General features: G+C 43.4%; 1 protein-coding gene and 1 pseudogene across 1 annotated transcript; both read right to left on the bottom strand.

Moving 5' to 3' along the window:
- Nucleotides 1-6,554: 6,554 nt before the first annotated feature.
- On the bottom strand, nucleotides 6,555-7,510 carry LOC144783293 (olfactory receptor 6B1-like; annotated as a pseudogene).
- A 34,641-nt stretch (nucleotides 7,511-42,151) lies between these two features.
- On the bottom strand, nucleotides 42,152-43,099 carry LOC144783292 (olfactory receptor 6B1-like). Its single transcript, XM_078662343.1, has one exon. It carries the CDS (start codon nucleotides 43,097-43,099, stop codon nucleotides 42,152-42,154), a length of 948 nt encoding a protein of 315 aa, XP_078518469.1.
- Between the last annotated feature and the right edge of the window lie 28,990 nt (nucleotides 43,100-72,089).

Here is a 72,089-nt window from a genome sequence, read left to right as displayed (position 1 = left end):
GAGTGCAACAGTAGGGAAAGCGTTGGATAGCGTAGGGGTAAAAATTACTATTCCCACTCCAGTGGGTGCAACAGTAGGGAAAGCGTTGGATAGCGTAGGGGTAAAAAGTACTATTCCCACTCCAGTGAGTGCAACAGTAGGGAAAGCGTTGGATAGCGTATAGGTAAAAATTACTATTCCCACTCCAGTGGGTGCAACAGTAGGGAAAGCATTGGATAGCGTAGGGGTAAAAATTACTATTCCCACTCCAGTGAGTGCAACAGTAGGGAAAGCGTTGGATAGCGTAGGGGTAAAAATTACTATTCCCACTCCAAAGAGTGCAACAGTAGGGAAAGCGTTGGATAGCGTAGGAGTTAAAATTACTATTCCCACTCCAAAGAGTGCAACAGTAGGGAAAGCATTGGATAGCGTAGGGGTTAAAATTACTATTCCCACTCCAAAGAGTGCAACAGTAGGGAAAGCGTTGAATAGCGTAGGGGTAAAAATTACTATTCCCACTCCAGAGAGTGCAACAGTAGGGAAAGTAAATACTTCATATATTATTTAAAAAAATATAAATTAATATCTATCAAACATTAATTAAAAGTAATTACCAATTTAATATAATATAATAATTACTCAATTAAAATTACAAATTAAAATTAATTATTACAATTAGTTCCCTATTAATACAAATTAATTACAAATTAACAATTAATTAATTAACGATTAAAAAATAATTAACAATTCATTCAAATTAAATACAATTAAATAAATTGAATTATTTAAATAATTATAAATAAATTACTTCCCACCCTATTCCCCTATAAACCCACAACCCGCTAAAGAAAATAAATTAGTAAAATTACCATAATTAGCAATTAATCAATTAAATAAAATTAATTGGCAATTAAAATTTAATTAATTACCCATAGAAAATTAATTAACAATTAATTCTAAATAAATACCAATAAATAATTTTACATATTTAATTAATTATAAATAAATTACTTCCCACCCAATTCCCCTATAAACCCACAACCCGCTACACAAAATAAATTAGTAAAATTAACATAATTAGAAATAATTCAATTAATTATAATTAATTGCCAATTAACCACTTGGCTGCTAAGGCTTTTCCCCTCCTGTGCTGATTATTTATGATTCCCATTATACATGACGAGTTCACCTTGTCATGAGCACAGCTCCAGTGTGCCTCATGACGAGCTCACCTTGTCATGAGCATGCAAGAGGTTACAATTTAATTAATTACCAAATATAAATTAATTAACAATTAATTAAAAATCAATACCAATAAATAAATGTACATATTTAATTAATTATAATTAAATTACTTCCCACCCTATTCCTCTATAAACCCACAACACGCTACAGAATTAAATTAAGCAAAAATTAAAAAAACAAAACTCATTAATTAAAATAAATTATAACATAAATACACACTTTTCACACATATAATAACATAAAAAACACTATAAAAAATTCGATATTACAAATTCGATAATTTTAATAACCTATATTATATGCTTCGATATTTTAACTTTCTATATTTTTTACATCCGATATTACATTACTTACCTTAAAACTATATTTTTGATATCTATATTCTGTCCATTCGATATTTTGTCCATTCTATATTTTAAACTCGATATTATTTCCATTCGATATTTTTTACTCGATATTTTGACTGTTTACCGTCAAATTGACTGCACCATATGAAGCCATTGAAAATAAATACAGTACAGAGCAGGCAATCAACAAAAAAAAAAAATTTGTGACTTAAACTACGAGAAAGTGTCTCCCCTTCATTATAATTGATGCCGATGATCACAATCTGAATAGTTGCACTGTGAAAATGCCGGCAGATTTGATGAACAAAGCCCCAAAAGTACCAAACTTTAATAGAAAAGCATAGCATTGAGCCCAAGCATCCAAAATAGCTGCCCATGTGTGGTGATGCATCGTTTTCCAAAGGAATTAGGGGTGTGGGTCGCGTGATGACATAATTGTCGCTGGTGAATACACAAAGCACTTGAGCGCAAGGAAGGGCTGCAGGCGATGGAATGCCCCGTAGGTTGAATGACGTGAGTATGTAGAATGGTGCTTGAAAGTTGAAATTAAAATCCCATCCTCGTTGCAAAAAGATTTTAGTAATGGTCCAGACACAGTAAAGGAGTTGCAGGATACTTGTAATACTGGCCCCAGCGGAGAGCAGTAACAGCATACATACAGTACGCGGGGAAAGAGCCACAAACCCAAAACACTTCATACATTCTAAACCATCACGGCATTCTACAATATAAACTCTAAGGTTCAGATTTACAATAAACTGACGCATCTGTAAAGATGCGTCAGTTTCCCTGTGCCTGCACCAAAAAACCCTTGCGCCACCATAGATGCGATGTATTTACAGTACGGCGCACTATGGCGCAAGGATTGACAGATGCGTCAGAAATTCTGACGCATCTGTTGGCGGAAAAGTCACGCACTGCTAGAGTCGTGTCGCAAGCACGACACAACTCCAGCAATGTGTGTTGCAGCCTATTCTCAATACACTGCGTAACTCCATATGCCTGCTTCAAGCAGGCGTAAGGTTTTGAAGTAGTGGCGTCCTAAAAGTCATGCAGTAAATTCTTGTAAATTTCACTGTCACTTTTACGAGACTTTCCTGTGTTGGAACGCCTACCCTACATACATTATACCTGACGCAGGTATAATGTCACGCAGGGCTTTACAATGTGACCAATCTCCCTAGATGTGTCACGTTGTAAATTTGCTGCAATTTTTACACCGCTGTTGCATCACAAAAGTGGCGTAACAGCAGTGCAAAAGTATTGCAAGGGGTTTGTAAATCTGCCCCTAAATGTCTAACTTTGGAAACCCTAACTGGACACAAACATTAAGAGTACTAATAAATATAGAGCACAACACACAGTTCTTCTTTGCTAAGAATCTCTCCTCTAAATCTGTTTCCACCAACAGACATAGTTTTCTTCTTGCAGTTATCAGACAGCACCACCAGTCTATTGTTCAATCACACCCTATGATTCATTTGGTAACAATCATGCCATTCCAAGCACCCCATCAATGTATGCACATCATCACTGCCAATTGATGTCGCCAATCTCACTCTGAACCGAAACGAGGACTTAGCGATCTTGACTGAATCCTGGCTAAATGAATCTTCATCGCCTTCCTAGACCTTCTAGTGCCGCCCAACTATCATATCGTAAGGCTGGACAGGCAATCAGAAAAAAAGGGGTTGGCAGTGCCTGCATCTACCTCTCCAACCTCCTTATCACTGAACTCCTGGCCGAACCCAGAGACTCTTGCGAATATCCTGCTCTCTCCGTCTGCAGCAACACCACCCTTCAGTGCAGACTGCACATCTTTTACCACACCCCAGGCAGGAATGACACCTTCACTGACTACTGCATGGAAATCATCACAGCCAAGGCATCCCATAACTCCAATTACATTTTCCTTGGTGACTTTAACTTGCACTGGAACGACCCCAAGGACCCGCAGGTCAACGCCATCAGAGACTTCTTGGCCGGCCAAACCCTTACCCAAGCCTGCTCTCTCCCTAACCACTCGAAAGGCGCCATTCTAGACTGGATCATGTCAAAGGAATCTGCAATCAAACTCATCTCCATAGATCCTTGCTACTGGTCTGACCATCACGCTATCACCTTCCTTATGCCTGGCACTCACAAGACATGGACACCGCAACTGGTGATCCCCGAAAGATGGATCAGAGACACCAAGAACCTTGACCACGAGAAATTGGCTGTCCATTGTGAAACTGACCTCCCCCCTCCAAATCTCACACGGTCGACAACCTCACTGAACATTATTCCGCAACTATATCCAACATTATCGATGACCTTGCTCCGCTAAAACTAAAAAGAAGATCCTCAACTCTAAAAAAGATTTCTTCAGGACAGAACTGGATAACGCCAAGAATAGACCTTGCAAATTATTCGAGTTGGTCAAACACCAATTGAACAAACTGGCCAAATCGTCCAAAGAAAACCCTATATCTACCATCCCATGCAAGCAATTCTCCTTCTTCTGTAATAAAATCTCTTCCCTAGGAAAGGAACTCATATCTGCTACCTATCTCCAAACCCTGCCGGCTCTACCTCCTCACTCCGCACCGTCCCCTTAGACTTCCCTCAAAAACCAAGTGTCCTGGAACAACTTTAAAGTCTATGATGAACAATCTGTCTCAAAAATTCTATCCTTTTTAAATCCCAACAATCACTACAATGACCCTCTCCCTGCAAACTGCTTAGCCGCTGCCTCCCAGGCTATCATCCCATCTTGGACTGCAATAATCAATGCCTCCCTCTTACAGGGATCGATACCTGACTGCCTCAAAGCCGGCCAGGTTGTCCCCATTTTAAAAAAACCTACGCTAGATCCTGCTTCTCCTGACTACTACAGACCTATCTCTAACATCCCACCCCTCCCTAAAGTGCTGGAAAAATGTGTACAACAGCAGTTGAGCCATCACATCACCATTTTCCACCTACTACATGACTTGCAATCCGGATTCAGCCCTGGGCACAGCACGGATACCACACTAATCCACATCCTGGATGATGCCCTTCAAGCCCTTGACCAAGGCAAAACCTGTCTCCTGATCCTCCTGAACCTATCCTTAGCCTTTGACACGGTTAACCACAAAATTCTCCTTAATCGCCTCAATCTTAGGATGGGCCTTGATGGCACTGTTCTTGCTTGGTTTAGGTCCTTCCTCCAGAATCGCCCACAGATTGTCCTGATCAACAGTAACCTGTTCGCTGCCTCTCTGATCATGGTCGGAGTCCCTCAAGGTTCAACCTTATTCCCTACCCTCTTCAATCTTTACCTTGAACCGCTCTCAGAGGTGCTGCGCACCGCCAATATATCCTACCATATGTATGCCGACGACACACAGCTCTACACCAAAATCTCTTCTCCAGAGGACATTCTCTCCCTGAATGAGGCTCTGAAGTTGACTGTTCACTGGCTCACTTCTACCCAGCTTAAACTCAATGCTAAAACAACGGAATTCCTCCTAATTGCACCACCTAACACCAATACAGACATTCAAGAATGGATCAAGGCTATCACAGCGCTAAACTGCTCTCCTACCATTGAGTACTCTGCTAAATCCCTTGGAATTACCTTAGACAGCAACCTGAACATGCATGGCCATAAAAACCCAATGCCCAAAACTGCCAGATTTCACTTGAAGTACCTAAGAAACCTGAAACCATTCCTCGACACCCAGGATCTAAAATTGGCAATTCAGGCTCTGGTCATCTTTAGGCTAGAATATGGGTGCTCCACCCTTGCAGGCCTACCCAAGAGCTCTCTGGCACCCTTGAAAGCCTGCCTCAACGCCGCTGCCAGACTTCTAATGGGGTCCAAGAAGTACAACCATATCTCAGTCCACCTCAAAGCTCTGAAGTGGCTCCCTCTTGAAGCCAGAATCCAATTCAAGCTGGCTTGCATCACCCACAAGGCCCTGTACTCCAAGTCCCCTGCTTTTCTCGCCCAGAAACACGTGATATCTGGAGGAGCCAGAAACTTCCGGTCCACCAGAGACCTTTTGCTCCAACCTGCACGCTTCAGGAAAAAAAGAACGTATAATTGTGCCTTCTCTGGGGCTGCCCCAAGAATATGGAACTCACTCCCACCCGCCATCAAAAGATTACCATCTCTATCTCACTTCAAAAAAGAGTCCAAAACGTTCCTAATGGGCAAATTCCTCTCCTAAAGCTCACTTTACAACAACCTCCTTAACCTGGCTTTGCCTATTGTTACGGAATTAGCCCTCCTTTGATACCCGAACAAACCCCCCGGGTATTGAGTCTGCTTCTCTAGCTTAATGTATCAATTTGATCCTACCCCAAAATGTATCTGGTTATTATGATTGTTTGTTCTACCATATGCTGCATCCATTCTGTCCCTAACCCTCCCCCCCCCCCCCCCATGTCCTTGTATCCTACTTGTTACTACTGTAAAGCGCTCTGATACCCTCACAGGTCTGGTTCGCACTCTTTAAAACAGTAAAAGAATGTAATAATAAAATAAGGGGCCGACTGAAACCAGGGACATTATGTCCCTCCATGCCAGAAGGGTTCCATTAGTGTGCCTCTTTCAGAAAAGGTCTCTAACCTATGTTTACAGAGCCAAAGAGAGTTTATCCATCCTCTTGCCAATGAAGCATGTGCCAACCGAGAATTTCTCTACTAACATCTCTCAAATGATGCAGATTCTTATGGGAGATAACCCTAGTACTAACATACTAACAATTAGGACCCATCAAATAAACATTTGGCCTTGAAGGTATCAATACATGGAACCAGAAACAGGTAAAGTGGTACCCTTGAGATGATTTTGCTTGTAGTGTGAAATTGAATGCTAAAAGCAAAACCAATTTGTTGATAAATTAATCCAAATAAAAGTAAGAGGTTCAGAACCCTTCACATTTGAAAAACATTGTATTTTGAGGAATTGCTTTTAACAAAATGAGATGAAATGTGGAGACATCCTGGTGGTTATGCGCTCCTTGCAGTCTTTGGAACCAGCTGATTACGGGACACAAGTCTGACTAGGGCCGCTTTTACTTCCTGGTTCCTTAGAGTATAAATCAACGGGTTCAGGAGAGGTGCGAGTACAGTGTATACCACAGATGCCAGTTTGTTGGAGTTGAAAGAGTTGATTCTCCGCGGCCGAGCATACATAAATATCATGGCTGAATATATATTACAACAACTGTGAAGTGAGCGGCACAGGTTGAGAAGGCCTTTTTACATCCACTGGTAGTAGGCATTCTCAATATGGTGACCACAATGCAAGTATAAGACCCAATGGTGACAAACAGTGGAACCAACAGAATAAAAAGTGTAAGGACGAAACCTACCAGTTCAGCCAGAGTCGGATCAGAGCAAGATAGATTTAACAAAGGGGAGATGTCACAGAAAAAATGGTTGATGACATTGGCGCGGCAGAAGGTGAGCTTGGAAAAGTGGTAGAACTTTGCGACAGCAATGAGAAAGCCACATATCCAGGATCCAGCTGCCAGCTGCAGGCAGAGTCTCTCACTCATGATGGTGCTATAATGAAGAGGTTTACAGATGGTCACAAACCGGTCCAAAGCCATGGATGCCAGGAGGACACATTCAGTACAAACCAGTGCAATAAAGAAATAGAGCTGGATCATGCAGCCGGTGACAGAAATGCTCTTTTGCTCCATCAGGAGCATGGCAAGCAGCTTAGGCACAGTGACAGTGACGTACCACATCTCCAGAAAAGCTAGATGGCTGAGAAAGTAGTACATTGGTTTGCGGAGCTTTCCATCTAGTCTGATCACAGTCATGATAAGAACATTTTCTATTATTGTCAGGAGGTAAGCTAAAAAGAAGATCAGAAACAAAAGTATCTGCAGCTCTCGAGCAAAGGGGAAGCCCAACAAAATGAATTATTTTATGTTGGTGTGATTGCCCCCCAGCATTTCAACGATGTTTTCCAGACTCTAAAATAAGAGATGAGAATTAGAGGAACTAAAGCAGTTTACATGTTATGGAAATGGTATAAGGCACTGAGCTCCCAAGTCATAACTTAAGTGAATGTGAGTGTGCAGATTTCATATTAAAAACAACTATTTCCAATCAACACTAGCCTTTTTCTAAGTAGTTCAAAGGAATACCTTAAATCCTGATAAGAGACATGATCCTGCTTATGTGGCAGGAACCATGCCCTCTTTCACACCCTTGAGGTTGTTCCCCAGAAGTAATACTATCCATTCGTCCTGGCCTTGAACTGGTACCTCCCATATTGGATCCTACACCAGATGTCCCATCCCTAAAGTGATGTCACCCACAGTCTCTGATAGAAATGTGACATTACCCATTGAAGCTGATTTGAAAGTGGCCTCAAGCTATCCAAGCATACTGACCAGTCAACTCAATTCACCACGCAATGCACATAAAGTGATGTCCTAGATGGCCCCAATAGCCGGGTCTTAAGGATCGAACCATTACCACAAACATCTTTGAACTCTTGACATCATTCAATGTGCATTAAGTGACACAGCAGAAATTGATTCCAACATCTGCCATCAAACCACACTTACCCATCAAAGCTTCCTATATTGCAAAACGCAGGAAGCGATGTCAAAGAATGTGACCCCGTGACCCCCTTACTTATATTTAAAAATAGATGTTTGAGGAGGAGGAGTCAAGATGGCACCGGAGTGGGAGCTAACCTATGGAGCTCGGTGGCACCGTTCGAACACTACCTCCCTGTAATGAGGATGTAAGTCTAAAACTCTGGTGCATAAAAACTTCAATCCAAAGGAGGAGGTAGGGCCAAAGAGTAGCCGGAGACAGAGCAGATGATCATTGCTGTCTTGGATCTTATTGAGAGTCAAAATTGTGAGGAACAACTGTAACAAAATGACGGCATGCACTAAGCATGAATGCAGTGGAGATGAAGGTTGACAACAGAAACTGTCCAGAAAATATTAGACTCCTGGGAGACCCTAAATTCATTAGAGTAAGATTAAGAAGCAGTGATAATTTAAGAAGATTTAAACATTTTCATTATCTGATGTCTAACTTTTTGTTCACCTCTTGTTTTTCATGCCTCCTACTCATCTGTAACTCACTTGTTCTTCCTACAATCTCTCTGCCTATTGCCGCCCCCCCCCCATTAGTCATCCATCTGGACACTTAGTTTATCCTTCTATCCTCCCTTTCTCCTTCTTGATCAATCACCTGGACACTTTTTTTATCCTTCTTAACCACCTTTCCCAATTTCATGCCCTTTTTTATTGCTGCTGATTGAAAATGTTTTCTGTAAACAAATCTTGCAATATGTAGATAGAGTTCTGTTTAAAGATTGTAAATACCTACAGGTCCTATAGAATTATATGAGATAAGCTAGCCAGGCACTTTGAGCACAGGATCTGTTGATTGCAGTCCCGATGTTAGATGTGGGTCCCAAGCCAGGAGAGGAGCGAGCCAATGAGGGAGCAATAGTGTCTGCCATTCCTCGGCTCCACAGGGAGGCAGACATTGCAGAACTTGGTAGACAAGAAAGATCCTACTGTGCATCTTTGTTCATGTTCGGCCCAGGCCGGTAGTTTTCCATTGTGGGAGTGGTTGGATGCTTCTCAGGAGGAATGATTACTCACTGTAGACTATTGGGGGCGCAAGTCCCTCGATAGACTTCTCAGGGTGCAGGTCAGTTTGGACTCCTCTGCAGAGTATTTCTAATGAATTTATGCTTGTATTCTGTACTGTCTGACCGACTCTTAATTCTTGGGCAGGCATACCAGGGGGAAACGGCCTCAACAACGAATCAATAACAATGAGTGTACTAAACAACGAATCCTCAACAACGACCTTTACCCGAACCACGACTTAATTAACCACTACTGTACATAAACTATGACTTAAAAAACCCAGAGGTAAGTGTCAAGAATTAAATAATTAATCTCAAAAGCATGTGTAATAATAACATTTTAAACAGGTTTTAGATGCATTCGTTTTTATTATAATGTAATGTATTACGCCAGTAGATGGCAGTGTCGGTTTGATACGATGCGACTGGTTGACACATTTGAAATGGTGACAAAATGGAGAATGGACATTTTTTAAATGTTTAAATTAAGTCCAATCATTTAACAAATGAAAGCATTTTAAACAATCCGTTTTGAAAAAATATATATTTTCGTAAAGAACTTGCTATTTTACTATAGTTTAAATTAGTGCATTTTGTGTTCTTTTAATTTAATTTAGTTAGCATTCTAGTCAAAATCGGAAAAAATTATGGATTTATATTTTGTTGTTAATTAGCATAGATTTGTGTCAATTTGTAAGTTCGTCCATATTTGTAAAAAAACGATTTTAAAGAATGATAATTTAAAGATTAAAAACTTTTAAAAAGTATTATTAAAAAGACAAGTTTAATAAAATTACATCTTTGTATCGTGTTTTAAACATGCATTTAGGAGAATGTAGTCTTAGATTCAGGTAATATAGAAATTGATAATTTTTCGTGGTTTAGTAATTAGTTGTAAAGAACATAGTGGTTTGGGTTAGGTAGTTGTGTAGCCTTCGTGGTTAAGGCATTCGTTGTTAAAGTGGTAGTGCTTTAGTCATATATCCATACCAGGTTATTGTAAATAACCCGGGTGGCCCTTAAGGGCCACTTCCTGCAGTTGGCGCCCAAACAGGTACCCCGCAAGGTGACCCGACTCACCCGCAAATGGGTTGCAGGGTTGGGTTGCGTCCGGTCGGTTGGGCGGATCGGGGTACCCCACACAATTGAGCTTGGTTCATTCAGCTGCCCCACCCATCTTATAAGGCGTCTCCTCATCTTAGGTCACCAGCTTAGGTCCTGAGACTGCAAAACCTTGGAGTTGACCGTTTGGTCCGGAGAGTTGGCAGTGGAGAATAACTTGACCCGACCTGTGTGCACCAGGTGAGGAATTTGATTCTCGGAAAAATTGTGCCATTCTTTGGTGGCACAAGCCTACGGGCTGTGTCTTGGTACAGTCTTTAGGCTGTCTCGGTTTGAACTTGGTGGGTCTGCGGGCCCTTTTTAGGAGACACAGAGTGTTTGCGAACAATCTGCTAGGCCAACTGGTTATTTGGACCTTCCTTGAAAAGGTCTGGGGCTAGAGCCTGTCTTCTTGAACTTGGTGCAGTCTCCCAACTGCAGAGGGCGGTTTTTGGACCATTTTGGTTTGGTTCTTGATCGTTGCATTTATTTCGTTGGTGTTATATTTGTTCTTTGGGGATAGGGTTTGTGTCTTATATTAAGATGCCTTGTTTAAGAAAGTTAGGATGTTTTGGATGTCGATGTTGTTCCATTGATGCTCGGCTGGAAGAGAGTCAGCCTGCGCATCAGGAGGCTTCCCGAAATTTCGACGTATACGTCAAGCATGGTGTTGCTCTATTATGTTTAGCACATTGTGGAATAAATATACGAGGGACAATGCTGAGCGACAATGGCAATTTACTGGTTTGTTTGAAAAACATAAATTGAATTACCTGCAGGACAAATTGCCAAAAAGAGTAGGCAGTCGATGTTTGATTCCCTAAGAGTATGGCAAAAGGAAGCACAGCAATGGCGTATGAGAGCGGAGAAAGAGGTTTGTAAGAGACAGACACAAACAATAACGCGGAAAGCAGTAGCCTATAAAAGAGAAAAGATAGAGAAGGGCATTGAATGTGTAGATAGAGATAGCAAGTTTTGGTTACAAACAGATAAATGTTATGTCACTAGAGAGGAAGGTGATGATTTTGTTGAAGACTATGGGATTCTTGCCCTCCTCCACCTTATGCCCCTGAACGGATATACCCGACAGTCCCGACATCTCAGTCCTTGGCCCCCAGTGACGCCCTCTCTAGTGTTTCTGTTTCTAGTGCTACCGCCTCAGCCCCGGCCCCACTTGCTTCTCCTCTACTCACGCCAGTCACAGGGGCGGGTGCTGTTAGCTCTCCCGCCCTGTCTATTGGTTCTGTATTGACTGCTTCTCCCCCTTTCACACCTAAAACCCTGTCTCCCTACATGATGGTACCTGTCTCTGCAGCTTCTCTTTCCCCTGTTAGTGTGACACCCCAAACACTGTTGAATGTCGAAACGCCTGCGCGTGGGATACATGAAGTGAATTGGGCAGCAGCGCGAGACCGCATGGAGAAAGTGTTAGTGCGTTCTGCTGTGGGCGATGAAGAAAAGCAAAAAGTGGCGAATCAAGCAGCTCAGTGGGCTCGGAACCCAATCTATAGTGTGGAGGATGTGTGGAGTGTGATAAAAGATTGTGAGACGCTCATACAGCAGCACGCTCTTAAGCATATGTCGGCCACGCTAATAGGACTTTGGGAACAGTGCTTTCAGGGAGTTGCCCTGCAAATTATCTATGACATACGGAACAGGTTATATGCTACATGTATGGCCCCCAATGAGGTTTTTTGCAATGTAACAACATTAGTGGGTCACCAAGGCAAATTGCTCCAGAAGGTTCCGACGATAGGGAATCAGCATCCCATGAGAGAGGTCCATCACATTTATCACCCTGAAATACCAGAACTGCGCGACTCCACAGACACTGTGATTAGACCACGAGTCAATGCTCGGTTTCAGGAACAGTGGATCTATACTCCTTGGAAGAGGAGTGAGGTCCTATCCCAAAAGAGCCAGTTGCCGGACCCCCGAAAAAACCCTACTGCATATTATAAAGAATTGACGGAGGCGGCCTCCTCTACAGTGATGACGCTAGCTGATATAGAGTTATTTTTTGGCCTGCTGGTACCAGCAAATATATGGAGGCAGGTTCATACACAGGATCATGCACTGGAGTTGGGTGGCTCATGGGATGAGATCAGGGCTTGGTATAAGTAGTGTAAGCCCAGCGACAAGACGAAAGTAGAGCTCCTAGCTTTGCCGGGGAGTATTATAACTTACATGCACTTATCCCGCAGAAGCGAGTGGACTGGAATAAGTTGACTGCGTGTCGTCAGAAGAAGGATGAAAGTGTGTTGGATTTCTTTACCAGATTTGAAGGGGTGATCTTAGATTTTAGTGGTCAGGACCTGTCACAGGAGAGTGGTGTTCGTTTGTTTGTTTGTTAACAGATTTGTCACTAACTTGCTCCTCGAGATTGAAACCAGGTTGCAGGCTTCGCAAAGCACTTGGACGACCTCATCCCTGTCAGTGATATTGATTATGGCACAGTACTATGAACAGAGAGAGAATGAGGACAATGAAAGGGTAGAGAAAAAGTCAAAGGATTCGAAGACAAGGGCATTGATGCAGCAAGTTGCGAGGTGAAGTGGAAGAGGACGAGGTTCGGCCCCACGGCTACCCTGGTCTGACAGTGGTGGTGCTTAAAGTGCGCCCCTCAGGGTCAATCAATGTGCATATTGTAAGCAGGAGGGACATTGGTAGAACAAGTGTCCAGAGTTGCTGCTGAAAGGTGAGTCCCTGGGAGGTCCAGGGTTTCGAGGACGTGGACAAGGAGGAGGAGGCCGAGTGGGGGATGCAGTCAGAGGATACATCACACAATAGGCAGAGCGGGAACTATTTTGATGACCCCAGAGGCCGACAGTACTACCACGATGACTATGACATGGATGAGGTGATAGGTTATCTCACAGCTAGGACAGCCAGGGACAGAGCTAGGGACCAGTTCCGGTGGCTATAGATCAGTGCGGACCCTACGTCACTGCTGATTTACAGGGAATGGCCAACATTTATTTAGTTGATACATGGGCTATGAATAGCTTTGTTTCCCGTTCACTGGTCCCAGAGGCAGCTCTGTCAGGCCAAAATAATGTTTTAGTGGGTTTCTCATGAGTGCCGGTTGTAGCCCCATTTCGAAACCCCTCGCCCTCACTAATGGCCCCTTCATGGTTGATTCACCATTTATACTAACGTCAAATTGTGGGGAGAATTTATAGGGATTGTATTTGTTAAAAAGATTGCATGCAACAATTTTTTGTTCTCTAGACTGTGTTTACTTGACTATTTGACTGCACTTGGCCCGCGCCAAGCAATGCCTTGCAAAGGATGCCCCCTCCCAGCTGAGTTTAAGGATGTGCCACGTACTCTGTGGGCTGCAAGAGACACGGATGTGGGGTTACTCCAGATCCCACCGGTCTCTATACAGATTAAGGACAATGCTGTGTTGCCACGAATTCCCCAGTGCAAGATATCCCAGACAGGCGAAAAGGCCCTATTGCAAATAATACAGGATTTGATTAAGTCTGGTGTGGTTGAGGAGACAGTGGCGAATGTGTGTAATAGCCCTATCCTCCCTATTCTTTAAAAGGCACCCGTGAATTCTTCTGATGCCCACCCTGATGTTTATCACTTTTTAATTGACCTTAGAGCGGTGAACAAAATAGTGGTTCCCCAATACTCTGTGGTTCCAGATATTACTGCTATTTTGACAATGATTCCATTGTCAGCAAAATTCTTTTCCTTGAACGATTTAAAGAATTCCTTTTTTAGCATCCCGATCTATACAGATAGTAGACATCTGTTTGGATTCTCAGTATCTGGCAGAAGCTTTAGATTCTGCCGTGCTCCACAAGGCTATACTGAAAGTCCTATTATCTATAGCCAAGCTTTAAAAGCTCAATTAGATTCTTTGATACTTCCCCCGGTAATGTGCTATGGCAATACGCTGATGACCTCCTTGTGGCCTCGGACACTGAAGATGGTTGTAAACAGGCCACAGTTAAATTATTGTTACGTTTGGCACACCATTGACACTCTCATAATTTCAATATTGTCAACAGGAGGCCACCTACTTAGGTCACCTACCGTTGAAGGAGGGTCGCAAACTAACCCCTGAACGCATAGCTGCTATTACTAATATGTCTGTTCCTAAGACCCAACGCAAGGTACGCGCATTTATTGGGATAACTTCATATTGTCGGAACTGGATCCCTACTTACTCCGTACTAACATTACCCCTTCTTTACCTGACCACCAAAGATGTGCATGAACCCTTGCGCTGGACACCTGCATACCAGCAAGCTTTTGAGCAATTACAGATTGCGCTTTTCTCTGCTCCTGTGCTTGGTACTCCTAATTACCAGAAGCCTTTTGTGCTCTATGTACATGAGGTGGATGGTTGCGCGTGGATGGTTGCGCGCTTTCTGTCCTAACACAGGGTTTTGGTGGTAAGCAGGGACCCAGCGCTTACTTCTCTGCTATTCTCGATAACATCGCCAGAGCTTTCCCGAGCTGCCTGAGAGCTGCCACAGCAGTTTCTATCAGACAATCGGCACGGCTCGTCCTTGTTTTATAGCGCTAGCTTGACCCGTAGGTATCAGAGCGCTTTACATACACACGGTAAAAAAAGAAGGAAATTGCATTACATAGTATGAAGGCAGTATGGAAGCAAAACAGAGATAAAAAAATACAACATGAAAAATAGGCAAAGAGTGCAGGGGAGGGAGAGAAAACAAACGAAGGTGGCTAACACAGTCCATTCACCAACTATCCTTGAATGTCAAGAGAGAGAGGAGTCAGCTCGGATAATAAAGTCTAGGTTAGTTGACGTTGGTCTGGAAAGTATTTGTTAAGGAGATGGAGTTTCAGGTCCCCTTTGAAACAGGAGAAGGAGGGGTTGCATCTGAGGACTCTATGGAAAGCGTTCCACATCCTGGAAGCGTTACCAGAAAACGAGCGATACTGGGTGATTTTCTTTTTTAGTTTTAGAGGGATAAGAAGGAGTGGGTTGGAGCTTCTCAGAGTTCTGGATTTACCTACTTTTACCAGTTTATTGTTCAGGTAGTTGGGGGCCGGAGAGTGAAGTGTTTTGTGTGTGATGCAGGGCAGCTTGTAAATACACCTCCCTTCCATGGGAAGCCAGTTGAGGGAGTTGAGAGCTGGATTGGAGTGGAGCTCCAGATATCAGTCGAGCGGCCATGTTCAGCACTGCCCTTAGTAGGGCTAGGTGAGCTTTTGGAGTCCCTGTTAGGATGGCGTTCCCGTAGTCGATTTTAGAGAGAACTAGGGATTGAACTACTTTCTTGAGGTCATCATGGGGAAGACAAGGTTTCAATTTCTTGAGGTGTTTTAGTGAGAAAAGAGCACCTTTTGCAGAGTTTTTGATGTGGGCCTCCATTGATAAGTTCTTGTCAAGGGTGATGCCTAGAGACTTAACTGAGTCTGATAGGACTAGGGACAGTTTAGGGCAACCAGATTCTTTAACCACTCTTGGATTGGTTGGTGGTTGCTTTTTGGAGAGAATAGGATTAGTTCAGTTTTATCTGGGTTGAGCTTTAAGTGATTAGCGTTGAACCAAGTTTGGATCTCGGTTAGAATAACATTGAGGTGTCGGATGTCGCTGGGAGACTTTATTTTGAAATAGATTTGGGTGTCATCAGCGTAAAAGTGGTAATTCACTGCAGCTTTTTTCAAGATGATTGTGAGGGGCTCCATGAAGAGGTTGAAGAGGGACGGGAGAGGATTGAGCCTTGCGAGACCCCAAGTGTGACTTTTGTTGGCTTCGAGAGACAGGAGTTGATTTTAATTTTTTGCGAGCGGTGTTGAAGGAGGAGGTGAACCATTTTAGTACTGTGCCATTAATGCCGGAGCGCTTCGACAAGGTCTCCAGAAGAGCTGGATGATTTACTGTGTCAAATGCCGCAGATAGGTAAATAAGGATGAGTAGGCAGGCATCACCTTCATCTAAAGCCTTGTGAATATCGTCAGAGATGTTGAGCATAGCGGTTTCAGTGCTACAGCCTTTCTTGAAACCTGATTGAAAGTTGTCGAGGAGGTTGAACTCATCAATGTGTTTGTTGAGTTCGAGGAGAACTCATTTCTCCAATGTTTTTGCAAGGAGCGGGAGGTTGGAGATAGGTCTGAGGGTGTGAAGATCATTAGGGTCGGCTCCTGGTTTCTTGAGAATTGGTGTGATTTGTCCTAGTTGAAGGGAGTCTGGGACACAGCCTGAGATGAGAGAGGCGTTTCTGATTTTTGCCCAGAAAGGGGAAATGGTGTGGTTGAGTTATTTTATAATTGTGGATGGGAGGGGGTCCATAGTGTGGGGAGAAGGTTTTAGGTTAGAAATTATACTGAAGACCTCATTTTCTGACATTAGCTCAAAGTCTGACCAGTGCACATTGTTTTTTTAGCTGGAGGCAGACTTGATTGTCCTTGGTAAGAACTCTTTCTGATTTTTCAAGGTTGGATAAAGGAGGGCAGGTTAAGAGGGAAGGAGGGTTTGCGGTTTGGATGAAGGATTGATCAGTTTTTGAGACTTTATTAGTGAAGAAGGTGGCAATTTCTTCACATCGCTCTTTGGTGGCTTTGATTTTGTGAGAGGGAGTGCTGTTTGTTTGGCTTTTGACAATGTTGAAGAGTTCTCTCGGTGTTTTTTTCACCAGACCTAGTTGGCTGCAGAAAAAAGACGCCTTTTCACTAAAAATTTGTTTATTGTATACCAGCCGAGCATATCTAAGTTGCGCTAGGTGCAAGGTCGAGGGGTTTAGTCTCCGAAACCTTTCCGTTTGTCTGAGTTAACGCCTTTCGTTATTAATATCCACTTTGAACCAGGGTTTAGATTTGGTTTGCCTCATTTGTTTGAGTTTGAGTGGGGCTACTTGGTCTAAAACCTCTGTCATTTTTGACTTAAAGTGTAGTGAGGTCATCGGCCGTCCAGGAGGAGGGTTGGAGCTGTAGATGGGCATGAATCCTTGATTCAAGTTCGGGTAAAGGGACTTCTTTGATGTTTCTGGTCCAGTGCTTAGGTTTGTCATCACGAATAGGTTGGTGGCTGACAAGTGAATCAAACTTGAACAGAAGGAGGTCGTGGTCTGACCAGTCAATGGGAGAAATCGCTCTCAGAGAGACCAGGTCATTGTTGGTACTGATTGCATCTAGTGTTGCACCTTTGATGTGAGTTGGTTTATTGCAGAGTTGTTTACGGTTGTATATTTCAAGTATGTTGGATAGGTTCTGGACAGATGAGTCTTCTAGGTCGTTCCAGTGGATATTGAGGTCACCCAGGAACACGTCTTTTGTGTCTGTCATGGAGAAACGTGTTATTAGGTCTGTTAGTTCTTCTGGGAAAAGGGTACGCTCTCCAGGAGGATGGTAGAAGGTGTGGAATTTTATGGGTGAGGTGGCCTTCGCAGTAAGTTCGACACCCAGGTATTCAAACAATAGGTATTCTGCAGAATTAAGTTTGGTAATCTGTATTCCAGCTTTGTGAATGATAGCTAGTTCCCCCCCCCCCCCCCAGTTTTGATCAGCCTGTCTTGTCTGATGATGTTGTACCCTGGAGGGGTGGAAATATCAAGAATGGGGGGGAAGTGGACATTGAGCCAGGATTCTGTGAGGAAAGCAATGTCAATTTCTTCAGAGAGTAGAACTTTAGCAATGTCTGTGGCGTGTTATACTGCTGATCTGCGGTTTAGAAGCATGCAAGAGAGAGGGCAGTGAGCCTCGATGGTGGGAGGAGCTAGTTGGATAGAGGGGCATTGAGCAGGTGGTCTAGGCGAGTGGACAGTTTGAGGGATTCTGTTAGTGCCAACAATAACAGGGATGGGGAAAGAGGCTGACTTCTGGCTCAAAGCGAGGTAAGAGTTGTTGATCTCATCAGGTTTCGGTACCGAAAAGGGGTGGCGATCCCAGTTGGGTCAAAGTGCCTGACTCGCTGACGGACTGGTGGGTCGAGGGGTGCTCTGTGGGGCCTTGGGAGAGGTATTGAGGGGGGAAGGAACAAATCTACCTTAGGAGAGGGAGCACGGTGGCTTGGTCCTGTTTCAAAGGTCTTGTTGTAGGTATAGGAAATCGGCAGCAAGGGAGTTAATTTTCTGTTCCATTCTGTTTAGTTGCTGTGTTATTGAGCTGAAAAAGTTTAAGGTTTTTGGCAGGGGCCAAGAATGACTTGGGTCTATGGAGGGAGAGTGAACAGGGGTCAGGGATTGGACAGAATCAGTGGGATTAGGAGAGGGGATAGGTTGGACGCGGGGAGCCGGATTAGTAATGCTCCCATTCAAAGAGTTCAGAGGAGGAGTAGAGGGTCTACTGTCCAAGTGAGGAGGGAGAAAAATTCTAGGAAGGAAGTCAGAGTTCCAGGGAATGTCAATGAGATTAGCGGTGCAGGCAGGTTGTGTATGTGGGTGTGCGACAGCGGAAGGGGAGTGGGCAGTGATAATAGGTGGGAAAGTGTCTGCTGGATTTGTGAAGACGTTGGACATGGGGATGTCACGGGGGTTGTCAGTAAGGTAAGTGGTCGAGACAGGTTGTGCCTGTGGATGTGAGACATCAGAAGGGGAGTGTGCAGTGGTAGTAGGGGGGAAATTGACTGCTGGATTGGAGATGACGTTGGACAAGGGGGAAGTAAGGGTCGGGGGAAAAGGGCCTGTATTGGAGGAAGGGGTAGTTTGTGAGGGAGGGTTCAGATTATCAGGGGTTGAGAGGGGAGTACCTGTGGAAATTTCAGTCGCGTGAAGGCTGAGGCTAGAGTCCGAGCTGTCAAGATCGAGATCAGCCTTATGGTGTTTGTTAATTGTGTTTGTTGTGCCTGGTGTGATCAGTTGATGTAATAATGGTCGGTGTTTGGCGGCGGAGAGTAATGACAGGGGTAGTGTGATTGCAGTGAGTGATGGTGGATGTCCATGAGTTGGAGAGAGGTTCTTCAGGGCAGGGAGATTGGATCAGTTCCACGTTATTAGTGAGGGTGAGGGTGAGGGTGGTGGGGGATAGTGGAAATAGGGTTTGATGGCTCAGTTGAGTTAATGAGGAGAGAAGTGTGGGGAAGTGGCGGTCAAAAGTGGTGAGGTGCAGGTCGGTGGCCTGTATGAGAATGGTTCCAGTTCTGTAGATGGAAATGGTGAGTTCCCCTTTGAAGGTCGGGGATATGGTAGTGGAGATTTTTTCACTATAGGGAATGATTACTGACTTGGCGACTTGAAGGTGAAGAGAGAAGGTGTTTTTCCATTTAGTCGAGCAATTAGTGTAGAAAATGAAGTTAGTTTTCGTGTTGCCATTGGTCGCTGTGTGGTAGTTATCTACAATGAGTGTTTCCGGGTGTTGTTTTAGAGTACTGTGCTCAAAGTTCTTTTTTGCATTACTGGTCATTTTGTCTGGGTAGTTAATGGACCAGGAGTTGGGTCCGTAACGCACGAGATTTGAGTTCCGGGTGGGGTTAGGCGGGCGCATGGTTGAATGGTAGAAATGCTGAATTGCAATCAGGAATCAAGCAGTAGGCTGGGGTGGTAGTTATCATACAATTATATGCAGTACATACAATAAACTCTAAAGTGCCATATTAACTGCAGTATAACACATTTATAGCAGTGGATACCCTAAACTCAAAAGAGATCAGGGCCCCACCAACCATGCTTTTACAATAAGCATCATTTGGCCCAATCCAGGAGGACATTCCAAATGCAGGGGGTGTATCAGCACTTTTCAATGCCTGCCATATTGGGAGGAGACAATGTCCACAAGCCAACTCCAGTAAAATTCCCATAAGCAGGGAGTGGAGGCAGTCAGCCTGTATCAGATTCTATGGTCTGAGCAGGTGTGAGAGAATGAACACAAACCCAATCCAAGATGGCCACCAAGGAAGAGAGTGGAGCAGTCCATTTCTATTTCTATGCCCAGCCGAGCATAGGGATCGGTAGGGGTCTTCAAGCCCAGGGGACACAAAATGGATGCCAGGGAGCAGTCCCAGGAAATGAGCGAACAGAATGGGTGCAATCAATGCAGGCCTCAGAGATCAGGCATGAAGGCCAACTAAAGAGTCCCCAGAGCAAAGTCAAATAGTCCGGCTAATGCGATCATCACTGCCCCAGGGATCTGCTCACAGCTCAAAGTTCACATTGAGCCGCTATTGTTGCAGGGAAGGTTAAGGTAAAAACACTTACCCAGTCCGGGGTGAACACCGGGTGGAGGCGACACTCCTCTGCACCCGGACAAAAGGAAACTAGTAAGGACTAATGCCTCTCTTCCTCAGTCAAGGCATCAGCTGCAGGCAATTCAGAGCAGAAAGAGCCTGCCAGGCATTCTTCTTTCTGCGAAGGGTAGCTTCCACAATGTATCAGGTCAGCGCAACAAGCCCTCCGATCACGGAAGCGTGCAAACTCTCCAGGCAGATTGAATGAAGAATGAAGCGGAAGCATGCAGGAGCATCCGGGACTCTGGGATAAAAGTCGGGGAGAGCGCATCAGCCAGCTGCCTTCACCGGCAGTATGGGCCCCACCGGACCTCGTCATGTCCCAATTCACCATACGGACCACAGTGACGCTCAGCAATTTCCGCCGCAATCTCCGGCGACAATGAGCTCCTCCATGATACCTCCGGCGGGACGGGCACTCTGGCACTCATCACTCCAGTGCAGTGTCACAAAGTCAAATAGGGGCTGCCCTTGATACTGATCTCACAGTAATGGTCCCCCATGCTGTGGACACGCTTTTGAACAAGACAAAGATGGGGCACCGTACTAGTGCTCATCTCACTGGATATGAGCTAACATTGTTTGCTCCGCACATTACCATCAAACGATGTGCCACTCTGAACTCACCCACGTTACTACCCCTCCCTTTGGAAGAAAAGGACACCAATGTCTGTGATTTTTTATTTCAGACTGAGGAAGAAACGAAGGGACAGGTAGACCTAACTGATGTTCCTTTATCTGACCCCAAAGGGAACTATATGTCGATGGCTCTTGTTTCAAGCTACCAGATGGCACTACCACTGCAGCTTATACAATAGCAACGTTACACACTGTAGTCGAGGCATCCCGAATCCCTAGTTTCCCTCTTTAGGGCTTGCGAGTTGAGTGAGGGACTACACCGACAGCCAGTATGCCTTTGGGGTGGATCATATCTTTGGGCACCTCTGTGCAGAGAGCGGGCTTTTGGCCTTGCATGGGCTGAGAATACAGCATGCCCCATTGATACTTAGACTGCTATCTGCATTGACACTTCCTGATAAGCTGGCAATAATAAAATGCAGCGCTCACAAAGCCATCACTGACAATGTTGGAGGGGAAATGCGTTTGCAGACCAAACAGCTAAGGAAACAGCTTGATCAAAGATGAAAAAGATGTTTGTGGCAGGTCCCGCTAGATGGGTTCCAGACAATGGGTTGTTTGAGAACACATTAGAGAATGTCAGGGAAATACAGAGGGAGGCGACAGTAGATGAACTGGCAATGTGGGAAGAAAGGACAGGGCGTCTGGACGAGGATGGGTGTTGGACTGACTTGTCAGGGAAACAAAGGTGGTTGCCTCCAAATGCATATGTGCTCCCTGTTGTGATCATGGCCCACGGTCCTGTACATATTGGTGCCAAAGAAATATGCAAGCAACTGGACCCAGTATGGCAGAACGATAATATCTCTAAGGGAGCCACACACCTAGTGACACACTGCATTGTTTGTTTAAAGCATAATCCTGGGTCAGGCACTCCTACACCTGCAGGTAACATTGCACCGCCTTACTTCCCTTTCGAGATTCTCCAGATGGATTTCATCAAAATGAAAAGGGTAAACAACTTAAGGTATGTACTGGAAGTGATTTGTGCATTCAGTAAATGGATTGAGGCTTACCCCAGTAAGGAGAACACGGCCATGGCGAAGGCACTCCTAAAAGAGTTCTTCCCGCGCTACGGATTGCCACATGTGATTTGGAGTGACAACGGAAGTCACTTCAATTAAATTGGTGTACAAGGGTTTGCATATTAAGCAGAAGTTTCATGCAGCGAACCACCCCCAGTCAGCAGGCCTGTCTGAGAAGTACAATGGTACTCTCCAACTGAAACTACAAAAGATCCAAGAAAGCACAGGATTACGATGGCCAGATGCATTACCTTTCGCTTCATTATCTACCAAGGAGACAGCGCATTCTAGAACAGGGTTGTCCCCGTACAAAGTAGTCTTCTGATGCCCTGCTAAAATCTGGGGCGTTCCAAGACCCAAGCGCTTTTCTGAGATGGAGTACACCCTGCTTGTAGATTATCTGTATCAATTGTCTAAAGATCTTCATTCTCTTCACCAGCAGATTCACGCCATGCTGCAACCAGTACCAGAGGGGCCCGGGATTCAGATACAGCCCGGCGACTTTGTGCTTGTCAAGAATTTCCAGTGGAAACACTGCTTGGAGCTGAGGTGGAAAGGGCCTGCCTCGTCCTCCTCACCACCCACACAGCCGTGAAGGTTGAAGGCAGAAAGCACTGGGTTCATGGATCACATGTCAAAAAGATACCTCTACCGCTTCTGTATGATCATTGTTGTCCTGGAAGGCATGGCAGATCAAGAAGGGGAGCGAGTTCCCCGCTTTGTTCCTTTCTCTGAAGCCCGATTGTGGTGGACGCACTCAGATGAGGAAAGTGACACAGCCCTCCTTGAGGCGGTCCCCCCCCCCAAGATGAAGGCCACCCCGGATGCTCCTGCTTCCCGTGCACCAACACATGAGTCTCACTGCCCTGCTGAGCCCGAATTTCTTCCCCTTTTTGTTGATGAAGAAGTGCCTGTGGTTGAAAAGGTACACTTTGCAGCCCCGACGGAAGGACAGTGCCCAGTTTGACAGTCCAGGAGTTATGGAAGGACTTGAGCTTAGGATGGAGATACGGTGCCTAAGGTGCCTGTATTAGATTAGAGTGAGCTTCACTGGTGCACTGCCCTGGACACTGGACAGGATTGTTGAGGGTATTTGCCCAGGAAGGAGTGTGCCCTATCCTGAAAGAAGAGGATTTGTTTTCCAGCAAGGACTGCGATCGCGCAGCTCCTCCGTGGGAGTGCTTCATAGCACCGTTGTTGATGAACAATAGGAGCCTACTAGCGAGGCTCTGAACTGATGCTGGGTGATTTGTGCCCCTCTGGTCGATTGTATTTTTGTAGCTCCAATTTCTAAGGTTCTTTCTATGTACCCATTTGGTTGTGCAGTCACGAGGGAGGAGCAGCCCTTAGTAGCCCCTCCATTACATCAGAATATTCCTGGGTGGTCTAGCTGGTCTACTGGGAGTAGGGTAGTGGTGGTAGTGTTCCTTCTCGTAGTAATGATAACCCTATTTGAGGTGGTCTGGTATTTAGAAGAGCAACATCCTGTGCACATCTTGATAGGGACTACCTCGGGTCCACCTGAGCATTCGTTTGTTACACTGGCCCCCCATAAAGAGAGACATAGACAGACTTATGACCAGAACACTTTTGTCCAGATGCTTCATCAGGTACACAGTACCTCTAATGCCAGGAATTTTTGGGTTGTGTTTCACTTGCCTCAGTTATGCACAAAAATTATTTGTTGGTGTCATTGCCCCTGTCATATTTGGGTAGCTGTGAAGCCGGTTTTAACTGCTTTCTTTGGTATACATGCGCTATCATGCTGACACCATGAAAAAGGCAGAAGCTGACTATGAAGCAGTATTGGAGTTTATAGTGGTACACCAGGGATATACACCTGGAGCAAATGGAAAGGAGGGTACCGTGCACCCAGATGCTTGCATAAACATTTTTTAAGCTAATGATAATGTCACTTGGTTACAAAATGAGATGCTAGATTGTCAGGGATTTAATGTTACCGAATACTTTAAATGTTTCCAGGAACAAAATATTACTGAAGACAAAGCCATGCCCGTCCCTGTAATCAATGCAACAGCTAGTTTCTGTGTTGAAGGATCAGGGAACAATTCAGTAGGACAGAGCCGTTGTAACTACACATACCGATTAAACACTACTAGTAGCCCACCTCTGCTTACACTTCGGAATGTATACTTCATCTGTTGGGAGCAGGCTTATACATGGCTTCCCAGGGGCTGGTCAGGCCAGTGTTATGTTTCCTTCCTCTTACCTCTCGTTTACATTGCTCCGCCCAATTATCACAAAGATCATAAGCTGCAGGGCAGGAATCTCCATGTGCAACGAGTGAAGAGGGTTGTCAATCCAGACGATATTGACCAGACAGATACCTCCCTAAAACAATTTACTGAAATAATGAAGGCCTTCTGCCGTTCTGGGGTCCCATGTACAATAGTCGCAATATTAGTCGACTTGCTAGTGTAGTTGAGCGGGTTATTAATACCACTGCAGGTATACTGACTAATATTACAGTCGAGCTTCAGGCTACGAGGCTCATTGCTCTTCAAAATCGGATGTTTTGTAGACGTTATTCTTATTGATAGGGGCGGAGCTTGTCGCATCATCAGCAGCAGCTGCTGCGTGTACATTCCTGATAGCACCCCTAATGTGTGCTCCGCAATACAGGAATTACACAGACTTGCTTCAGACATTTACTAGGATAATGGTTCATGGCCCCTCACAGGGTGGCTCTGGGGTCTGCTGACATCATGGGGTTGGAAGATATTACTTGTCCTGATAGTTATCACAGGTGTGATCTTTACATGTTGCTTATGCATTATTTGCCTTCCAGCCTGTTGCAACTAAGGTGTGAATAAACTCACCCCTATCCCTAAGCTGCCAAGATAGGATAACAAGGTCTTTACTATGATGATTAAGCATGGGCGGATTTTGCGAATTGGCAATCCGCGAACTTGCGTATTTACGGATTCGCAACCTGCAAAATCCGTGAACTCTCGCGAATTTGCGGATTTTTTTTTTGTGTTCGCAAGGGTTTCTGCCAGTTCGCGAGGGTTGTGTACCAGTTCGCAATTCCGAACTTACTTGTCGGCTCGGCCGCGACTATGTTGTTTCTACGTCTGGTTCATCATCACAGGTTCACAGCACACTCTGTTTCACCACTGCCACCCTCTGGTACACCCATGCCACCCTCTGGTACATCACTGCCACCCTCTGGTTGGTTTATCACTGTAGATTATGGGGGTGAAAAAAAGCAAGCACACCTGCCCTGCTTCAACTGACATGAATTAATTTGGGGTTGATTAATGTGTCACTGAATTTAAACTTCCAGTCTGGCTAGCACCTGCTTCCTTATCTGTAATTTGCTTTCTGTTGCAGTGCAATTTTTTTTCACAGGACCTTTGTGGCCTACTTGTAGCTATTCTCTGAGCCTGCTGTGAGGGTCAGAGCAGGGTCATAGAATAGTTGCAAGTAGGCAACTGAACTCTGAAGGGGCCCCGAAGGAAGCACTACAGGGAATGGTTACTAAGGATAAGATTGAACTTTTGCACCTGCTGAGTGCTTTCAGTTTTGCAAAAATCCAAATATCCAGCAGCATCCACAAAAAGTAATCCTTCCAGGTCAAGATCCAAATCAAAGTGACCAGCACATGAAGAAAGCACTGGGAGGAGCCTGCTGGACAGGAACAGGAAGTTGGAGACTGTGGGGCACTTCCTTCCTCCCACCCCCCCCCAAAATGGACTCCTTGCAAAGAAAAAGTGCAGGCAAATGTCAACCTGAGGAGTTATTCTGATAAAAATCATAATTTTCAAGGTTTATGCTGCCTGCTGGTGGATTTCTTGTGCGAAATTGCAAATTTTGCAATCTCGCAATTGCGAGATTGTCGCTGCCGCCGCATCTACGTGTTCGCAAGTGTTTACTCCCGCGAAATTGTATAGTATTCTAGTTGGCAAGTGCGACCAAGCAAAAAATCCGCTTCGCACGGATTTTACGAATTTTCGGCAAGTTTGCGAGAGTTCGCGGATTGCGAATTTGCCGAAAATCCGCGAGCGGAACGGATTTTACGCTCATGCTTAATGATGATGCAGGATATCAGGACATCATGCTTATCAATGAGGGCATCTTCGAATATTGAGTGGATAGCCGAATAAAGCAGTTAGCCACCCATGCTGAAAGAGGGTCTGTTAGGTTTGAAAATCCCATCCTTGCAAAACACTTGTTTCATGCTATATTAGGTTAGCAGTGTGTGGCTAAATGTACGCCATTAGTATTCACGTTGTGAAACCCACTGAGTTATCCCTGTAAAGTGCAGAGCTTCAGTTAGCGAATGTGACTCCATTTTGTATTTCGTAAAGGCTATTAGACTGCTAAGGCTGTGCCCAAACTAGGCCTCATTATTCAGTATTGCTTGCCTCGGAAGATAACTGTACTTCGTTATTGTTTTTTCTTCTGTTCAAGGCTGTTTCTTGACTCACTAATGAACAGACCATTCCACCCTCGCATATCTATCCTAGTGTGTAGTTTCTGCTCCCACGTTAGGAGACACTGAGACCCAGCCTTGAATCATAGACAACATGTACCCATCTGGCAGGTGGTAGCTCATCCTACTGTACAGACCGCTAGTTTTCCATGTGGGCGTTGTTGGAGGCTTCTCGGGAGGAAAGATTACTCACTGTAGACTGTTGGGGTGCTAGTCCCTTGGCAGAAATCATAGGGTGCAGGTAAGATTGGACTCCTCTGAAGAGTATTGAGAATAAATGTATGTTTGTATTCACTACTGTCTGACCGACTCTTCGTTCTTGGGAAGGCATATCAGGTGGGTGTAAGTAACCCAGGTGGCCATGAGGGACACTTCATTTAGATGTTCTTGAACAACAAGTGCTCCGAGTGTTCTCTTCCTTCCTGGAAGATCACCAGTTCTACATGTCCGGCAAGGTGGATTCAGGGATCATACCAGCACTGAGCTGGTGATGATTGCGGTGCTGGATGAGCTAAGGCTCACAGCTGATAAGAAAAACCCCTTTGCACTGATCCTTTTGGACCTCTCAGCCACATTTGACACGGTGAACCATGCACAGATGGTGACCCGTGTTCGACGGCTGGGAGTTACTGGGACACCTCTCAAATGGATTATCTCCTTCCTGGAGCATCGGTCCCAAAAAGTCCAACTGGGCGACTGTACATCCAGGTATGGCGGTTTGCCGTGTGGGGAATGGCAGGGCTTGGCATTGTCACCATTGCTTTTTAATATCTATCTTTAGCCACTGGTAGAAGCGTTGGCAACACTGGACTGTCAGGTGTTTTATTATGCCGGCGATACCCAGCTAATTCTGTGCATTGACAATTCTGCTCAGGCACACCTGAATGTACAGAACATCCTCCTGTTCCCTATGAACTGGATGACCCTCAATTCACTTAGGTTAAATCCAGACAAGACAGAGGTGCTTGCCCTTTGCACAGGGGCTAACCAATGGTCCAGCCTTTTTTGGCCGCAAGAGTTTGGCACCACTCCGATACCGGTGTCAGTTGTGAAGAGCTTGGGTATCATGTTAGATACCAAGCTAACAATGAACAATCAGGTAGCTGCGGTTGTGGGGAGCTGCGTGAGTTTGATGAAACAATTTCGGAAACTGGTACCCCTGCTGTCATTTACCACTATGCGCACCATTGTGTCTGCATTAATTTTGTCATGCCTGGATTATGGCAACGCAGTCTACATTGGACTTCCAGAGAAACTCCTGGGGAAACTTCAGGCAACACTAAACGACTCGGCAAGGCTGATTTTTAAGCTGCCAAGAAGAACTAGCGCCACACCCCTGCTACAACAGCTACATTGGCTCCCGATTAAGCAGAGGGTCAGGTTTAAGGGTCTGTGCATTCCACACAAAGCTCAGTATGGAGCTGCACCCAGCTATATAAAATACAGATTGAAGCCTTATGTGCCTAGTCGTTGTCTTCGTTCATCCGGGATAAATTTGCTGACCTGTCCGCGCTTTAACAGAGCTACTGGGGGAGGCTGACTTTCTCTGTGGTGATCCCCCAGCTCAGGAATGAGCTAACAGAAAGCTTACTTGGGGAAGCTATGCTACTTCCTTTCAGGAGGAAATTGAAGACCATCTTATTTACTGAGGAATTTGGATAAGCCTACCCACCTTAACTTAATAAGCGAAAAAATAAACACACATGCATTACACATAAAATAAATTGTGTGTAAGAGAAATTTAGAAACACACAAGTCCACAGCTAATAAATAACTAAAAAAGAAGTTGACCTTCAATTCCAGCAACAACAGACTTAATATTCTACCAAGGTCAAGTAGCAGCACCAAAGGAAGGACTTGGATAGTCGGATTCATAATGGAAACAGAAGTGGAAAACAGAAAAAGGTAAGTTTCTATCTAATATCACTCAATACTGCCAACTCAGGTTTGGAGGTTTGGAGGAAAGTGGGTTTCTGTTGAAGTAACCCCCACACTTTTTGCCAGACTACTGATGCACTTTTCCTTGGTGTGCCCTGGGTCCCTGCCAATCAGGTTCCCAGGGCCTGTGTTCTACCCCCAAAAACGAACCCTATTGGCATCTCTGGCCACAGGTCAGCCCCTGGTAAGTGGTAACACATGTACCCAGGGCACTGTGATCAGGGAATACCTCTAAGGGCTGCAGCACTTATTGTGCCACCCTTAGAGCCCTGTACCCTGACACTCACACACTGCCTTGGCAGGCAACATGTCTTGCGCAAAACAAAGTAAAGAGTCAACATGGCACACATCCCTGTGTGCCATGCCCATAAAACACTGCCCTGGCATACATCAGTCACCCCTCTAGCTGGGTTCCCTATGCCAGTGGTGAGGGTACAGGTGCATGAGCCCTGTACCCCTACAGTACCCAGGTCCATTCCTGGGCACTGTACGTGCAGTGCTGCCATTAAGAGTATATGGTGCTGGGAGTTTGGCATTACAAACTCCACAGCACCATAATGGCTACACTGAAGACTGGGAAGTTTGGTAACAAACTTCTCAGCACATTAAACCCACACTGATGCCAGTGTGGGATTTAATGTAAAATGCACAACAGAGGGCATCTTAGAGATGCCCCCTGAAATTCGACCAACTCCTAGTGACCTGACTGGGTGGCTGCCTAGGCTGCCACCATCTGACATGTTTCTGGATCCCTGGGTCGAGAGCTTGCTGGTCTCAGGGGCCTGAAACAATGTACATCCTGGGACGAGGTGCCAAGCCTCCTCCCCCAGGATGGGCAGGGTTCACGAAGGAGAAGCTTCAAAGGCATACTGCCTTTGTGAGCCTCTCCAGACCACTTGCTGTACTCAGCAACTGGTCCCCACTGGTTCTACTCCCCACTTTGGGCAGGAGAACCAACAGGAAAATAAAATGAGGAAAAGAGGTGTGCCCACCTCTGCCAACTCCACCCCTAAGGTGGCGGAGGCAAGGTGTAGCACAATCTCGAGTCCCCGCCATCTTGAGGATGGGGGACCCAGCCAACTAGGGATAGTCTCCTGCCCCCCTCCCACTGGAGAGTGGCAGAATAGGGGGTGTACCCACCCCAGGGAAGGGACCCATTGGTCCCTGCCCTTTACCTACCTGTCAACGCCCTTAATGTAGTCATTAGTTGGCCCCCGAACCTTCCTTCCTTAGATCCAGCAACCACAAGTAAAGAAGAAGGATGAGAAGCCGTGCAGTGCTAACAAGAGGACAACGCCCACTGACTTGGCCCCAGCCCTACAGGCCTGTTTCCCCTCGAACCGGCTCCTGCGAAAACCCAGCATGTCCAGCGGCCGGCAACCTCAAAAACCCCGGAGGACCTGCCTGCATTCACTTTCCAAGCTGTTTCTCCCGTGTAAGTATGGGCTGAAAATCCGTTCCGCTCGTGGATTTTGCGAATTTTTGGCAATTTCGTGGTCCGCGAATCACGAGAAATTGTCAAAAAATGTGCAATTCACAAGCTGGCGGATTTTTTTGCTTGGTCGCGCTTAAAAAATACCATCTCGCACGCGCGGTGTTGACTTACCGTGATTCTGAGTTTGCCGAGTTGTTTTTCCTCCCCGTTTGCATGCGATGCGCCATTTTGGATCTGGCTGCGTGATCGCGCGAGACTTTTCGACCGCGAATACGTCATAGTGGCCTGCCATCTTGCACTGCGAGAGTTTGAGAACGCGACTACGCGTCATAAGGGCCGCGATCATGCATTGCGGGAGTAAACAATTGCGAACACGTAGATGCGGCGCGCAGCTGACTTCCGGCGGGAGATTTGAACAGCTCACTTTCCCGAACTTGCAAAAATTGCAATTCTGCACAAGAAATCTACCGCAGGCAGCATAAACCTTCTGAAAATGATGATTTGGATCAGAATAACTCAGATTGAAATTTGGCTGCACTTTTTTGTGCAAGGAGTCCATTTTTGGGTGGGTGGGAGTGCCCCAGAGTCTACAACTTCCTGTTCCTGTCCAGCAGGCTCCTCCCAGTGCTTTGTCTATGTCGTGGTCACTTTTCATTTGGATCTGGAGATGGAACGATTACTTTTTGTGGCTGCTGCTGGATATTTGTATTTGAGGACTTTTTGTTTGGATCACTTTTGGATTACTGTTGGATTTGAGATTTTACAAGTAAGTTGGTGTTGTTTGTTTGGGGCATTGCAGTTGCTGCAACTACAATGTTTAAAATTGTAAAAAAATGTATTGTGGGTAGGCACAGTATCCAGTAGGCCCAGGGTTAGTCATGGGTGCATGATACAACTGTTTCTGTGAGTTTTATTGAACTTAAATATAATTTAGGTCATGGAATTGAATAGCTCATTGTTATATGTGGATTTTTTTTTTATTTTGGGGTGCTTGTACAGCCACACTAGCCAGTAGGCCCAGGGGTAGTCAGTGGTGCATGGACCAAGTCTTTCTGTGGGGTGTCTTGAGTTTAAACATCATTTAGGGCATGGATGGCATTGGATTGTGGTGATTTGTGTGTGTTTTTTGCTTTTTGGGGTGTTGCTGGGGCCTGGCCATGTGGGTGGGAGCCATTTTGAGGCCTGGTCCAGGCAGGGCCTGGCCATGTGGGTGGGGGTCAAGGGTCCATTTTGAAGCCAGGTAGTGTGCTTTTTGCCATAGGCCTGCACCCAGTCTGCCTTGCTCTCATCCATTATGCCCAGGGGTACTCAGTGGTGCATGGACATGATGTCAGACTTAGAAATGTCTGAAGTATTCACAAATCATGAATATTTAGACGGTTCATCACACTATGAACAAATGTATTGTTATAATCATTATGGTAATCATTTCTTGCACAAATCTGCAAATCCTAGAAATGTAATAATGTACAACCAATGGGAACATTATCCTACACCACCAAAGCGTAGCTCTAGAACATTTGCTATGAAATTTCCATACTTTTCAGGATTCTATGTATCAAATGCAGAATCATTTTACTTTAGAAATGTTAACAAAACAGGACTGAAAAGTATGTTGGCCAATACAAAACAGATTTATTCTGCAGCCTTTTATGCCCAACTGTCTAAACTAGGTTTCGACTTTTGGAAAGACAACATTGAGACAAAAACGGTCTAGGATACAAAAGATTGGCAAGTACAAGGGTAGAAGCTTTATTTGGAGACGGCATCATCCCTGAGCAAATTATGTTTTTGAATGACACTGTCCAACGTATGTCTTGCCTTGGGTTAGCCAAGATCAAAGACATGAATAAACAGCCCATACCTACACCTACACCTGATAGTGATAACACTTCAGAGGGGGAGGTCGACGTGCATACTATTTTGCATCACAACAGAACAGATCCAGATTGGAATGAATGGTTGATCTGGCCCACAGACACAAACAACTGTCAAGATTGTTTCCTGAACAAGACACAGGGTTTCACATTCAATAGGCCAGACAGGAGACATGTTCAAAGACAGCATCCTGGAATAGTAACAACATACAGTGTAGGGAATCTCTGCCTTGATATGCATCAAAGATCTACACTTAAGGATGTAAAGCAACACTTATCTTTACTTAAAGATGGCACAGATCTTAGGGAATTCTTGCTAGGACCAAGAAAACCGCGTCAAAAACGTTTTATATATGCCGGTATTTATGCTGCTTATAATGAAGCATGGAAGATTACGCAAGCAGAGACTGCAACGAATACAAGAAATTGATCATATTAATTTAGAGAAAACTCTCTCTGTGGTTGACAATGGGTTAACGACTCTCTCGTCCAGGATATATTCATTGGACAGCATAGTGTCTTCTGCGATAGACATCATGGAACAGGACTTGGTCATGCTGCAACATGGTCAGTCGCAACTACGTTCTATCATGCTACTAGGCTGGACGATGCACAACCTTTGTTCAGGCTGTTACTTGCCGTTTAATAAATACTACGTCACTGTTTTCAGAATTCAATCTCACTGATAAACAGATCAAACTGGCACAAAGGGGAGCAGACTATAGAGTGCTGAGCATTGAAAAACTGGAAATATTGCCATTTACTGTAGCAGAGAAACCAGCTACAGAATGGATTATGCATGAAACAATCACTCTGCCTGTTACAATTTTCGATTTTCAGTATTGCCTAAAACACATACCAGCAGGCACATATGAAAGGTTGGGTAAAGAATACATCAAGACATCCCGGGAATTACCATACACACACAGATGTTGGAGTGGGGGACGTGAAGTGTTTCTTAGCGGTTCAAACTGTGAGAACGCACTAAGTGGTTCTCTCCTTTGTCAGGGTATAAACTTACACGGGCCTGCGATAGTTCCTCTAACAATTTATACTGCCACCTGCAAGGTTCACCAGCTGCGGTGATTGATCCAATTTTTGGACACCTTTCAAATGGAAGTTACCTCATGTTGGACGATCACAGCTGCTGGGGCATGTTGCCAGACATACTATATCTAGTAACTGTGTCATCCAGGGTCACTTGTTGTATGCAAGTATTGTTTCCAAAAAACAAGTTAGTCAGGGAGTCACCACTTTGGCCTTCACTGAACATCTCTTCTATACGAATTGATACTCTAAGCAGAATGAAAGCCATTCTTTTGCAAAAAACTGTGCCACTGACCTCGGCCAAAGAGACCTATGATCTACAAGTCGCAAGGACTTCTGCCGAGATACATGCCCTTTTAACTACAAACTGCCCAATACATTTCTCAGAAATGTTGTCGTATCTTAAACATGTCTGATACGAGCGGTATTGTAAGTATATTTAAGACCGTATTTTCTGGAATGTTAGCACCTTTTCAAGCAGTCCTAGGAATATGTCCAAACTTTGTGCACTCTATTTTTGGCGGACTGCTCCTCCTTTTGGGACTTGTTGCAGGGATACTATGTTTGCTCCATCTGCTACGATATGGCATGCCAAATCACCAGCGCCACTCCAAGCACCATAGAGAGAGCTCTATTGGAGATGAAGTGTCGTGAGCGCATCGTCCAAATTTTGGGATTAACTTGTCTACGAGAATTAAATACCACATGGTTTCTGTCATTCAGACCAATCTGGCAAGATTGCATCTTACCTGTTCTACGCTGCCTGCTATGCGGAGCAGAATGCGTGCTAGACATCTGTCTGACACTTCCATCATTCATGCCAATGGATGTTGATACTTTGCTGGACCCGGTAACGGCCCATGTGCAGTGTTGACGGCCCATGCGCAGTTTTGTCCCCAGATGGTTACCAATTCTGATGACGGCATTCATTGAGATTTCACAGACGCAACATGCTGATGCTGAGGTACGAGAGGAAACTACAGGCACACAGGTAACATCTGATACGAACATTCCTGATGCGACAAATGCTGAAGGCAATGCTTCACATCTATGTGCAGTTAATCTTCTAAACGAGGTAATCCAACTATCACCTACAATGATAGACGACTTTTTTTACAGACATAAAAGATTTCATGTTTTCTCCAAGCGCAAACACTGACTTTTGATTTTGGCACACAGTGTTCTGAGAGACGTTGAATTTGACCTTCATTTTTACAAAGCAAAGAAATTTTTCCTATAATTACTTTTTTTTTCCAAATTTGTATTTTTCCTTTTTGGCACAACGTAATCTGCTTAAATTAGAACTATTCATAGAGAACAAGAATTCTTTGAATACTTCCAGAGACTATATTTGACCTTGCCCACATACAAACAGTTTTATGTAATCTGACATGAAATGCTTTCAGCCTTTTCTCTTCTGTATTTACGAGCCATTTCATTTGTTTTAGAAGTAGGGGACCCCTATATAATAATAAATTTGCTATACATAGGGAAATAAACTAACTTAGGTAAAGGGCTATAGACAAGTTATAGCACACTAATGTCAATTAACTAAAGAACCACTTTATGACCCACATGTAAAAGACTAATCATTAGATGAGATCCAAGATAGTTATTGCGTTTTTATTTATTGATCAAAAAATTATTTTGCAATTGTTGCTTATATTTCATATTATTGTGTTTACAAGATCTGATTCATTATTTACAGAACGACACCATTAATCTTCATTAATCTTCATTAAAACCACATAGTAAGACATCTACATTGCATGAGACATAGAAGGCAGTAGAGACAAAAAGGTGAATGGACACATGAACGAAGATGGAGGCAAAGTGGTAGATAAGGGCACTACACGCGTTTCGGCTTGTAAGCCTTCATCAGGTGACCGTCTTATACTATAATTAAAAATAAACGATTAGTCAAAATTATACAGTGGGCATTTTGAGAGTTACAAAGATTGATATAAACAGTACATTTTTCTGATATCACTCAAAGGACAGTTAAAAAATACAGGTACATATTTACAAAACTGTACATGTAATATTTACAAAGCCACTTATTTAACAAGAATATATCTACACTAATTTATACACATATATATACTAGGTATAAGCTTCATTTAATTGACATATCATGAAGGAAAGGGAAAATCTCATTTGCTTCACTTCAAGAATTTTATAAAAAATCATCATTACTAAAGCAAGACGTTACATACGACCTATAGATACCTATTAACCCAAATGATTGAAAGAAGATTCATGAAAACCTGACATAAATGAATGGAAACACATGAATTTTGTATGGTGCTCCAGAACAAACTCCATTTAATCGAACAAATAATGAAAGTAATAAAATGATGGAAATGTAATACTTACAAAAAGGACACAAAAATAGACAATAACTTTGGAAACAGCCAATCTTCGGCAACGAATATATCTATTTAAGAAAATCGAACCAAAAACGTATAATGGAAAACAAGCGAGATTATCTAAATGTAATAGCAGGCTATATGTACCCGCCTCATGAACATACAAGTTTCATATATATAAAGACAGACTTAAAACAACCTTCAATGTTATTAACTGAATTGAATTCGTGAGTTGAGTGCACACATAAAGAAGAAGCAAAAAGAGACTGAAAGGATACCAGAAAGCCAAACGGTCATGTGATGTAGTATATACCAAGAAAAAGAAAATTAGAAGAGAATCAAAAGGATCCCGAGTGACTATAGATGTGACTCATAACCCAATTAAGACTAACAAGTACTATAGATTTATTAAACCGCACTTACCCAAAAGTAAACAGTGTGTTTTGAAACACAGAAGTATCGATGATATATATTAATGAAGACACAGTTCCTATTGATGCAATAAAAATAATTTATAGTGAAAACTACATAAGATGGTGTAGTAGTCAGATTGTTTATTAAACAATATGCTCAAATCTACAAAAAATAAGGAAATATGTACCTCACGGATACGGAAGGTCTTCTAACAATATTCCTGATATGTTTCACTTAGAGATGAGAGGCACCACATGCACGACGAAAATTGAGAGGATTTAACGATGAAAACCTACAATTTATAACAAAAGGAGGAGGACACTGATTGTAACTGAAGATAACATATTGTAGTGAAGAATAAGAGCTCACAAGGATGGTATAAATACCTGAATATCAAAAAGTAGGCACCAATCGAGGGCCGGAATTGAGTGGGACTTTATCCGTGTCAGGATATCTAAAAGAAGAACGAATATGAATAATTAAGAGTATATTGTTTTTTATACTCTATAGATATGTACTTGAAATAGCGCTAATCTGGGCATATAATTACTTATCCACGTAATGCACGCACCTACTATTAAAAGGTAACTTTGGTGATGTATCGGTAATTGCATGAAAAGAAAGGGTTTATATGCTCAAATGGTGTTTCAAGATGCCATAGCTATCTCCTAATGTTGTATTTGTCACAAGACACTCTGAATCTACCCTTGTATAGGAACTTTGTCCTCTTTTTTGTTATCAGACTTGTATTAGGAGCATGGACACTGGACCTTTATTAGCTCCTTGGTCCCCCCTCTTTTTTGTTTAATTAAACTCTAAATCCAGCCTTAAAGAGCAAAGCTCATTCTTCTGAGCACCTCTCAGGTGGACATCAAGAAAGTAAATCTCCTCTCTTAATGAATTTTCTATATATTTAAATGACATGGTGCAGGAGGTTGTCTAAAATGACGTCCCCACCTAGCTGACCATAAGATCGACCTTTTACTATTTACTGATGACACCCTTTTAATATCTAAGACCCTGAGTGGCCTTCAGTGTCTAGTGGATAAGTTTGCAGACTTCTGTAGTGAGCGAGGGCTGGTTATCAATCACTCAAAGACAAAATTCATGGCCATTAGTCCACACAAGTCTTTCAGGGGCTCGATAACTCTGACAGATAGACCACTAGATAGGGTCTGCAAGTTTATTTATTTGGGGATCCTAATAAATCTATCAATGACATGGGCACCTCAGGCTGAAAGAAGCAGTCTGGATCTAATAAAGCATTCTGCTGCTATTTTAAGACTGCCAGATTGATATCTTGTTGCATTGAAGGTGTACAGAGCCAAGGCTGAGGATAGCGTGTTGTATGGGGCTAAATAAATGGACAATTCTAATTTGACCCACTGGGGGTGGCTGAGAACACATTTATAAGAGCCTAAACTAATCTACCAAAATATACCCCATTGATCCTTCTTAGACAGGATCTGGGATGAGACCATCTGACTTACAAAGACCACTCCTATTTTGTCAAAGGGTTAAATATTCACCTGCCTTTGAGGATTATTATAGTTGTTTTCAGGATGTTTTTGCTTATGGCACCTTTCACAAAATTAAAGGGTTATTTAAGATCAAAAATCTTCTATCCAGACTTGGCATAGGTGAATTTTTGCCTGCCCTACTACTACGAATCAATTATCTGAGCGTCTCTCAATAAAGCTTTCTGGGAGTGCATGTACGTTGATGAAATTATGAATGTTCCATAGGGGTCTCTTGCTGACAAATATTTTGATTTCAAGCTCGAGATGGGTTCTGGGCTCTTTTTAGATGATATTACCCCGTCAGCTGACAGGAGTACATACCTCAAATTCTGATATGGCACCTTACCTTTACTGTTGCTATTACAGAAATGGAACCCCAGCTGCGTCTTGAGTACTATATGCCCAACCTGTCAGCATGATGAGGAATCCCAGGCACATTTTATTTTCTTTTGCCCCTCTTACAAATGCCCTAGAAAATCCTGGATCACTCCCATTAGTAAACAACGGCGCTGCAGACAATATCAGTATACCATATGACTGATGTGCACGGAATCTGAACAGTCTATTGTTTGTGCAGTCTCAAATTTCCTTTACTGGGGTTGGTGTAGCAGAGCTAAAGTGATGACTTGAGTTTTTATATTTAAAATCTGCACTGACTGATGCTCTGATCTTTATTAGATATCTGACAATATAACATTAGGCACTTTATCTAGGTTGGCCCCTTTTTTTAGCTTGGGACTAGTTACTCATGTTTATATTATATCCTATTTATATTCTTATACATTTGATTATAGATCTGAATCTGTAAAGGGCTGTTTGTTAAAAAAAAAGAATGTCTTTATTGAATTTTAAAGTATTTACTGCACGCATATCTGTTTATATTTCATGTGCTTTTAAGGTTACAAAAACACTGAATAACGTATTTGTTAAATAAAATGAAATGAATTCAGAATAGCTCTCGACATCTACTTTTCTAAGACAGCAAAGGACATGTGCCAGGAGACCATCAAGTTCCCAGCGCTTACAAATATCTTAATCAATTAGTCATTCTATTGCATTACTCTTTCCTATTGTGCTAGGAGCTTTGTGATACCTCTCCTTCAAGGTTTTACTCAGCAGTACTCAGAGACACCTGTCAGTACACATGTGACCTTTTACAGAGGGACTGACATCGCTTGACTCTGGGCACCTGCCTATGCCCATCGCACCCAGCCTACCAAGATCTACAAAGGTACATTTTTTTATTACATGGTACCTGTTCTGTGAGCACCAAGAGACTGTGCTTTCAACTACCCTGGCAGCCTCTGGCCTTACTGCTATATCTGGCCTCACAACGTGTGCACATCTCCTCCCTAGGGGGACCTAGTATGACGTACCAAGAAGATGACTGGAGATGAACTTCATAGCCTCCTGATGCTTGTCCCTTCCCAGTGCAGCTGAAATGTAGAGACAGAGTGATATTGCTCATGGTGACTGTCACTTCAATCACGGAATGCCTGTCTTATCACTAATCCAAAGCATGAGCGACATTTTCGAATGAAGCAATGGCTGTAGAGGACAGTCCTGTTGCTCCAGTCCATATATATGTTCCTATGGTCTAATTCAAATGTGAATGATACTCCAACAAAGCAAGGGTTCAAGAAGACCCAAACCCCTCTTGTGTATTCTCCCGCATAATAAACGATCCAGTAGGGAGACTCAGTCAAATTACATTTCTCTGTAAAAATAGAAAAGGGATTCCAAGTCCCTCACTGCCCTTCATTCTGAGACACATGCATAGGTTACAAATTAAACAACCTCCACATCTCAAAAACCCTGAAGACACATTTGGTGAACATTTTACTTTAAATTACATAGCTTTTGAAGATTGCCTCAAGTGTCTTTGCAAAACTTAAACAGTGGAGAAAAACCTTCCATTCCTCACATTTGCTAAACTGTCAATATCTTCTCTACAGCAACTGTTGACTTGGGTTCCTGTAATGCTTTACAGTTCATTCAGACTGAGGCAAGCAGCCAGAAAAATAAGATGGTCTTAAGGTCCATACTTTCTTCAATGAGGGAAAGGTTCCAATAGAATACTGTTTGTCTTTTTCACATTTCATTTACAGCTTCATATGGCTCACTCCAGAATTATTTGCCCTTTATACCACCAAAGTGGAATCCTACTCTTCAACCTTTCATGGAGCCATGAAGTTTACAAACATCCAGATTTGGTGCTTGCTTTCATCCGTTAATGAAACCTGTCTGAAGAACAAACTTCTAAAAGATCTTTGCTCCACAAATGTCCATCTGTTATTTTATAATCTATTCAAATCCCCCCTCCATTTCACATCCTGTTAGGTCATTTTAAACCTACCTTGTACCCCATGATTTTTACTGGTGTTCCTTTCTTTGGAAATAGCATCATTCCTTATCCCTTTACAATGGTTGGATGACGCAACAACAAGTTCCTCAACCCCACATACCTAAACAACATGGTCTGTATAATGACCGTGTCTTAACCACGCATTGCTTTATAGCGCATGCCTTTACCATAATGTTTTGTGTTGATGGCATGCATAGTAAAGGGGTATGCATGGCTAAGGTTACTACTGCCTACCCCTGGGCCCTAAAAACAACCTGCTCTCCCCTGATGCCTAAAAACTACCCCTTCCCCCACCCTGAGCCCTGAAAACAACCCCTTAAAAATACCCCAACGCCCCCTGAAAACTATCTCAAACCCCACCCCTAAAAACTAACCGGAACCCCCCTAACCCTGAAAAGTACCTCGAACCCCACCCAGCCCTGAAAACTACCCTGAGCTCCCACCACCCCTTAGAACTACACTGAACCTCCAGCCCTAAAAACAACCCTAACGCCACCCCTAAAAACTATCCTGATCCCCCACCCTGAAAACTACCCCGGACCCCACACCCCTGAAAACGAACCCAAACCCTTACCACCGCTTTAAAACGACCCCAAACCACCTCCGCCCCTGAACACTACCCCGAGCATCCACCACCCCTGAAAAGTACCCTGAATCCCCTCCACCTCCGAAAACTACCCTGAATCCCCACCATCCATTAAAACTATCCCGAACCCCCACCACCCCATAAAACTAACCTGAATCTCCCTGAAAACTACCCTGAATCCCCACCATCCATTAAAACTATCCCGAACCCCCACCACCCCATAAAACTAACCTGAATCTCCCTTAATAATACCCTGAAGTTCCACCACCCCATAAAACTATCTCGAACCCCCACCACCCCTGAAAACTACCACAACCCCCCAGACCCAGCCCCAGCCCCACTTACAAGTCTGTGTCTGCTTCCCAACGCTACTCTTTCCCCACCCATTCCGAACACTAGAGCGCATTTGCCTTAACCTTGCATGTGCGTGGTTAAGGCAAAGTCGCTGTTTGGGCAAGCGTGGTTACGCTTGCAGGTTTCCAGAATTCTTGGCTTCGGCCTTGTTGTTCCAGATGTTTCCTCTTTAGAACTAATCTGTACTGTAAACAGGAGCAGCCTTTTGGTGTCTGATGTGTGAATGTCTGCAGTGTTATGCAAGGATTTTATGTGCAGCCTCCTCCTGTCTTCCCACATGTGAAATTTTGTATCAAAAATACAGTGACACCGCTACGGATAACAAATAGGAAAAACATTGTATATGCAAAAAGCAGTAGACTTGTGCATCTTGAGGGACACATACTTTTTCATATAAGCATGTTCTGTACAAATGAAACATACGTCAACAAATCAGGGGATCACTTTCAGTGGCATAGTCCTATTTGGGGTACCTGGAAAACCCAAGTCACAGTATTTGAACTATCACACAAGAAAGAATTAATTTTACATTTAAATGATTAACTGAAAGCACTTAAATGATTTGCAAGTTTATATTTTCTGTTGACATTATTCTGTATTGCTTTTTAAAGAAACAATTATTTTGTTAATATTTATGTCTATCATATATATGTATGTATATATATTGGTATTGTTATTAATAATAATTGCATTATATGTTTTTTATTAATTGATCACATTATGTTTTCATTTTTAAAGTGTATAGTTGTATTTTTTATTTTAGTTTCTATTCATTTTTAACTAGTATATTTATTTAATTTTGCTATTAGTCTAAACATTGATATCTAAATACAAAGTGATTGTTGCTTTATAAAGTAACATTAATATACTTACCAGTTTCTGATTATATTCTGGTCCAAGATATTTTTGTCTCAACCTTTTTGTAGTTTTGTAGCATGCGAATACTGTACTTTGGTTCCAGTACTTTTTTTACCATATGTATGGATTGAAATATTTTGTTCTCACTATTATGTCATACAACCCACCAACCATTAGCCTGTAGAGTCCCCCATTACTAAAATCTCTCAGCTCATGTAGTTTGCATTGTGAATTAACTCAAGTACTACTAATTCGCTTTGTGCCATGATTAAACTGTGAATGCATATATCCAGAAAGAGTTAGAGCCATACAATTGAGCCAAATGAGTTTGAAAAGTGGATGCCCAAACCAAAATCATTTTGCAGAATATAAAACAGATCAGGAGTTGCAGTACCTATACGTTTTGAAAGCCATATTGTATTTTGGGAAATTGCTTCTTTTCTACAAAATGAAGTTTTTGATCTAAGATGTCGAAAAATAAGGATAATGAGAAAACCTCTGGAGCTAGAGGGAAACATCCATAACAACGCGGGCATTACCCCGCACTGCTATTACAACGCTGCTATTACAACGCAAGTCGTTACAACAACTTGCGCTGGAGGGCGCTGTCGGATAGGGAAATGTTTAATTTTCTATCCAACACCTTTCCTACTGTCAACGTGGGTTGTTGGAATAGAAAATTAAACTATTCCACTATCCAGCGCCCCCCAACGCAAGTCGTTGTAACGACTTGCGTTGTAAAAACTGCGTTGTAATGGCATGCGGCGTAAAAGCCCGCGTTGTAATGCCGTACAACCGAACTAGATGCAGGTGAAATGTCAAACACCCAGTTGGTTATGCAGTCTTTGGGAATAGCTGTTTATGGGATAAAAGTCTCATTAGGGCCGCTTTTACTTCCTTGTTCCTTAAAGTGTAGATTAGTGGGTTCAGCAGAGGTGTGAGTACAGTGTATACCATAGACACCAGCTTGTTGGAGTTGAAGGAGTCTATTCTCCGTGGTCGGGCATATATAAATATCGTGGTTCCATAAAATATTACAACAACTGTGAGGTGAGAGGCACAGGTTGAGAAGGCTTTGTGGCGCCCACTGGCAGTAGGCATTCGCAGTATAGTAACCAAAATGCAAGCATAAGACACAATGGTGACAAACAGTGGAACTAACAGAATAAAAAGTGCAAGGATGAAATCAACCAGTTCAGCCAGTGACATATCAGTGCAAGACAGGTTCAACAAAGGGGAGATATCACAGAAAAAATGGTTGATGACATTGGAGCGGCAAAAGGTCAGTCTAGCAATGTAGTAGACCTTCACCGCAGAGATCAAAAAGCCACTTATCCAGGATCCAGCTGCCAGCTGCAGGCAGAGTCTCTCACTCATGATGGTGTTGTAATGGAGAGGCTTACAAATGGCTACAAATCGGTCCAAAGCCATGGATGCCAGGAGGACACATTCAGTACAAACCAGTGCAATAAAGAAATAGAGCTGGGTCATGCACCCCATGATGGAAATTCTCTTGTTCTCCACAAGGAGCATGGCAAGCAGCTTAGGTACAGTGACACTGATGTACCACATCTCCAGAAAGGCAAGGTGGCTCAGGAAGTAGTACATTGGCTTACGGAGGTTTATATCCACTCTGATCATAGTTATGATGAGAACATTTTCCACAATTGTCAACGTGTAAGCAAAAAGGAAGATCATAAACAGAAATATCTCCAGTTCTCTAGCGAAGGGGAAGCCCAACAAAATGAATTCTTTTATGCTGGTTTTGTTTCCCTCCTGCATCTCAATGATGTTTTCCAGACTATAAAGCAAAACAATAGAAATAGAGAAATTAAACCAGTTCTAGAATATAGACATGGTATGATGCACTGTGCTGATAAATCATAACAAATTTAATGAATTAAGTGTGCAGATTGCATATTAAGATCAATTATCTCCAACCACCGCTTTAAACATGTTCTAAGTAGTACAAAGGGATACTTTACATTAAACGTAAAAAAAGGCGAATGGCTTGCATAATCTGGCAGGTACCACACCATTGTTCCTCACCTGGAAAGTGGTACCCCAGAATTGATATCACATGTGTCCTGGACTGAATTTATGCGTCCCATGGATTGTTTACCAGAAGGCGAAGCCCTAAAGTGATATCCCACATATCCTCTGATTCAGAAGGGCAATCAGCCACATTCCTTGATATGTAAGGCCTCCAGGGATCAAAGCATAGTGACCTATCAACTTATTCCACCATGCAATGCGCAAGGAGTGATAGCATAGGTGATCTCAACATCCATGTCCCAAAACACCTACCACACTTATCTTTCAACTCTTCCCATCATGCATTGTGCAGAAAGCGATGGAGCAAGAATTAACAACTATGTCTGGATTGATAGAGTATCAACAAACAAAAAGATGATAAGAGGAATGCTTTCAAATAGTCTAACCACTGACAATTGCTCTGAGAAGCGCTCTAACCAATTGATCCTTGCCCACTGTGCCACTCTGCAAAAAGAACTATTGATGGACAGAATGCAGAACAATGTCATACATTCACCCCAGTATCTGGGCCTAATTCCATTGGTTTTTTGCTCACCAAGCCATTCCAGTTTGAACCCAGCCATATGCAAATCAGTCTTGACCCTGTGCCTCATGGGAACAGTGTAGCCCGATCTGCAAAAGCCAGGTCCTTCCTGGACTGGAAAACAAGCATCCTAGGACCGGTTTCGGGGTTTCACCCCTCTTCAGCCAGGATAGCTTGATTCCAGTGGCATGGAGAGCACGGGACTCACGTCTGAGCATACCCATCCCATTCAGAGTGACAAATGCAAAAATAACTATGAGACAGAGGTCTGTAGTATTCAAATCGGTAAGGACCCTACTGCTCATAGAAACAGTACACCCCTTACTGCCATGTGCCCCCCCATGCAAGGAAAACTAATAACTGGTTTCAGTCTTATTAGATCTTCGGCACTTGCTAGTTCATAGTTATGAAGTAGGTTTCAATCTGTTGTATTCTGTATGCATAGACATTGATGCTGCTTTGCAGAAAGGAAAGTAGCATGCAGTGTTACAACATGTGAAACATTTATTGATCTTTTTCTTAGCAGGCTTGATTGGGGTCAAGTAGGGAACTGGACTGCTAATTTCAGGAGTGGATGAGGCCACATGCTGGATGAATGTAGGGAGGCTATAAGATAAAGAGAGGCTTTTGGGATTTCGTATTACTGAATTCAAACCTGCTGCAGCTTCCAGTCAGGCAATAACAACTGCAATGTATGACAACTGAAAAAAGTATGAGGTTATCCAGGGGAACTCTAGACCGCCGTTCGGCTAATACAAAATAAAGGGACATACATAGTAAAGAGTCCTCCGTTCAACATTTAGGGGGTCATTAGGATCGCGGTTTTTCCGCATCCTCGGGGCCGGCAGAAGGCACCGCCGGCCCAGAGGATGCGGAAAAACCTCAGCGGACTGACCAAAGACCCACCGCCACATTAGGATGGCTGGTGGGTCCTGGTTTCCGTCCGCAGCTTTTCCGCCGCGGCTGGCTTACAACCGCGGCGGAAAAGCTCTAATATGGTGATGGTGTCTGTCAGACACCGTCCACCATATTAGGATGGCCTGTAAAGTATGCTTTTCCGCGGCGGGTTTTCCGCCGTGGAAAAACATACGGAACTTCACTGCGGGGGCCCGTTGCGGGCCCCCTAGGTGAAGGGGGGGTGGGGGGTGCACATGGGGGGTACCTATGGTACCCCCCTGCATTTGCATGCAGAAAGCGGCAGGCACCGCGGTGCCTGCCTCTTACTGCATGCAAATGCAATGCGTGCATTTTTAACATTGCGGCGGGTGCAGCTTGAAGCTCCACCCGCTGCAATGTTAAAAATAGAGGATGTGACCGCAACCCTTGCGGTCACATCCTAATTGCACAGGAGGGAACTCCGCATGCCATGCGGAGGTTCCCTCCTGCTCTGGGGTCGCGGACGGACGCAAGTCCGTCCGCGATCCTAATCGACCCCTTAATCTTCTAATAATGATTCTTTACAAAAAGAGCCCAAGCACAGTAATTTTATCCTAGCATCGATCGTAGCTTTTACTTTGTCCTCAATTATTTGTTATTAAGCACGGTGAAACGTGTTCCCTGCCTATTTCTTCAACAAAATGGTCACATGAGCATGGCCTAGCACCAACAGAGATTTCTTCTGACTGTTGAAGCTCTGTTCCTTGACCACCATGATATCCATTTTACAAGCTTCTAAGGTAACTTTGGTAAAAAAGTGCGCAGCTAACTAAGCATTTCTTTTGAAGATAAACAGAGAGAATTAAGCAGCAATTTAAGACGTACATTACTCCATTCTCTGTGATTTGGTCACCTCACTCGTCACACTGCATTAACTATAATTTGCCACTCTACCATGCACTCTGTTCTCACAAAGGATGTCATTTAAATGTCATAAGTGTTCTTATGAATGCTGAGTTCAAATGCTATATGTTATGTAATAATGGAGGGGAAACAACATTTACAACGCAACTTTTATAACGCACTACCATTACAACTAAACTTTTACAACGCAACATCCATTACAACGCAACCATTACAACGCATGACACTACAACGCATACCACTACAACGCATGTCATTACAACGCATACCATTACACGCATAACATTACAACGCATAGTACCCTTACACTATCCAACACTTACCCTACTGTTGCACCCCCTGGAGTTAGAATAGTAATTTTTACCCCTACACTATCCAACACTTACCCTACTGTTGCACCCCCCTGGAGTTAGAATAGTAATTTTCACCCCTACACTATCCAATACTTACCATACATGCAATGTAATGTTATGCGTTGTAATGGTATGCGTTGTAAAGGTAGTATGCGTTGTAATGGAATGCGTTGTAAAGGTCGTTTTTAAAAATCCGTTGTAAAGGCATGCGTCGTAATGGAATGCGTTGTAATGGATGTTGCGTTGTAAAAAATGTGTTGTAAAGGTATGCGTTGTAAAAGTGTGCGTTGTAACGTCATACATCCTAATGGAGGGTCTATCTAACGAGTGCATGGGGAATAGACAGTTATAGTTAATGTAGTGTGGCGAGTGATGTGATGAGACTGTACAGAGGTGCCTGGATTATCACAATTCAAAGATGGTGCATAAATTATAAATTTAAGTTATAACTATGACTCATTGTAGTTTGAAAGTGGTGCATACATTTTTAATTTATGTTATAACTACAACTTTATTATTTCTATTGTTTTTGTAGTTTGAGTTGGGTTTCTATACAAAGAAGAACTGAAGTTTTCCTAACTATAACTTATTCTTAACCTTAGTTTTTTCATGGATTTTCACTGGTTTTTAAAAAATATATATTTTTTAAATCGTACAGTTTATTTTTGTTGAGTGTACTGTTATAAAGGGGAGTGTGGTACAGTACAGTGGAGGATAGTGTTGTAAAGAGTACTTTCATGCAGTATAGTGTTGTTAAATGGAGTAGAGTGCAATGTGGTACACTAGAGTGGCGTAGACTGGAGTGACATAGACTGGAGTGGTGTAGAGTAGAATAGCATAGAGTGAATGTGGAATAGACAGGATGTGGGATATAGTACAGAGGCATAAAGTGGAGTGACATATAGTGAAGTGGTGTACAATGAAATAGCATATAATAGCCTGGTATACAGGGGAGTGGCATAGATTGAAGTGGTATAGAGTGGGATAACATAGAGTAGTGTGGTATAGTGGATTTGCGTACAGTAGAATAGTGTAGGGGGATTGGCATACAGTGTAGTGGCACACAGTGAAGTGCTATGGACTAAAGTGTCAGTGAGATACAGCGCAATAGTGTATACTAGATCGGCATAGAGTGCAGTGGCAAAGAGTGGTGTGCGGTAGTGTGGAGTGGCATACAGTGGAATAACATTTAGTGGGGTGGCTACAGGGGTAGTGAAATAGAATGGAGTGGCGTAGAGTGGAATGGTGTACAGCAGAATAGCGTACACTGGAGTGGGTAGAGTGGAGTGGCATAGAGTGGAATAGCATAGAGTGCAGTATCGTAGAGTGGAGTAGCAAACAATGGAGTGTCGTAGAGTGGAGTAGCATACAGTGAAGTTGTTTAAAATGAAATAACATTGAGTTTAGTGGTGTTCAGTCTAGTGATGTACAGGGAGTGACGTATAGTGGAGTAGTACAGAATAAAGTGTCTAAGAGTGGAGCTGTGAGAATCTTCGAAGCATAGAGTGTACTAACATACAGTACAGAGCGTGTAGTGGTGTGGCGTAAAATGTAGTGTTGTAGAGTGTAATTGCATAGTTGGGATTTTTGTAGAGTGGAGTGTCATATACTGCAGTGGAGTACAATGGAGTGGTATAGAGTGGAGTAGTGTACGGTGGAATAGCATAGAGTGCAGTAATGTACACTGAAGTGGAGCAGGGTGGAATGACATAGAGTAGAATAGTGTAGAGTGTCGTGTCATAGAGTGGAGCTGCATACAGTGAATTATGTCCAATGGAGTAGCGTACATTTGAGGGGTGTACAGTGAAGTGATGTAAACTGGAGTGTCATAGAATAGAATAGTGGAGTGGCATAGAGTGGTTTAGCATAGAGTGGAGTGGCATAGAGTGGAGTGGCATAGAGTGGAGAGGCGTAGAGTGGAATATGCTAATTGAAACAGATGTAGTATGAATGGGTGTAAAAGTTATATGGCAATAATATACATTGTGAGGGATAAATATACATATTTTTTAAACATAGTTATATACTGTGCCTCTGTATACTGTGGTAAGTTTGTGTTATACCTCAGGCCATGGGGATGAGAAGTCAGTATGTGACTGGCTGATGGCTGTGTTTACCAAACTTTATTTAAGGGGTAATAGGTGGAGAATTGTATTTATATATATATATTGTTTATAGCAATCTAGGGAGACTTGCGTGTAGTGTGGTAATCTGTACATATGAACGCGCTACTCTGTGGAATTTTTGGTGCATACTTAAATATGTTAAAAAAAGAAACTTGAATTTAGTACACTATATTTATAAACTATAGTGTATTACAATGTATTTTTAATTCATGAACTTTTTAATTTATTTATATGTTGGTACTGCAGTACTTATGAGGTAGTACAGATGTACTCTGTGTTTCTTTTTAATATATAGAAACTTATACATATTTTACATACCTATCACCACTTTACTAAAGTTGTAATAGGTAGGGGAAAAATAAGAAACCTAATAATTACCTTGATCTGAAGGTGTAACGCAGAACATAGTCAAACTGTACCTGAAAACAAAATGGAACCTGCTAAATGTTACGTAAATCTGTTCATAGTTTTTGCGCTACTTCCCATGCAAAAGTCTATGTAACGCCACTCTGTAATACATCTATATGTAAAAATTGTAAGTTATTTATTTATTTGACCACTCTTTTACAACAAAAATTGTGAACACATTGTGGAAATACTTTCCTCTGGTGTAAAAAGCAGGAATCCTGTGGGGAAGGTTGAATCTTTCGGGTGTTGGGGATGTTTTAGTCTAAAATGTTTAATTGTCTGCTTAGCAGTTAATTTAACAACATCGGGGACTGTAGCTTTTATTTTGCTTTACCTGCAACTGTTTAGCTTTTCTTTGCATTACACACTAATGGTGGCAGTATAGTCCTACCACACCTCCTCATTTTCCCCTGCTCCAGTGCTTCGCTGGGGCTTCTTCCTCTCCGCTCAGCTCTTCCCACAGCTACTTAAAATGAGCCTGTTGCGGCTGCGAAGCGTAATGTACAGAGGCACCTGCTGCTTCCTACTTTTAAAATGTTTTACTTTATTCTTTTAAAATCAACTGTTTTACTTGGTGAATTTGCACAGGGGAATCTCTTGTGGTGGAGGGTTGAATATTTCCATTGTTGGGGGATGTTTTTAGTCTATAATCTTTAGCTGTCTGCTTAGCAGTTTATTCAACAACATTGAGGGCTGTGAAATTTATTTTGCTTTACCTGCAACTCCAGCGTTTCTTCGCATTACACACTAATGGCTGCAGTGCTGTCCTTCCGTGCCACCCCATTTTCCCCACTCCATTGATTGGTTGGGGTTGGGGCTGCTTTCTCTCTCTCAGCTCTCCCCACAGCTACTTAAGATGAGCCTGCGGTGAACATGTGCCATGGGCACATCACTGGTGTACCAAAGGCAAGCCCGGCAGCGTCCCAGAAGCAGCCAGCGCCAGCCACTATACCCGGCTCCAGCAAAACCCTAGAGTTTGCCTGGAGTATTCAAAAGCACAGTTTGTCACTCTTAATACAGCTATTAACTGCTCCAACTCACTACTCTAGTCTGAGACTGATACCTCCCCAACTTGCACACCTTGCAGTTTGGTGATTAAATCACTTGCTCTTCAAGGTGCAGGTGGCAACACCTTCCTCAACCACAATAAACTCCCTATTAAAGCCTTGTTAGTCCACGCTTGATCTCTTCAAATGCACGCAGTCAGCATTTATGATCTTCTCTGTGATGAGAGGCCTGATGTCCTTACTGAAACTTGGCTGTTTACCTCCTCTAAGCCTATCCTGGAAACTGCCATTCCTGGCGGATACAAAATTCAGAACCGTGACCACATCATTGGCAAAGGCAGGGGGATTGCCATTAATTTTGGGACACTTACTCCTGTACTATACTCACAGCCAATGTCTTGTTAGAGGTCAAATCCCTTGGTTTCTGCCTCACATTGAATGCCCAACAGTCGTTCAGAGGCCTTATGATTCAGAAGCCTCCTGGTCCAGTCAGTCCCTTCCTTGAATCCATCAATGAAGCGATGTTGCAGGTTTTACTGCACCTCTCACACTGTATTATACTTGGTGATTTTAATATCCTTTCAAACACCCCCCTACGGCAAGGATACGCTCAGCCTGAAGAACATTATGACCCCTCTTGGCCTCGCTCAATCGGTCACTAATCTTATTCACATAGGGGGGCATATTATTGGCTTGATCTTCTACAATAAGACTTTAAGTGTGTCTGTCCCCCTCTCTATTCCTTGGACTCATCACTACCTAATCCACATGGGGTGGTATAGGACTCCACAATGCAGCTAGGATACCTCCTCCACTTTAAATACAAAATTACCTTTTGCCAAGCTCTCCCTAGACAGTTGATTAAACACCTTTAAAAAACCTCTGCCTATTTTGTGAGGGTCACTTAAGTCAGACACCCTGGTTTTCCACAACTGGGTTTGGTCGGTGGTAGAACTGCTAGCCCCTCTATCTCTCTCTCGAGTCACACAACAGGTTAGGTGAAGCCCTCTTGCCCCTAGTTTAATGAATCCCTCAGGCAGGCAAAACAATTTGCAAAAAGGCAGAAAAAGCCTAGAGTATTAACTATAGCCTGGAGGAAAAAGGAAAATATAAATCTGCTCTCAAAACCTCTGCTAGGTTAATCTATTCTACTTAAAAGAACTGTTGTGTGGGAAGACTTTATAAGGCAGACAAAAACCCAACTACATTTTTAAGATCGGAAAATAATTCCTTGATCCGGCAGCATGCCACCTCATCAAAGATCCCTTGGCTAAGTGGTGTGAACAGCTGCCTTCTTGTCCAAGAATAAAAATGTTCAAATTAAAAATTGCTTTACCACAACAGGGCCTATAGTCAGTAGCCCTCTCCCCCGGACACCACTACTGGCACACTGTCTTGTTTTGATCAAATTTTTATTGAGGATTCACGCCTTGCCATTTTAAATCTCAGGTCAGCCCCCCTCAACCCCCTGCCCTCTTCTGTTTTTCAAATGAGTGGATGCTATCAATCCGTTTCTGCTCTCCCTACTAAACAAGTCTCTGTCCTCTGGGACAGCCCTTTTTAATCGGAAACAGATGAAGATTCTGCTTCTTCTGTAAAAAATGACAAATGCCCCAATATCCCTAGCAATTATATACTATCTCCTTGCTGCCAGCCACATCCTAAATTGTGGAAACGTTTGTTGATCAACAGCTATCCGACTACTTAGAATCCAACAGACTCCATCACCACAGTCAATCTGGCTTTGGACCAAAATGAAGCACATAACCTGCTCTTTTGGAAGTCTTTGAAGTGATTAAATGTACTTTAGATGCTGGTGGAAAAGCAGTCTTGGTACTGCTTGACCTGTCAGCTGCTTTCGACACGGTACTATACTATAGACTGCTTGCTCATCTCCACTACATTGGCATTGAAGACACAGCATTCAAATGGCTGAAATCCTTTCTTAAGGACAGATATTAAGAGTAAGCCTGGGCAGTGAACTCAGCTCTGCTTGCGGAGTTTGCAGAGTATTTAGCACTCCTAGTTACACGGAGCTTGCGGAGTTCTGAAAAGTTTTTTTCCTCGCTCGCCTTGTCAAGGTCAAGTTGGCAAGCAGAAGTGAGGAAAATCCACCTCCTGGTGATATTTTTTCTCATTTGCGATCGTCAACGTCAAGATGGCCAGTGCAAGCACATGATATCAACCTTTGGTGAGATTTCTCAATGCGAGCAGTCAGATTTCTCATTGTGAGTGTTTGCGTATGCTTGCGACCGCTTGCGTTGAGAAAGCTGCCCCTCGAGAAAAAAATATTCTCGACGAGTGGCAGAAAGGAAGCAGCGCCCACTTGTGCTGTGCATGGTGCTATTTGCGATGATTGCACAGTGTGAACAAACACCTGCAACTGAAAATCACAGTGAACAGCATTTATGTAAGACATTCCGCTACTTGTGGATCTCAGGAAAGCACGGTGGAGTTTTTTTTGCACTTTGCTGAGTTCCTCGTATCGCAAACTCCGCCCAGGCTTAATCAAGATGTCCGGTTGTCTCCTTTTCATCGGCTGAGACCAGTGTCTCAGTGGGAGTGTACCAGGGCTCGGCCCTTAGTCCAACCTTGTTTAACATCTATATGACCCTTCTAGCGGCACTGGTTGAGTCTTTTGGGGCAAAGGTAATCTCTTACGCCGATTATCACAGCCTCTCTATCCCTTTACAAAAGGTGACCCCATTTACAAAATACTATAAAACCCTGCCTTTCAGCTGTTTTCCAGTAGATGTATACAAATCAGCTTAAATGCAACTAGGCCTGGGCAGAGCTCACAGAGTTTCACTTGGCGGAATTCTGTGGAGTTACCAAAAAATTCCACCAAATTAGGCAGAGTTCTGTGATCAGGCAGAGTTCTGGGACTGGTTCAGATGGTGTCGCTGGCTGGCGCTGCCGGGCATGAGCCACAAAACTTTTGTACAAAGCGTTATGAGAACCATGCCTTACAGGAGCCTGAAGGGATTTAAATGCACAAGACAAGACACCATTGAACTCCTATTCGGGAAGTGCATCAGAACTTTTCTTTCAGAGCCCTAAAGTGACGTACAAGAGTTTTGTGAAACTCTGTACAAATGTTCTTGCTACCTGCCTATGTGTCACTGCCAATAACTTTTTCTCATGTGCTCCCTATTACTGATAATCAATAAAACAATGTGTTTAGTATAGTTCTTGCTGTCTTCTCACCATGAAAACAGGCCCTGCCTCCCGCCTCCCGCTTGATCGTCCTTCCCAACCCCTACCTAATGGTGGACGCTCCACTGGCAAGCCAAAGGCAAGCCAGTCTTCGCCCGTCCATGACCCGATCGCGACCCGACCGTGGCCAGTGCCAGGGACCCTGGTCCCCCGACTCACCGCCACTATGACCCCAGCACTCTTCTCGCACTCAAACCCGGATGCAACAACAACTACCAGCTCTTGACACTGAGAAACACCCAAGGCTCAATCTCCTGCCCACACTGCTGGTCCTTGGGTATTTTTGTACTGGAGCATGTGATTGTATGTGTGCTTGTGTTTTTGATAGTTTCTGTATGTGTGCTTGTGTGTTTGTGCGTGTATGAGAGTGAGCGCATTTGTGTGTGCTTGTGCATGTCTGTGCATGTGTTGGTGTTTGCCTGTGCATGTATTTGGGTGTTTTTGTATCAGTGCTTGGGATTTTATTGAGTGCTTGTGTTCTTTAAATGCTTTTCTTGATACTTAGGTAAATTTTAACTGATGTAAATTGCAACATTATTGTCCATTATGTAAAGCGCTCCGATTCCATCTGGTCTAGCCAGTGCTATATAATAACTCATTCATTAATTGTGTTCCCATTTAGTACTCTTTCTCTCTTTGCCTTCCTCCCTAGCTCCTAGCTCTTATCCACTCTCCCCAGAATCTCTCACCTTGCCTACTAGTCTGCCGAGCCCCCTGTCCTTTGTGCCGTTTGACTAAGTACTCCTTCCCCTCTTGTTGGGGAAAGATCCAATATTTATACTCTGGAGTCTCAGCGTACCCGCTGAGAGAGTCTACTGCGCCAAGGGAGCCACTCACAGCTGAGGTATGGTATGGCACCCCTTGCCAAAGCACTCCCTCTTCCCTTTTTGGGGAAGGATCCAGTATGTAGGCCTTGGAGTCTCAGAGACCCCTCTGAGAGAGTCCACTGTGTAAAGGGAGCCTCCCACAACAGAGATAGGGAAGTGATACCACTTCCCCTGGGATCACAGCTTACTGGACTTTGGAATTTGCTTTGAGTCCTCTACCGGTTTGTGTCCCAGTCACCCTTCCCCACCTCTTTCCTTGCGGTGTCCTTCACCCTCCCCTCCTCTTTCCCGCCTTCATTACCTGTCTATTTCCCCAGCTCCTTCCCCCCTCCCTTAAATCTTTCCCCTTGCCTTCTTTGCCCCTTACGTATTTGTGCTTATTGTTTATCCTGACCTTACAAGTAACTATCAGCCTGATTCATGAAACGAAAATCGGCTCGCAAAGGGCCAGATTCTGAGAATCTGGCCCTTTGCGAGTGCAATTATTGCATTTGGGATTCATCATCCCAAATGCAATAATCGCTATTACAGAATTCGCTATTGTGCGAGGAATTGCATTTAAGGAATCTCTATTAGAGATTCCTTAAATGCAATTCATCAACCAATTTTAAATTGCTATTTCGCTATATTTGGCCGCTATTTACCACGAAGTCTGACTTCGTGGTAAATAGCGAAAAAATAGATTAAAGCACTTTAGTGCATTTTTTTCTTTTGCATGTTACACACACACATGTCCTTTGGACATGTGTGTGCGCAACTCCAATGTATATTACATTTCAGGGGTGCTACAGGGTGTCCTTTGGACAACCCTGGCACCCTTGAAATCGCTATCTTATTTGCGAGTAGCAAATTGCTAATCGCAAATAAGGAATACTCCCCATTCATTCCTATGGGCCTTTTGGCCCATAGGAATGAATGGGGAGTTATTCCTTATTTGCGATTAGCAATTTGCTACTCGCAAATAAGGAATGTGTAGGAATCGCTATTTATTTAGCAATTCCTACATGAATATCGTTTTGCGAGCCCTTAATAGCGATTCGCTATGAATCGCTATTAGGGGCTCGCAAAACGGCCCGTTGATGAATCAGGCTGTATGTTCCCATGCTCTAATAACTGTGTAACCTTTTTAACGATGTAACCTGTAACTATGATCTGATGCTCATGTAAAGCGCTCTGATACCTCCGGGTCAAGCCAGCGCTACATAAAACCTTTAAAATAAAAACGTATGCTCCCTGCACAGACATGCCAAAGAAATCTGGGACCTTCTCAACACTCACACGTCTCACGTCAACTTCCTCACAGAGACCTGAAACAACACCAGCTCCACACCTGGAAATGCAATCTCCATCCCCGAGGGATACAAGATCCTGAGGAAAGACCACCCCAAGTGCCCAGCAGGAGGCCTGGCCATCAGTCACAAAAGCTCCCTCCGATTGACAACCACCAACTCAGATGACGCCTCGCCCCCCCATGGAACACATCCACTTCCAGATCCAGCCCAACCCCAGAATGACGCTCTTCGAAACACTCGCCTACAGACCTCCTGGACCCCACACTCCCTTCACCAACGTCATCGCCAACCACATCACACCCTATGCCCTTGCCTCTACACACTATATACTCCTCGGAGACGTGAACTTCCACCTGGACAACCACCTGCTTCCTTTTGTGACCAAAGTCATTGAAAAGGTTGTCAACACCCAGCTAACTCTTCATAGAAAGCAACAACATCCTAGACACCGCTCAATTCAGATTTCGCCCCACCCACAGCACCGAGACTGCAATCCTCACCACCACTGACGACTTCTGTGCCCTCCTCAACCAAGGCCACACATCAGCCCTCATCCTCCGGGATCTATCAGCAGCCTTCGACCCAGTCTCCCACCTCACACTAGCTACCAGGTCCACGACCCTGGAGTCCAAGGAAAGGCCTTAGACTGGATATGATCTTTCCTCTCCGGCAGAACACAGAGAATATGACTCCCACCCTTCCTCTCAGTACATACAGAGATCAGATGCGGAGTACCCCAAGGATCCTCCCTCAAACCCACAATCTCAAATGTCTACATTGGCCACCTCGCAACCATTGTAAAAAACCACAGGCTCAACATCATCTCCTACGCTGATAATACCCATCTCATCGTCTCCCTCACCAAGGAACCCAACAACTACAGGCACAACTTCCAAGAAGGGATGAAAGCCGTCACGACCTGGATGAGGAACAGCTGCCTGAAGCTCAACTCAGAGAAAACAGAACTCCTCATTCTCGGCTCCACCGCCTTTGCATGGGATGTCACCTGGTGGTCCCACGCCCTTGGAAATCTACCCTGCCCAACAGCCCATTTACGCAACCTTGGCATTATACTCAACTCATCACTCACCATGAATCACTAGATCAACACTGTATCTTCTGCATGCTTCAACACCCTCCACATACTTCACAAGATGTTCAAATGGATCCCCCCTGACTCCAGGAAAACCGTCACTAGTGCATTCATCACCAGCAGACTGGACTATGGCAACGCCCTCTATGCCTGAATCAACAAAAATCTCCTCCGCAGACTCCAGACCATCCAGGATGCCACAGCCAGACTTATCCTCATTATCCCACAGCATAAACACATCACCCAACATCTACCCAACCTCCACTGGCTTCCTGTTGAAAGATGAATAACCTTCAAGCTGCTCACACACACCTACAAAGCCCTCCGCAACATCGGACCTCAATACCTCAACAACCGAATCTCCTTCCACTCCCCAAAGAGAAACTTCAGCTCATCCAACCTCGCCTTAGCCACCGTTGCATTTTTTCCCAAGACTACAGCAGGTGTAATATCCTTCTGTCCGCAGTCAAGACCTGGAATGAACTCCCCATCCACCTCCGAGAGAGCACAATACTGCACCATTTCAGGAGGGACCTCAAAACTTGCCTCTTCGAGTGACCCCAACTGAGCTGCTCACACACTCCCCCAGAGCCTTGAGACCCTCACAGGTGATTAGTGGACTCTACAAAACTCTAGTCAAATCAGTGAAATTCGCACCCTGGATGTCTGCAAAATGTTTGTCAAGCCACCGAGCACCCGCTCTGAGTACATTACTGCCTTTTCTGTGTCTCATCTACCTGAGATGCACAAGGTAGGGAGGGGCCCGGGAGGCACTTAGAATATCTAAAATCTGCACCCCCCCTAAATTCCCAAGTCCATCAGTCTAAGCACAATTTACTACCTGCTGCACTAAGCCCACCTACGACACTCGGGCATTGGGTGGAGGAGGGGCTTTAATCATCAATGGTCCCAGGAGACAAAGTGGTGTCAGATGCACACTTTCCACACACCGTAAACAAACACTCAACACTGCCCTCTTTACAGCTTCAAAGTTGTGATTTCCTACGATGAGTCACCCTGGCTGTGAAATCCTCCAAAACAAGTCTATCACCCAAGAATGTTCCACATTCCTATCATAGAGCCTGGAAGCAGCTACTGGGGAGTGGTCCACTTGCCACGAACCAAATTTGGGCCCCAGACCCCTCGGTCCAGCTCAGTGTCATCTGCCCCTGACACACACCCCTACTCCCCCAATGTGCACATAGCTGCTGATTGCCCCCAGGTTGAAACTGTGGGTTCAGAAGCTTGGTCTGGGTGGGAGCACTGAGGCAGAGATTAGTCTGAGCACACAGAATTCGCACAAGTCTCAGCAGGGTCTGCTCCACATTTCCTCTTCTTGAAAATGATTATATATGACTAGCATCACTGAGTTGGATAATCAGAGCAAGCACATGGTCCTCAACAGTCTCAGAAAAGTGAAATACTGAATTGGTCATGCTTGATTTAAAAAATATTGGAATACAACTCTTACAGATACATACCCCTTGCTCCTGCATTAGCTCACATTGCAGCTTAAATTGCTCGGTACTTGCATTATCAGTTCTAATTTACAATAAAACCTTCTTTCCCCCATTGTGCAACTCACTTAGGTGGGCCATTTAAGCTTATTCAGCCCACACTGTTTACAATCATTTTCTGGCTACTCCCTCCTGATCGAGGGCCATCGACACATATTCCCTGAGTCCCAGCCTAGAAACCCTTGTTTACATGGTCTTAATTTCGCACTAAACCCTAAAAGCCGTAGTGCAGACGGGATCACTTTAGAGTAAGCCTTACCATGGCTTTTATGTACAGAACTCCATCCCCCATAACCTTCAAATGCCTTTTTTGTTACATGTCTGCCACAACTCAAGCTGATCACTTATAGTCAGCACTGTAAGGATTGCATCTTGAATGTCAAAAGTAAACACCAGAATGCACAAAAGGCCAGACTACTGCAGTCAGCATTAGAGGAGGTGAAGCTTCGTACCTTCATCAGCTGCAGCTTTCTTTCACGCAGACAGGATTAGATGGGATTCCGGGAAGAGATTGGTCGCAGCTTGATTGGGGAAGGAGGCCTTGGTGCGGGGGCTGCACTAGACATGCCCGGGTCATCATAGGCAGCTCTCTCCTCCAGATTCCAAATGACTAAAGGCAATCGGTTCAACTCGCGGAAGAGTCTCCGTGGGAATCTATCCAAGGATCTCTCTCAGTGAATCAGTCTATCTCTGTGCCTAAGCACTGCCTTCAGTCCCCGCGGAGCTACTCTCTCAATACTAGTCGGCAGTAATGCCCTCCGCTGTCCCATCAGGCCCATCAGGCCCTCCACTGAAGCTCTCAATTACTTCTGCTGTCCATTACCCAACGCACCAGGCGGCACTTCCAAACTCCTGTCACAAACACCTGGGTGCCAATCAGAATGCGGGAGCCAAACCCCGCTAGCCAATCCTGGCTGGTTTCTTGGATAAACTTCCCCAGCCTGCGGAGTTGAGTGGGAGACAGGCGGACCTTAGCCTGGTGTACCAACCTACTCTCTCAAGTGTGCTGTATGAAACATAACACATCATTGTAGGGGTCGACTCACTTCTAAACTTTGCCACGCATAATAGGCAGAGTTTTTGCCAAAATCTGCGCTTCCAGCGGAGTGCCGAGTTGCAAAACTATGTAATCTCCGCCTGTGGAGTGGAGTTTACTGCCCAGGCCTAAATGCAACATTGATACGACAGAGGTTCTCTGTTTCAGGTATAACTGTACTCTCAAACTACAAGCTAACTGGCTGGATGGGGCCTCCCTCCCAAAGCCCAAACAGAAAGTCTAAAAAATATGGGAGTCAAATCTGACAAACAACTCACGTTGCAAAATCAAATTAATACAGAAGTTGACACCTGCTTTGGACTGATGCACATGGCAAAAAATATCATGCACTTCCTTTTCCTTGCCTGTGAGGATTACGGCTCTGATTGTATCAGACTGGATTATGCTAAGGCCCTCTATCCCAGTCTTCCACAATACCTGCTAAAGAAATTACAAACTGTTCAAATTGCAGCGGCCCGCTTGGTCCCTAAATCACCCCAATGAACATCAAACTCTTCTCATTTGAAGAAACTACACTGGCTCCCTGTCCAAAAGAGGATCCTGTTTAAGACTCTAATCCTCATGCACAGAGCTCTTACCCACTCTGAACCTGAACATTTGTTTTACAGGATTCAATGTTACACCACCCTTACTATGATCTTCCCATGGCCACCTGCCTAAAGTTTCCTAGGGTTATGCTAGAAAAAACTGGAGATAGATCCTTATCCCTCCTGGGCCCCCTAGCTTGGAACAGTTTGCCTGCGAAACTACGCCAAATCAGAAGTGAGCAGACTTTCACAAAACAACTCAAGACTCGGCTCTTTACCCTCTAGCTCTGACTTTCTGTGTCTTTCTTACATTTCACTTAGCACCGAGACACTCCTTGAAGTAGCTGTGCCCTTTAGAAAACCCTGCACTCATCCAGTCAGTCAAAAATAACTTTTATTTATGTATCTGCTTCAAATTTTGCGGTAAACAGGGCTCATTTCAGAGGATTTTGTTATCTTTGTGTGTGCCACTCACATAAGTAAATGCACTTTTTACATCAGCTAGTGCCTGCATCCACAGTCTTTGTTTCAGCCGAGTAGGCACGTAATCCATTAGACACTTCGTTGTATACATGTGGCCCACTAAGTAGTGAAGCATGTTGTCCGCCTGACATGGAGGATGTTGGAATGTAGGACTTGAAGGGATGTGAAGTGAACATCAAGTGAATCATAGCACCCGTATTCTGCTCTGTGGTGATGCAGGTGCTTGATTGGGGCTGATTAAAGGGATGTCACAAGTACTCTGGCATCAGGGGTGTTGGCATCCTCCGTGACTTTTATGTTGCTAATACAGTCCCCAGCCATGTGAGGCGCAGCACAAACTGATTTTGCAGGTCAATAGCAAAAATGCTTGAAGTAATATGGGTAGCAATATCATTTGTAGGAAGCAAACAATGTCTAGGACACATAACTAATTGAAGGGTGGAGGTTGAGGGTGGGATTAGCATTGGCTAGTCAGACAGCGCAATGTTATGCCTTTAGAAATGCCCTCTCATAGAGAATACAACTAATCAATGGCTGCTTTAAATTTATTTCTCTCAGAAGAATTGAAAAGAACTAAGCAGCTCAAGAGGGGGAGAAGGATGCGCCAGCTTTCGCACAACTGGGGTATATGTTGATGGTGCTGCAGGAGATGCCTTGTCAGAAGCTATTTCTGCTGGTAATTGTTTACTATTTCTGACTTTTAACTTTTCATACCTACAGTATATTATGACTTTCAGAATTTTTCATTTTCTAAACTTTCTTTTATGTACTTCAATGTTTGTTATCCAGCATGGTTCTTTGTGTTTTTCATCCACCCACTCAGCCGGCTTCCCCCTGTTAGTAGGTTTCTTTCCCCGCCCTTTTGTTATGGTGGTGGAAACCTTTCACACGCCCCTCTTATCTCCTCTCCACCTCTGTGTAGTGTAGTGAACGAAAGGAGAATTGATTGGCCTGTAGCTTTCAGAGAGACAAAATTTGGCCTGGGCAGAGTTCCCAGAGTTCTCGAAGTGTCCAAAAAACTCCACGTAGTTCTGCAAGCGGTGGAGTGCGGCAAGTGCCAATTGGGAAAAAACTCCACACTGTGCTATGCAAAACAGATTTTTCTGCACTCCACGAATAGAGCGGAGTTCACTGCCAAGGACTGGACAAAATGGTAAAACTGTATGAAGCTAGTGGAGGAGCAATATAATTTGGAGGAAACTGTGGATAAGAAAAGGAAATTTTGTTTTCCTTTAAAATTCCCTTTTTTAAAATATTCCCTACTAAAAAGTACTATTCAGTCACTTTTATTTATTTCCTCATTTCAGGATATCCCACCGCTGTCAATTCCCCCTTACCTCCCTTTGGCCAATGGCCATAGTGCCGCCTCTACACCAGCCATTCCTGCTGGTGCTACTGGTAAGTCATGTTTACTGTTTACTGCTTTTAACAATTGAATGACATTTAAAACATATTTGTAAAGCGTACTAAACCACGGTGACTATTTGTTGAGCCAAAGAGTGACCGTCCCTGCTGAGACCGAAAACCCACGATTAAGATTTATGAAGAAAGGTCATGTTTTCAGATTTTCCCTACACAAAGAAAAAGAATATGTCTCTGTAATATGGATAGATAGCGTATTCAACAATTAGGATCTGATGGATCTGCGAGGCAAACACCACTTGAATTAAGAATTAAGATGCTTTGATCCTTGTGATGAAGCGCCAAGAATACCAGTCAACGCATTTTAAAGGTAATCCTCTTTCTGACTGAAACCCAGTAGAGATCCTCTCTGACTGAGTGAGCATCGAATGTTCAGAATGAGGCAAGCAGCCACGTTCTTAACCATTTGAAGTTTGTTAAGGAAGGAGGTTTTGATAATAAGATTGTAGAGGTGGATGCAAGAGATTATCAAAGCGATGACCATTGAATGGCGCATATCTGAGGGAATTTAAGGAAAATATTTCTTGAGGGCCCTAATGATATAGAAGCAAGTACTGGTGGTGTGACTGACCTGTGACTCGAAGTTCAGAGCTTTATCAAAGATGATTCTGAGATTCTGAGAGCCTTCGACCACCAGGCCTCCACCCAGATGGAGTCCTGTGCTCCAAATGGGGAACAGCCATGACAACGCGGGGATTACCCCGCACTGCCATTACAACGCAGGGATTACAACGAAAGTCGTTACAACGACTTACGCTGGAGGGCGCTGTTGGATAGGGAATAGTTTAATTTTCTATCCAACACCTTCCCTACTGTCAACGTGGGCTGGAGTTGGAATAGAAAATTAAACTATTCCACTATCCAGCGCCCTCCAGCGAAAGTCATTGTAACGACTTTCGTTGTAATCCCCGTGTTGTAATGGCATGCGGGGTAAAAGCCCGCGTTGTAATGAGATACAACCGCTACAAACACTAGTGCCTCCCTTTTTTTTAAGAAATCATATTGCGCTGGTTGAATTCGTCAGCTACCAAAGGCAAATTATTAAAGTTGGACATAATAATTTGAGTTTCATCCACGTAGGAAAGAACTTCGAAGCCGAAGGAGCGTACGTGCTCTGCATAAGGAGTGACATACAAATTTAAAAGGGTTGAGCTAAGGGATGAACCCTGTGGCACACCACAGGGAAGAAAAAAAGTCTTAAGTTTGAAGCCATCACACCTGACTAGTTGCACCCTATCTCTAAGGAAGGAATGAAGGAAATTAAGATTTTTGCCATTCACTCCTACCTGCTGTAGGTGTTGGACCATGTGCACTGGCAAGATGTTATCAAATGCTACAGACAAGTCAAGCACCACCAGGATAGCCGCTCGCCCTGATCTACCTGGGTATAGAGTCAAAATATCGAGTTTTTAATATCGACTAGATATAATATTGAGTAAAAAATATAGAATGGACATAATATCGACTAGACATAATATAGACTACCAAAATATCGACTAGAACATTTTATTATTGAATAGAATGGACATAATATCGAATCAAAAATATAGAATGGACATAATATCGACTAGACATAATATAGACCACAAAAATATCGAATTTAAGGTAAGTTAATAATAATTTTTATTTTTTGTGTAATATAATTCTGTAGCGGGTTGTGGGTTTATAGGGGAATAGGGTGGGAAGTAATTGAATTATAATTAATTAAATATGTTATTTTATTTATTGTTATTTATTTAGAATTAATTGTTAATTAATTATTAATTGGTAATTAATTAAAATATAATTGGTAATTAATTTTAATTGATTAATTGATAAATATGTTAATTTTAGTAATTTATTTTCTGTAGCGGTTGTGGGTTTATAGGGGAATAGGGTGGGAAATAATTTAATTAGAATTAATTGAATATGTTATTTTATTTATTGTTATTTATTTAGAATTATTTGTTAATTAATTATTAGTTGGTAATTAATTAAAATATAATTGGTAATTAATTTTAATTGATAAATATGTTAATTTTAGTAATTGATTTTCTGTAGCGGGTTGTGGGTTTATAGGGGAATAGGGTGGGAAGTAATTTAATTATAATTAATTAAATATGTTATTTTATTTATTGTTATTTATTTAGAATTAATTGTTAAATAATTATTATTTGGTAATTAAGTAAAATATAATTAGTAATTAATTTAAACTGATTAATTGATACATTTGTTAATTTTAGTAATTGATTTTCTGTAGCGGGTTGTGGGTTGATAGGGGAATAGGGTGGGAAGTAATTTAATTATAATTAATTAAATATGTTATTTTATTTATTGTTATTTATTTAGAATTAATTGTTAATGAATTATTAATTGGTAATTAATTAAAATATAATTGGTAATTAATTTTAATTGATTTATTGATAAATATGTTAATTTTAGTAAAAAAATTTCTGTAGCGGGTTGTGGGTTTATTGGGGAATAGCTTGGGAAGTAATTTAATTGTAAGTAATTATATTTTTTAAATATGTTTTTGTGTCTAATTTTTATTTATTTTTATATTGTAAATTAATTTATTGGTAATTGGTAAATAATTAGTATTAGTAGGTATTTTTATTATTAGTTAATTTTTATTTGTAATTTTAATTGATTAATTAAGATATTATATAAAATAAAAAATAAAAAAATTATTTTGTAATTGATATTAATATTTATGTTATTTATATTTATATATGAAGTATTTACTTTCCCTACTATTGTACTCACTGGAGTGGGAATAGTAATTTTTACCCCTACGCTATCCAACGCTTTCCCTACTGTTGCACTCACTGGAGTGGGAATAGTAATTTTTACCCCTACGCTATCCAACGCTTTCCCTGCTGTTGCACTCACCGGAGTGGGAATAGTAATTTTTACCCCTACGCTATCCAACGTTTTCCCTACTGTTGCACTCTTTGGAGTTGGAATAGTAATTTTAACCCCTACGCTATCCAACGCTTTCCCTACTGTTGCACTCTCTGGAGTAGGAATAGTAATATTTACCCCTACGCTATCCAACGCTTTCCCTACTGTTGCACGCACTGGAGTGGGAATATTAATTTTTACCCCTACGCTATCCAACGCTTTCCCTACTGTTGCACTCTCTGGAGTTGGAATAGTAATTTTTACCCCTACGCTATCCAACGCTTTCCCTACTGTTGCACTCACTGGAGTGGGAATAGTAATTTTTATCTCTACGCTATCCAACGCTTTCCCTACTGTTGCACTCTTTGGAGTAGGAATAGTACGTTTTTATCCCTACGCTATCCAACGCTTTCCCTACTGTTGCACTCACTGGAGTGGGAATTGTAATTTTGACTCCTACGCTATCCAACACTTTCCCTACTGTTGCACTCACTGGAGTTGGAATAGTAATTTTTACCCCTACGCTATCCAACGCTTTCCCTACTGTTGCACTCACTGGAGTGGGAATAGTAATTTGTATCCTTACGCTATCCAACACTTTCCCTACTGTTGCACTCTCTGGAGTAGGAATAGTAATTTTTATCCCTACGCTATCCAACGCTTTCTCTACTGTTGCACTCACTGGAGTGGGAATAGTAATTTTTACTCCTACGCTATCCAACACTTTCCCTACTGTTGCACTCTCTGGAGTGGGAATAGTTATTTTTACCCCTACGCTATCCAATGCTTTCCCTACTGTTGCACTCTCTGGAGTGGGAATAGTAATTTTTACCCCTACGCTATCCAATGCTTTCCCTACTGTTTTACTCTCTGGAGTGGTAATAATAATTTTTACCCTCTCACTATACAACGCTTGCCCTACTGTTGCACTCTCTGGAGTTGGAATAGTAATTTTTATCCCTACGCTATCCAACGCTTTCCCTACTGTTGCACTCACTGGAGTGGGACTCATCCCCTCTAAAGTAAGCTCATCCGCAATCTTAAAGAAAGGTTGCAAGTCACCATCCAGGTTTTTTTCTTTAGGCCAACCTGAAACAATGTGACTCTTCACCTTCCTAAGAACAAAATCAGACTCCATGGCACTAAACCACTCCTGTTCTGCAAAGCAAACAACAGAACAAGCATCAATCACAGCGATCAAACATTCTTCGTCCGCATCCTGAACAGAAAAATCATGCTCATCTAGTGGCAACGGTGATTTAGAAAGATAATCTGACCTCGTGTTCTTTCCACCCGATATGCGTGTCACCTCAAAATTGTACTGAAATAACTTTGAACTTACTCTTGCAATTCTAGGAGTGTGATCCTTGACAATATTCCTATTAAGAATGGGGATGAGAGGCTTGTGACCTGTAAGCAATTTAAAGGTCTTATCCCACAAAAAACACTTAAACCTCTCAACGGCTCAGCAGCATGCCAACAACTCCCTCTCGATGACAGAATAATTTTCCTCGCACTGACGTAAGGCACGAGAGGCAAAACCAACAGTATACTCAATGCCTTTCTTAAACTGAGTGATCATACCACCCAAGCTATCCAAACTAGCATCCACAGACACCACACACTGCACATGAGGCTAAAAAGGGATAAGAATACCACAGGAACCAAGTTCTTGTTTTATGCACTATTGATACCATACACAAGTAACCTTCCTCTTCAGTAATCCTCTTAGATGCACTGTTTTTGCTGCAAAATTAGAAATTAATTTAGTATAAAATTCACAAACACCCAAAAATTAAGAGACTTGCTCCTTGTTGTTGGGACAAGGAGCATTCACAATAGCTTCAATGAGCCCATCTCTTGGTTTGATACTTACACCAGAAATACGATGCCCCAAATATACAATTGACTCAACACCAAACATACACCTAAGTTTGTTTGCCATAATCCCTTTTCTTTGCAACCTTCCCAAACTTCACATAGGTTTCTGTAATGCGTCTCACTTGAATTACCAGCAACTAGAATGCCATCTTGGAAAACAACTGGGTCCTTCACACTGCCCAACACTTTCTCCATTACGCACTGAAAAACAGAGGCTGCTGAAGCCAACCCAAAAGGCATCCTTTTAAACTGGCAAGTGCCCACAGGAGAAACACGAGTGGTAAAATGTTTACATGAAGGATCCAACTTCCAGCTGGTGGTAGGCAGATGCAAGATCAATTTTCAAAAAACTTTGTAACAAAGAACCTAGAAAGAATGTCATTGATGCGGGGAAGAGGATGTGAGTCAATCCAAATCTCTTATTGAGACTGCGCAAGTCAATGCACACTCTCAGTTTTCCATCCTTCTTGCGTGCGACCACCAATGGAGACAACCAAAGGGAAGACTCGATGGGTTCAATGAATCCAGATTCACACATCCTTTTCAGCTCGACAGACAAATCCTCCCAGGCACTAAACAACACATTCCTAAGCTTGTGCTTAAGAGGCACCACAAGATTCTTTATTTTAATCAGATGTTTAAATCCTTCAATGTATTCCAAATTGTCTGAAAATACACTCCCATACTTGTGGGACCAAGATAACAAACTTTCACTTGAACAGCATCACCGACCACTAACTCCTAAACTGAAATCCAAGGTCTAAGAGTCATTCCAAACAGACCCTGGTGGTACCATCCCGAAATATCGAGAACTTTTCTTGCAACATAAACCTTACCCTGTATGGATCTATTCTTAAATATAAGAGCAGTCTAAAAAAAAACCACTCAATTCAATGTTCCTGCCTTCATAGGAAACGGCACTCCTGTCTGGTGGTTAAAGCGATTTGTTAGCCCATTTACACACAAACAATTCTTCAGTGACCATTCTCAGGCGTGCTCCAGAATCCACCAAAGGTTGAACACACTGACCATCCATGATGACTTCCACCACAGGATCAACACAATCTTCTGAATCATCTTTGACTACCACAATGACATCCGTCAAAGAATTCACAACTTCATTCACTGAGTCACTCTTATCCTCCTCAGAATAGACAACATTAACACTTCCTCGAGAAGCACACATTTTAGCAAAATGTCCTTGCTTGCCACACTTCCTGCAAGAAACATTCTTTGCTGGACAAATTCGAGCATTAGGAAAATGAGAAGGAAACCCACATTTAGGACACACATTCTTATTTGAAAAGAATTTCTTTTCATATCTGACTGGGTGACTGGTACCCTTGGGTTCAACAGAAGACTTGTCTTTCTCCACTTGTCGCTTGGCACCTTGATCTTTGCGCTCATTCACCACAGCAACAGCATTTTTCTCTGGCTTAAGTTCTCTTGAGGCCTTTCGGGATAGTTCAATAATTTTTACAATTGTGATAGTTTCTTGCAAGGACGGGTTTTTCAGATTCAAGAGTTTTTCTTAAACTTTTTTGTCTCTATAGTGAAGAACAATCTGATCTCTAAATAATTGGGAAGTAAAATGTTCAAAATCATATTCAGAAGCTAAAATGCGTAAAGCTGCAACATAAGACACAATACTCTCATCAGTGTCCTGTTCTCTCATGAAAAACCTATGCCTAGCTACTACCAAACAGCCTTCAACATCAAACTGTTTCTCTAACATTTTTACCGCCTGATCAAATTCATTCAATTCATTCTCTCCTTCCACTAGATCAAGAGGAGGCAAATGTTCAAGAACAGCTTGCCCCTCAAAACCTAAATTGTGCTCTAAAATAAATCTTTTACGTTCAGCTCTAAACTTGTCCCCCAATGGCACCTAAATATTTAACAAATGCCATATACCACACCTTCCAGCTAACTGGAGGATCACCTGGAAACTGTAAAAAGGGAGGAGGAGGCTGAATATTTTGCATGTTAGATTAAAGATGTGGAGCAATACCAAAACATCTCTTCAGATGATATTGGTACATGTACAACAACCACAAGAAATAAAACAGTGAATTGGACAACCAAATCAGACTTAGGGGCCAGATGTAGGTAATTCTATTTTACCGACTCATAAATACCGAATTTTACCGATTCGGTATTTATGAATCGGTAAAATAGAAGGAGGGAGATTTAGGTAAATTCGGTAATTGAATTACCGAATCTGTAAAAATCGGTATTTACCGAATCGGTAAATACCGATTCGGTAATGCCCATTGATTCCTATGGGCATTGAAGTCCATAGGAATCAATGGGCATTACTGAATCGGTATTTACCGATTCGGTAAATACCGATTCAAGCAAGGGTGCAAGGGGTGTCACTTTGACACCCTCTAGCACCCCAAATACAGGCATGTGTGCCATGTGGCACACAGACATGCCCTAAGGGCATGTCTGTCTGTCACATGGCATAGGTGTGCATGCACACATGTGCATGCACACCTGGATTCGGTATTTTACCACCCAATTGGTTAGGGTGGTAAAATACCGAATCTGAAAGGCCTTTGGGACTCAGAAGAGTCCCACCTACATCTCGAAGTTACCGAATCGGTAAAAATACCGATTCTGTATTTTACCAATTCGGTAAATTTACCGAATCGGTAAAATTGACCCCCTACATCCCAAATACCCATTTACCAGTCGGTAACGGCCGAAATCGGCCGTTACCGGTCGGTAAATTGCCACCTACATCTGGCCCTTAGTCACTGTTAACTCTTTTAGCAAAGCTCCCCCTGGACCAGAAACATGAAGGTTAAATGCAAAACTGCAATGAAAACACTCCCAAAGAAAACTGCTCCCACTTGAGGTCTTGAAGCGAAGAATCAAAACATTCAAACTGGCTTGCTGGGAAGAAAAACAAAAAATCATGCAAAGTACTTTCCTTGCCACCAGGTGAAGCCGAGATTGACACAGAACAAAAGTGAACTCTCTTGAGAGAGTTGTTTGAAGGACCCGATTTTCCTAACCTGAGATCCACAAAAGCGAGCAGAAAATGCAGAGCAGGAAAGCTTCTGGTAACCGAAACCACTTCTGCAAACTGTGTATCCGGCGTCTGAGAGACACAGCAACTTGCGTGTGATGAATGAAAGCATGTGTGTTCACGCGCATCGCGATGAACAACATCATCAAGGGCAACAGCTTGAGTGAAAGAACAATATGCGTGTACACATGCATCAACAGGAATAACTTCGTAGAGGGCTGCAGATCAAGCAGAATGGAAGTGGAGAATCACACAATGTCTCAGCTCTCCATGCAATCGCCAGCACAGATGGGGGATTCCAAGATGTCATCAGTGTCTGATCGACACAACTGCTGAACGGACCCTCCTAAGCTTGGACATGGCACACAAACAGAGGTGATTCCCAGGCACACAACATACCCAAATACCAGGACAGGCACAGCAGCCACAGGAGGATCACTGCAACACATTGCTATGCAGCCAGAACAAACTTGCTAGGGAAAAAGAGTTATGAAAAACTCACAGTTTAAACCAACGCTTGCAAGAGTTGAATTTTGCTCAAAACGGGAAAACTGGGCTATGTCGACAAGACTTGAAGAAATCCTGATGAAACTTTAGCTAGTGGGAGGATGAGAAGCACAAGGAAAATAGCAACACGTCGAAAAAAGAACCAGGACGATGAACTTGAAGTAGATCAGCTATGTGCGCACAAATGAAGCAGGAACACGACCAGGGAGACTGCAGCACATGTGGGTGGAGAGAGGAACAGACAAACTTGTTGCCAATTTTGTAGTGATCACACTGAGGCAGGTAAGTGTGAAGTGAAGTGAAGTGAAGTGAAGTGAAGTGAAGGGGTTTTATAGAGCGCGTCTGCTGCCCGAGGGCGTCCAAGCGCTAGTAGTGGATAAAGACTCTGAGGAGAGGAAGGAAGAAGAAGGAAAAAAGGGGGAAACAGGAGGGGAAAGGTAGGAGGGGGCAGGGGGGATTAGATCCTGAATAAGAATGTTTTAAGTTCTTTGCGGAAGTGCGGGAGGGTAGGGATAGATCTAAGTGAGAAGGGGAGAGAGTTCCAAAGTTTAGCGGCGTTCAGAGAAAAAGACCTACCTCCTGCTCTAGCTTTTTTTATTCTTGGGACTGCAGCGAGAAAAGCATTCGTAGAGCGAAGGGTTTTGCCGGGACAGTAGGGGGAGAGAAGTGAATGATTAATTTCCGGGCTCGCTCTGTGAAATGCTTGATACGATATGCATAGAGCTTTGAACTTTATTCTTTCTCTCACGGGGAGCCAATGGAGAGATCTGATCCCTGCCTTGACTGACTGTCTGCGGGGGATCTGGAGGAGAATGCGGGCAGCACAGTTCTGTGTTCTTTGCAGTTTTTCCAACACATACTCTGGGGCTCCTAAGTATAGAGCATTGTTGAAGTCCAGCCTAGATTGTAACAGGCCCTGGATGACCACCTGCTTAGCTTCAAAGGGTAGTATTGGCAGGATTTTTTTCAACATTCGAATAATCCCGAAGCAGGTTGCAGCTGTTTTTGTTGCCTGAGTATTTAAGGTGAGTTTGTTGTCTAGCCATACTCCTAGGCTTTTTATATTATCCTTCGGAGTTGGCATTGGTCCCAAGCTTGCGGGCCATATCTGGTCATGGGTTGTGGGAGGAGAAGGGCCGAGGATCATAATCTCGGTCTTATCACCGTTGAGTTTTAAGGATGACTTTGTCATCCAGCTTTTGACATCCTCTATGCAAGCTGCCAGATCGGATCGAGGGAGCACGCTGCTTTTTTGTGTCAGGGAGACCACCAACTGGGTGTCGTCCGCGTACGATATGATTTTAATACCGTATTTTTGGACGACCCCCGCCAGTGGCCTCATGTACACGTTAAACAGCGTGAGGCTCAGTGAAGAGCCCTGGGGCACACCGCAGTTTAGGGGTCGGCTTTTAGAGTAGGAATCGCCATCAAAGACCTGGAAGGTTCTGTTGTTGAGAAATGAGCTCAGCCAGTCTAGGGCGTTTCCTGAGATGCCGAGATCGAAGAGTCGGGATAGCAGGGTTTTGTGGCATACTGTGTCGAATGCCGCACTTAGATCGAGGAGGACCACTGCCACTGTTCCCCCTCGATCCAAGATCTTCCTAGCTTCTTCTGTGACGGCTAACAGCGCTGTTTATGTGCCGTGTCTAGGGCGAAACCCTGTTTGGGAGGTGTCCAGTAGGAGGTTCTCCTCTAGGTAGTTAGTAAGATGGAGGTTGACGTGCTTCTCTAAGATTTTGCTTGCCCACGGTAGCAGGGAGATAGGGCGGTAGTTATTAGGGTCTGATGGGGTAAGAGTCGGTTTTTTTAACAGTGCTTTCACCATTGCTTGTTTCCAGGCGGGGGGGGACCACCCCTGAAGAAATGGAGCTGTTGAGCAGGTCCAGGAGAGTAGGAAGAATGGTTGAGTTGACCATATTCATCATCTTAGGGGGTGCAGGGTCAAGGGGGGAACCAGATTTTACCTGGAGTACAAGAGATTTTAGTGATTCCAGGTGTAATAATGGGAATTCATTCAGGTGAGCTTGCGCAGGATGTTCAGAGGCGCATGCTGGTTGTGGTGAGACAGCTTCTAAGTTGGGAGTTGCAAATGAGCAGTATATTTTATTTATTTTTTGAAAGAAGAACTCAGCTAATTCATTGCAGTGGGAGATGGAATCGTGGGTTATGAGTGTCGGTGGGGGGATTTTGGAAAGGGTTCTAACTACCTGATAGATTTCTTTAGGTTTGGACCTAGCTGCCATCATTTTCTCATTATAGTAGACGGATTGCGCAGCGTTTATTTCTGCTTTATAGGCTCTGATATTTTCTCTGTATCTTTTTTTATCGGTGTGGGCATATCCCAGGCGCCGCTTTCTCTCCATTTTCCTACACTGTCGTTTTAATTCCCTGAGTTTGTCCGAGTACCAAGGGGCGGTTTCTCGGGCTCTTTTTAATTTGGTTATTCTCACGGGAAGGATGGTGTCAATGGAGTCCTCCAACCATTTGTTGAAGGTTATGCTATTTTGTTCAGAGTTATTGGAGAGGATGGGTTTGGAATTAGAGTGGAGGCCAGACCACAACTCTAGTGGAAGTTTCGACCAATTTCTCATCTTCCGTATTGTGGGGGAGGGGGGGGCGGGGTGGCTTTCTCTGTGGACCAGTTAAGGAGGATTAGATGGTGATCCGTCCAGGGTAAGGGAGTAATGGAACCGACTCTTAGAGTGGGGCAGTTGGTAAAGACTGGGTCAAGTAAGTGACCTTTGTCGTGAGTAGGCGA

Source organism: Lissotriton helveticus, chromosome 9 (genome assembly GCF_964261635.1).
Source record: "Lissotriton helveticus chromosome 9, aLisHel1.1, whole genome shotgun sequence".
In the NCBI taxonomy this organism is placed as follows: Eukaryota; Metazoa; Chordata; class Amphibia; order Caudata; family Salamandridae; genus Lissotriton; species Lissotriton helveticus.
This window is presented reverse-complemented; position numbering and strand designations above follow the sequence as displayed.

Bases quoted from the DNA above. Each gene is read 5' to 3' on its own strand.
- LOC144783292 (XM_078662343.1), bottom strand. From the start codon at position 43,099: ATGCAGGAGGGAAACAAAACCAGCATAAAAGAATTCATTTTGTTGGGC.